The 51,874-nt window shown below is 49.4% G+C and overlaps 1 protein-coding gene and 1 pseudogene across 1 annotated transcript; both read right to left on the reverse strand.

The window, feature by feature from the left end:
• Positions 1-1,990: 1,990 nt before the first annotated feature.
• ZFR2 (zinc finger RNA binding protein 2) lies at positions 1,991-29,401 on the reverse strand. The gene is made up of 18 exons (XM_087816646.1): positions 28,633-29,401; positions 27,839-27,953; positions 26,852-27,064; positions 26,439-26,734; positions 23,138-23,320; positions 22,025-22,250; positions 20,619-20,788; positions 19,335-19,454; positions 17,372-17,511; positions 16,294-16,426; positions 15,504-15,694; positions 10,900-11,071; positions 9,375-9,550; positions 6,682-6,796; positions 6,235-6,330; positions 4,846-4,957; positions 3,946-4,043; positions 1,991-3,220 (listed from the first exon to the last, which is right to left on the reverse strand). Exons 1-18 carry the CDS (start codon positions 28,936-28,938, stop codon positions 3,023-3,025), a joined length of 3,060 nt encoding a protein of 1,019 aa, XP_087672772.1. The 5' UTR covers positions 28,939-29,401; the 3' UTR covers positions 1,991-3,022.
• Positions 29,402-31,142: 1,741 nt separating this feature from the next.
• On the reverse strand, positions 31,143-34,051 carry LOC107525636 (myosin light polypeptide 6 pseudogene; annotated as a pseudogene).
• Between the last annotated feature and the right edge of the window lie 17,823 nt (positions 34,052-51,874).

Below are 51,874 nucleotides of genomic sequence, written 5' to 3' on the forward strand. Positions count from 1 at the left end.
ATAAATCATACTCATGGGTAGAGGGAACATCTCTAAGGCTTGATGGTTCCAGTGGCTTGTTTGGGAAAACACTGGCTCCACCTTCTCCTTGGCCCCTGTTAGTGTGGCCTCTGGGGCTGAGAGATGTTTCAGGTAAATAGATTAAGGCTCTGCTGAGCGAAGAAGCTAGAGGATCCGTGTTTCTCTTTAAGGTGGAAAAGGCATGGGGGGGAGGGGGTGGTTGGGGGGTGTGGCACCCTGTATATGTCTGCCCAAATTTTGAAAAAGAAAATGTGTTGGGGAAAATACTTGTTCACCCATGGTCACAGCAGCGTTATTCAGATAGCTTAAAGGTGGAAACAACCCAAGTGTCTGTCGACAGATGAACAGAGCAACACAATGTGGTCCATCCAGACAATGGGATATTCAGCCTTCAAACAGAAGGAAATTCTGACCCATGCACAGCATGGATGAACCTGGAGGACATTATGCTCAGTGAGATAAGTCAGGCTGATTTTGGCTATTATGAAGAGATGTCATTTTTAATAGCTGCACCAAATGAACATATCATGATTTGCTTAAACATTCCCCTCCTGTTAGATATTTAGATTTCTTTCAAAAATTATAAATTATAATGAGGTAAAATGTTCCTGAACAGTAGGGATTTTGTTCCTCCCAAGAATGGAGTTTCTCAGTCAAAGGGCATGACATTGGAAGGAATTTAAAACTTTGATATGAAAGGTAATGTTCCATCAGAGCTCTGTCAGTTTCCCTCTCATTGTAAACAAAGGAGCCCTACTCACCCCTCCTAAGTCAGGACTGTGCCTTCTCATTTAAAAAAATACGTTTCTGCACATGGATATAAGTTTTACAGGTTTCTTTCTGTGACATTTGTTTCCTCCACTGCTGTTCTTTCATTTTCTCATTCATTCAGCCTGTTTATTGAACACCTGCTGTGTGCCATGGGCACTCATGTCTTCCTGATGTCTACCACTGAGGATGTTGAGAGCTATTCACTGTTCAATCAGCAAATACCACCTTCCCTGAGAGAAACCAAAAACGAACCAGAAGTTGTCACTTCATGTGATGAGGGTGGCTCTGAGCCCTAGTCCCAGATTGGTCCTTTAAAGTATTTAGCCATGGGGTGTCAGGATGGCTCACCTGACCTTCTTGAGACTCTATAAAACTGGATTTAAATTAGCAACTCCAACTTGCAGAGCTGTGGGAGAACTCAGTAATAAAAGAAATTTTTTAACTCTTGCTGCACAGAAAGGTTCAGCCTCAGGGACATGGGCACGAAGGAGGGCAGGTACGAGGGTGAAAACCAGTGATCAAAGTGAAAAGTCACACGTGAACAGTGACCCCAAATGCCTTCCCCATCTCAGCTTCTAGGTCCTGGCTATCTCCCAGTGCATGCTCTGTGCACACTGACATGTTCCACTTCCCCTGGGGGCACTCGCCACCCTGCCCCACCATCCTGGGATGTCCCTGGGGCTCCAACCTGTCAGAAGCTCAGGTGGTGACCAGGTTTCCCTATCTGAGCCCCACTACACCCCTTGAAATTTTTGATGAAGATTTGGGAAAACTGCAGGGAAACTCCTGGTGGGGGGTCTGCAGGCAGAGAGCCCCCCAACACAGCTTGGCCGACCTCTCCTTCAGGAAGCTTCCAGGGGCCCCCATCCCTCCCACTGATGGTCCCACTGTGTATCTCCTGGACCAGGCCAGGGTGGGTCCCATGAGTGGCCTGGGGCATGTGTGAAATGAAGGCTTCTCTGCCAAGTCCTGCAGGTGGGTGGGATCTGCAGAGCCAGGCTTCTCTGCACCCCCTGGAAGCTCTGTGGGAATGACCTGAGGGTGACCACACCTGAAGCACAGCCCCAGGGCAGCACCAACTACTCCACATCCTCTCCACTGGTGGCCTCAGAGACTTGGGGAGAAATGCCAGCAGGTAGAGCGCCCCTGAAAGCCCAGCAGGGTCACCTGCACCCCAAGCCAAGGACTGAATGGTCCACACCAAAAGACAAACATATGTCATTTATTCCCCTGCCCCCCAAACTTCCAGGTAGCTCTACAAATACATTAGATGTAAAGCAGCACAGAGGCTGTCCCTTAAACACAGACACGAAATCAAAGGAATCAAGCGACTGTAGATGGAGTTGACACAAAGATAAGCTTTTCTCCTTCAGTGCCAGCCAAAAAATCTGGTCACCAGAAAGGGAGGTTTGGACAGAGTGGGGTGGGGGCTGGGCAGGAGCTACCCCCATGTCCACCAGTGCCAGGACCATGTCCACCAGGAGGTACCTGACCCTGTGTCCTGCACTAGGTACAGCCCCTGACCTCCCATGAGGCAAGTGCTGGACCTGCATAGGCCAGACCTACACAGGGAAGATGGGAGAAACCCAGCCCTAAATGAGACATTATAGGGCAGCTCCTCCAGAAGCAGAAGGCACTCAGTGGTCGGGGTGGGCCTCAGGGTTAGGGAAGATTCTGGTCATAGATGTTCCTGGGAGGGGGGCAGAGGAGCACTCAGCCCTTTTGCTGTTCCCACGGCAGGGAGGGGAGAGGAGCCCAGCTTAGGCCCTGCAGACCCAGGATGAAGGGCCATCTCTAGGCTGGTGAGCGGGAGAGGCAGTGTGTTTGGAGCAGGCCCCCACCCCTAGCTCTCCCTGGCCTGCCTCCCAGGGCTAGCCTTCAGGACAAGGGGCCCCAGATGGGCACGCCCTGGTGACTTCAAGTCCATGCAAGGCTGGGGCAGCCACAGGAAGCAATTTATAAACCCACACCCTTAGTAACCCCAGGTGAGTTTAAAGCTAGCAAAAGTGCCAGGGTTCAAAGTTGCAGTGCTACACCTTCTACAGCTTCTATGCAGCACTGGGGGCACCTCGGGGTGTGGGGTGCTGCCCCACCTGGAGGTTCTCATCCCTGGGTGATGCAATTTCACCAATGATCAAAGCACAAGTGTTTTTAAAGAAATCCATGGAATGCTACTGGAAAGGAGAACATGACTCCAACATCAGGGATAAAGCAGCCACTCAGTGGCATGTCAGTCCCGCTGGGGAGGCGAGGCCATCACACAGCCCCTCTCCACCGGACTGGCCTGCTTCCCTGGGCCTTCCTCAGCCTCTCCAGCCTCCCGAGGCCTCTTCCGGAAGCGCAACCCAGGCCTGCTTCTGGGCGGCGGTAAGGGGTCCATGCCCAGGATCTTGTGGATTTGCCTAAATGCCAACATGCGCAGGGCATGCTGGGGGCAGACAGCCCGTCAGGACCCTCCTGCCTGTGACCCGCTCACCCAGCCCCATGGCCCAGTGGCTCGCCAGGCATCTGTCCTTGGCAACACCCTTCTAGCAACTGCTGAGCTCAATTACCATCAGGCATGAAGAACTGCAGGGAGTCGCTCAAACTGCTAAGGGCAGGACAATGCCTGGAAGCCCCTTGGAACACTAGTGGTTTCCTGCCTCACTGCAGGGACCCCAAATCCTGCGTCTCCCAGTTTGGCTCTGATCATAAGCAATTTGATTCTTTGCATTAAGACAATTCCTAAATGTCAGGCCCAGTGTGATTTTTGTACCACTCGGAGACTTTCTTACAAACTCACAACCAAAGGGAAAGCACAGATGGGGGCTCTGCTTTCGTGCTTGAGGCTGGCCAGCCACAAGCTGGGTGTTTACAGAGCATAGGTGGTGGTAAAACACCCAGGACAGTCCCAACCAGTGAGGCCCCAGGTCTGCACCTCATCACTGTGGGGGCTTCAGCTCTGAGCCAGGCTGGCCCTGGCCTCAGAAGTAGTCTTGTCACCCATGGGCCACCCTCTCACAGGCCACCCACCTCTGCAGGGGGAGGGAAGGGGAACCCCAGGCCATTTCCTGGAATGCTGCATAGCTGCAAACAGGGGCTGGGATGGGGTCCCACCCACAGCCAGGTTAAGCTGGCCTGGAGTTGGGGAGCCACAGGAGCTGACCATCCTACCTGGGCGCTGGCTGTGATGTCTTCCCGCTGCTGGAGGGTCATGGACTCGAGCACGTCCATCTGGTCTTTCTCACAGGGATCCTGGAGTCCAGGTCCATCTTTGCAAGGAGGGTGGGGGTGGAAAAGAAGATAGAGCACCCTCATGAAGGACTGCCAATGCCAGGGGCATGAGAGGCTCCGAGCACAGGGTCTGTGACTGCACCCCTCTGCACCCACCACCACAGAGGCCGGCCTGCATGCCTTTGGCTGCCACAGGATCTCCCCTGGGGGCATCTCACCCAAGCCACTCCTCCCTCTCTACCCACAAGTACACTCAGCAGAGCTCCTTCCTGACTCTGTGTGGTAGTTATTTAACAGGCTCACAGCACAGGCCCAGTGTGTTTTCTTTTCTTTCACTTAATGTATCATCCCATGTCACTAAAATGGCTGGGAAACAGCCTCTCTGTCTCTGACATCTCATGAGAGCACACGATGGATGCTTCTCTTCCTTTCTGCTACTGTAAACTACACTGTGATGAACATCTCCATACATAACCCATTATCTGTCCTGTGATTTCCTGGGGAAATATTCCCACCAAGGTCATCACCTGCTGACAGCCAGGTCTCCCAGAAAGGGTGGCTGCCGTCAGAGAATGAGTGCTAGGCAAACAGACAGGGATGGGTCCCTTGCCTGCTCCATCGGCAGTGGACCTTGGCCTTCCTTTGTGGGTGAGTTCCACATGCTACTGTGCTGTACCTTTTCCCTCTGGGGGATGTGTGTGGGTGTCTGGGTCCCTCCTCCCGCCTGGGTTGGATGTTGTTCTCGAGTATTGCTAAGAGGCTCCTTCTGTACCTCACTATGACCCTCAGTCTCTGCTATGTGCCCCAGTGTTCTGAGCTCCCCAGCAGATGGGGACTGACCTGTCAGGAGCATCCCCGAGGCTACACACTCCAGGACCCGTCGCACGGCATCCCCAGGGCTCAGGGGCCCCTTGGCACTGCTCAGAGCCTTCTCCACCAACAGCTCCATGGCCTGGGCCGGTGGGGATGGAAAAGGAGACGCTATGCCTTTGAGGAGGGTGCTTTGGCCGGCTCGCTTCCCACTGGTGGGGCTCTGCTGGGCTCATCTAGGGGGTCCCAGGGGATCCCAGGACAGATGGCCCCTCCCAGCTCTTTCTCTAACTCCCATCCACTCTTGACTTCTACAGAGGAGGGTGGTCACTGAGGCCTTGTCACCTCCTGGTGTGGCCATGGGTAGTTTTCTTCACTCTCTAACCCTCAGCCTCCCCATTGGAAAAAATCCCGTCAATTGTAACATGGCAAACTAGCTTTTTAAGGGTTAAAAGAAACTTGTTCTCCATGACCCATGGTACATTTAGCCAAGGTCACAATGACTCTATCACTTACTCAGGTGTGCCCCCTCCTCCCAGGAGCCACTCCTCTCAGGCGGGTTGTAAGCTGGCCACTGTGCTGTCTGCAAGGGGGTGACACTGAGAGCAATGTCTCCCTTGGACACTGGGCAGGAGGCAGAGATCCTGGGGGACACCGGAACCCTTGGTTTTGGAGATGGCCCTCGTGAGTAAGGCCAATGGTGGCCTGGGACAGGATGGAAAGGGCCTGCTTGTCCAAGAGCCCCGCTTCGGGAGGGGGAGGAGATGAACTGGCAGCAGGAGGCTGCGCATAGAAGGCAAACACTCCTCAGAGTTCAGGAGGCTGGAGCCTTCCCAAGAATAATGTGAACAACTTAAAACCTACAGGTTGCCCCACCCAGCACTGGGCAGGGGTTGGTGGGTAGGTGTGAGAGACGAGAGCGGGACACTCGGAGACAGACCTACCGAGAGGGTGGAAGCTGAGGTCTCACAACTCAGCAGTTTGGGTACTCAGGGGGCATGGGGACCCCTGCACTCTCTCTTCCCTCATCTCCTACTGGCCAGGTGGGGGGTTCAGAGCTGCAGGGGGTCTCCCCTCCAGAGGAGGTAGGGGTGCACCAGGTCCCCCAGAGGACAGAGTGAAGCCAGGATGGGCACTGGGTCTCTGACCTCACTAGGCCCTGTGCTCATGCTGCCCATTTCCCTGCTGCTCTTGAGGTTTAAGAAAATATAGCCAAGTGAGGCTGTACTCCAGAGCAGATCTCTTCTGGGTGCCAAGGGACCCCTGAGACCCCCTACCGTGATCAACCTTTCCTGGGCACTCAGGCTAACGCCAGCCCCTTCTGGGAAAAACAAGTGCTAGAGGGGAAATGTCTGTCTGGGAGGAAATAAGGCCCTCATGGGTTTCCCAGAGCAGGCTGACTGCCTGGCACTGCCTTACCCAGTCTGGCAGGACCTCCCAGGTGGGCACACGCTGGCAGAGGTCCCGAAAAACCCTGATGACGATTACACAGGGTTGTAGGCCGCTGGCTCGTGCCTTTGGGAGAAGAAGAGCATAGTTAGCTCTGGAAGCCACACGCATGTGGGTGGGTGTGAGGCCAAGGGAACAAGGGCGGACCCTGGGGGCAGTGAGCCGAGCCAGGCTCCTGTCTTGGCAGTGGAGGTTAGGAGGGTCTCCAGGGGGCATGGCTGGCTGGCCAGGACGGTGGTGGCCGGCAGCGGGCTCCATGCCCAAATGAGAACAGGCCAACAGAACTTGCCCTGCTCTGATTCCCACCCATCGGGTTAGTGCAAGGAGACATGAGCCAAACAGCTAGCCAAGGAGTTGGCTAAGGGGGTAGCTGACAGGACAGACAGGTGTGACCCCCCCCAAACCCCAACCCCTAACCTGGAACCACTTTGCATGGCGGAGGGCGGCCAGTGACTGGAGACACTTTTCCAGGCTCAAGACATCCCCTGGGTCGGGCAAAGGTACTTCCATTCCTTCTAGAAGAAATGGGCATGTGGGCAAGGTGCCCTTTCCCACTTTGCTCCTTCCCTGGGCCACATGGGCAGTGCCTCTCAGTTCTCTGGGCCTCATTTTATTTATCTAGAAGATACACTCCTCCCAGATCATCTTTGCTCTGGGATCCTGCAGAGACTAGAGAAATCACTTCTGTGAAAATCCTAACTCCTCTGGTTAGTGCCCACGAGGAAAGCATTTAATGCTTATTACTGAGAGCTTTCAGTGCCGACTCCCTGGGTTAGCAAACTACAGTGCAGGTGGAAAACTATAAATTAAGCCAGATTTTCAGAAACTTCCAAATGCATAATTAAAAGGGAGAAAGTGGGCCCTGGCGAGGTGGCGCAGTTGGTTGGAGTGACGTCCCATACACCAAAGGGTTTCGGGTTTGATTCCCAGTCAGGGTGTGTATAGGAGGCAACTAATCCATGTTTCCCTCTTTCTCTCTCTCTCTCTCTCTCCCCGCCTCCCCCCCCCATATATCCTCAGGTGAGGATTAAAAAAAGGGAGAAAGTGGGTCATATTTGAACACATTCCATCATTGATGACAAAGGCCTCCGTGTCTGAGAGAAATTCCGATCCATTGTTTCTTTCTTACTACTATCGCTTCAAGAATATTCTCAGCTCGTTCTAGGACACCCTGGTTTATTTAGGTCACATGATGAAGCACAGGTTTCACTTTCACCCATAAATATTCCCAGGGATCTTGTGCCTGTCACCTGCCTATCACAGGCTGAAGTGGAAGTGGCAGGGTGTGTCTCTGAGGAGAGGTTAGAAGCTACCGTCCAGCAACAGCCAGCCCAGGGCATGGACACCTCAGTGAGGAGACCCCGGAGTGAGGCTGACGGGTTCCTGATGGTCATAGAACCTATGTTCCTTACAGAGGGGTTTCTGTGTCTTAATTTTTCCAGTCAGCCTCCACCTAGTGGCCACAGATCTTTAACACTTTCTAACATTCCCAGTCTCCACCTTGTTCATGTGTTTGAGCAAACCTAGCAAGACCTTTGGCTAGAATTTAATGGTGTTGTTCATTGCCCCCTGTATTTATTTTTAACATTTATTTATTTATTTATTTATTTATTTATTTATTTATTTATATCTTTATTGATTTCAGAGACAGGAAGGGAGAGGGAGAGAGAGAGACAGAAACATCAATGATGAGAGTCGTCATTTATCAGCTGCCTCCTGCACGACCCCTACTGGGGATTGAGCCCGAAACCCAGGCATGTGCCCTGACCGGGAATCGAACCATGATCTCCTGGATCATAGGTCGATGCTCAACTGCTGAGCCACACTGGCCCAGGCCCTGTATTGATTTTTAAATGACCCTCTATTTATGACAACTGATAATGGCTTTCCACTTACAGCCAAAGGTTCTCCTCTTTAAAAATTTAAGTGTTAACCCTGGCTGGTGTGACTCAATGGTTAGAGCATAGGTCCTTGCATCAAAGGGTCATGGGTTTGATTCCTAGTCAAGGGCATGTACTTGGGTTGCAGGTACATCCGTGCTCTGGTCAGGGCCACATGGGAGGCAACCAATCTGTGTGTTTCTCACATTTATGTTCTCTCTTTCTTTCTCTCTCTCCCCCCTCCCTCTTTCCCTCCCTTCCGCTTTCTCTAAAAATCAGTGGAGCCCATCTGGGTGTGGCTCAGTGGTTGAGCATCAACCTAGGATCCAGGAGATCGAGGTTTAATTCCTGGTCAGGGCACATGACTGGGTTGCGGGCTCGATCCCTGGTTGGGGGTGTGCAGGAGGCAGCTGATCAATGACTCTCTCATCATTGATGTTTCTATCTCTCTCCCTTTCCCTTCCTCTCTTTGAAATCAATAAAGATATATTTTTAAAAATAAATAAAAATAAAAATTAGTGGAAAAAATATCCTCAGGTGAGGATTAAACAATAATAATAATAATAATAAATACAAATGTAAGTTTAAAAAATGAATTGATTTAAAGAAAAATGTTGGTAGTTGGTGGCCCTCAGGTATGACTAAACAATAATCATGAAGGGGGTTCAAGAATGAATGGAATTTGGAAATGGTTCTAGGAAGTTCCATGACTCAATGCGCCTCGGGGGCCTCCCTGTTGGCTGGCCTTCACCCGCGTGGTGATGACTCAAGGCCCTCACTGCCCTCTGGCCTGGCCCAACACCCCCTCCCACTCTCTCAGGCAATGCCAATATGCCTCAAGCCCCCTGATCCCTGTGTCCCACACAAGTAGTGTCGGATCCAGCAGGCTCTGCTATGACCTCTGCTATGGCCTCTGCTATGGACAGATGGACAATCTGAGCTCCTGGGGACCTGGCACAGCTGGTTGCCCCTAGGCAGGACGCAGGCACCCCCACTGGCCTGGAGGCAAGGCAGGAGTGTGGTGCTGCACAGGCAAGGCCCAGGAGCACATGCACAGCCCAGTTCTGAGCCCTTCTGACACTCTGACAGCTCATTTCCTCTGCTGCCCCAAGGCCCATCTCTTATCTGATCAGTGGTACCTGGAGCTGACAGAAATGCCAGAAGGCTGCACCCCCAACCCTCTGCCTCTGCCCAGAGCAGAGTCAGATACTTCCCCAAGCCACCTGCTATGTGGGGAGGGGGGCTGGACAGAAGGGCCCGGCTGCACCTCTGTCCATGGAGGGGTCCTCCCGCATTAGGGGCGAGGTGACAGACACAGTGACCCGTATTCTGGGCTCCTCACAGGATGAGATGATGATGTTGGCTTCCAGGTCAGAGGAGACCTCATACTTGTCCTCCGTCACCATCTATGAGGTGCAAACATAACACTAGGTCGAGTTACTCCAGCCGAGAGACAGGTGCAAGCAGCAAGGACGTGGTCAGGTACAGGCCTTGTGCCAGGCACCTGGAGCCTCCATGAGACTGAGACAGCCCTGCCCCCCAGAAGTACACATGCAGAAATGTGTATAGATGACGACCCTTGCGTATAAGGTGCCTTCATATGTAAGGAATGCCCTTGACAAGGACAGCAATCCAATAAAAAACACACACAAAACTGGTCATTGCTTTAACAGATAGTTGGAAGGAAAGGAAACAGAAGTGTCCTTTTTACACAGTGACACAGATAACCCCCACAGTGAGAGAGAAACCAGTTAAAACTCTGAGGTACCATCAGCACCTGTGAAAGGACGAAACGCAGAAGTCTGAGCAGCAGCTGGGCCTGCAAATCCGTGCGTCTCTTACAAACTGCGGGTGGAGGCTGAGCTGTCAGCACCGGGAGCACCAGGCTCGTGCCTTTGACCCAGGGACTCTGGCCCAGGGGGAGCTTCCATGTGTGTGGAGCGGTGTGCACAAGGGCATTTATTTTGTGCAGCCTCAACGGTAATGCGGAACGCTGGGAACAAACTAAACGTCCTCGGCCAGGACCTCGGTCACATGCCTCCCACGGTCCTATGGAACATGGCTCCCTCCTTCCTGAGTGCTCTCTACCTGGCATCAGGCTTTAATTTCCTCAGGAGATAAAGTTAGCATGTTATGTGTTTTCTTATCTGCTCCTGACCAGAGTGGGAGCCCGAAGGTGGCCTGGGTCTGCTGCCCACGCTCACTAAGCCAGCAGGAGGAACGAGGCAGAACTTTCACAGGAACGGTGCCAGCCTCATCAGAGGAAACCTATGATGACCAATTTAAACCGTGACCTGATCTTACTCTTCTCCCCCAGTTACCATGAGAAAAGGAAACCGGAACCGCTCTAGCGAGAAAACCTGGGCCGTCTCCCACAGTCCTCAAAATGGGTTTCCATTTGGCCTCACGCCTCTCTAGGCTCCTTCCTCTGCTCTCCACTGAATCTCACAGTCAACGTGGCAGGAAACATTTCCTGTGCCTTCACCATGAATCCTTTTAAATGGCTCGTCACCATTCTCATGGCTGGACATTTACGTTTTCCCTGAATTTACTTTCTATAGAAACCCTGAATTTCCACCTCTTTCTCTTTGCAACTGTTTATAAAAACTAACTGGTTTGTATCTAATAATGACGACCACTCTTGCTTCTTAAAATCCTGTGAAGCAAAGTCATTCCTGTCAGGGAGCCTGAGGGGCTCTTGAGAGAGGGCTGGCAGCCCCCCCCCCCCCCCCCCCCGGGAGGTAACCTGCCTTACCAGGAGCTGCCGGGGCAGCTGCTCAGTGACCCTCTGCAGCAGGGTGTGCGTGGGCTTCTGGGAGCAGAGCAGGATCAATTGCACGGTCCTGTCTCCCCGAAGGAGGAGTCCTTTTGCCAGGAGGCCGACCCGCATCACACCTTTCAGGATCCGAGCAGAGGGGTTGACACCACTGTGAAGACAAACCCGCAAATGCACACATAAGAAGAGGGGTCAGAGAGAAAGGGAGCATGTGGCCCTGCCCTGGGTCTGAAAATGTCAGCAGCTTGCTGGGGCCTCGGTGCCTCAGCTCTCTCATCTGTGAAATGGGCCCTTTCTGAGTCCTATTTCTCAGAGTACACTTGATGAAAGGAGACATGAGAAGATATATCTGAGAAAAGCCATTGTGATGGGTGGTTCCAAAAAAATGTATACACACTTTGAATGATTATAAAGGCAGTGTTTATTAAAATACATTTCCAAAATTGAGCTATCAGCTGTAAAAGTGTGTATATCTTTTGGGGGGACACCCTGTATGTGCTCAGTAAGAGCTGGTGGTTGTTACTATTTCCTGATAAAGTACATTTTGAAAAGGGCCAATGATGGCATCCCCAGTGACCCCTGGTCCTCAGCTAGTTGGTGCCACCCTGGTCAGCCCCTGGGTTTGGGCACCTTCTAAGTCATCTCTGGGGTGAGCAGGCCCATCCAGGTACTCAGGCCACAGCATCCTAAGGGAGATCCCTCCTCCAGCCTTGCCTCTCTGCAGATCAGGGCCAGCTTTCTGCAGTGTGAATCTATCATCGAGTCTGCCCTACATCGAGCCTCCCAGCACTGGCCCTCTGTAGGATGGGGACACCCAAGCTTATTCCCTGGCCTGAGGACACCAGCCTGACCCTCTGGGCCTCCATGCCACCATCCTCTCCCACTCCTCCCTATCAGGCCTTATGCTCTAGCCCAGTGATTTTCAACATTTTTCATCTCATGGCACATGTAAACTCATTACTAAAATTCTGCAGCATGCCAAAAAATATTTTTTTTGTCAACCTGACAAAAAATGGTATAATTTTGATTTATAAAAAAATAAATATAGTAATTACCTACCCTTTTTGCTCCAGACTGAGTTTTAAAAAATCAGGTGTCTATACTTCTATATAAGGATTTTTGGTACCAAAACTTGACCAATTGCCCTGGTCAGGTGGCTCAGTTGGTTGGAGCGTCATCCCATACACCAAAAGGTTGCAGGTGCGATTCTTGGTCAAGGCGCATTCCCAGGTTGAGGCCAGTGCTGGAGGCAACCCGATCAATGTTTCTCTCTCCCTCTCTCTCTCTTTGTCTCTCTCTCCTGTCCTTTCTCTCTAAAATCGATAAAAACATATCCTCAGGTGAGGATTAAAAACAAAACAAAATTAACCAATCAGACACAACTTTATTATTCAACATGATTAATAAAATGCAACACTATTATATGACCTATATATTTATGGTTCAAGACAGGGCAATCACACCTGGTGGCTATTGTGTTAGCTATTATCATTTTTTTATTCGACAGTATAAGGGAAAAAAGGTCAGTGACCCTGACCTAGACATGTATTGCATGTTTCAACATTTCTTGTGGCACAGTGGTTGAAAGTTGCTGCTCTAGCCCCAAGCCCCTTCTTCCTATTTCTCTCCAGCCCCACTAGGCTTGTTCCTCTGCTCTGGTCCCCAGGACTGGTGCCCGGGGTGCCCTCGAGTGACAGATCTCCAGAAGCTGCCACTAACCATAACTTTGTTTTCTTGTGTGTGTGACATTCCTAGGGATAGGAGACAACCTTTTTATAAAAAACACGTTTATATATTGTTATCCATTTGGGGACCACAGAACTCTGGAGCCCACTGGCAAAATCCAGACCAAGGATGTCTGAATTAAGGTACAAGGATCAGACTCTGCAACTGAGACTCAGAAAAGCAGAGAAAACAGAAAACAGGGTGAGGGGAACCTGCAGAAATATACAGACTTACAGGTTTGTCAACCAACTTGAATCCCAATTCACACAAATTAGAGAACAGAAAACAAACTCCAGAAAACAAAAAACCCCCACTTACATTATGATATCTATAGGACGAGTAGAAATTTCAACACTGACTGGATATTCGATGATGTTAAAGAATTACTGTTAATTTTTGCTGTGGCTCAGTGGTTAGAGCATCAGCCCTAGCATTGAGGGGTCACGGATTCGATTCCCAGTCAAGGGCAGGTACCTGGGTTGCAGGTTTTTTGTTTGTTTGTTTTTTATTTTTCAATCCTCACCCAAGGATATTTTTTTCCATTGCTTTTCAGAAAGAGTAGAGTGGGGAGGGAAAGAGAGGGAGAAAGAGAAAAACACTGATGTGAGAGAGACACATCAATTGCTTGCCTACTGCACGTGCCCCAACCAGGGCCGAGCCTGTAACCATAGTATGTGCCCTTGGCTGGAATCAAACCCAGGACCCTTCAGTCCGAAGGCCAACACTCTAACCACTGAGCCAAACCGGTTAGGGTTGGGTTGCAGGTTTGATCCCCAGCCCCGCCTGGGGCACATGCGGGAGGCAGCCAGTCGATGTGTCTCTTTCACATCACTGTTTCTCTCTCTCTCTGTCTCTCCCCCTCCCTTCCACTCTCTCTAAATCAATGGAAAAAATATCCTCAGGTGAGCATTAACAAAAAGAAAGAAAAGGGTCCTTATTATTTAGAGATAGGTACTTACTAAGTAGTTAGCAAAGGAACAATGTGATGTCTGATAGGATCTCCTTTGAACCTCTATGGAGGGGGTAGGGAGGAAGAGCCAGAGATAAGTGAAATCATGTGAGCTGGTCAAGGTTTTGTAACAGTCACATGGTGTTCATTATAATTTTACTGTTCCGTCAACTTTTGTGTATGTTACAGAATTTCCATACTAAAAGGTTTAAAAAACCCAAACACTAAGATGCTCTTTGCAACAGTTAAATAAATAAGGGAACATTCATAGGATGGTTTATTATGTTCCCATTAACACATTTCCATGTTTTTGAAAAATATTGTAAAGGCCCATGTTGACTTCCTGCCTTGACACATGCTACAGTTCCTTCCATGTTTGCACTGGGGGAAGCTGGGGAAGGGTCTGAAGACCCTCTGTGTACTATTTTTTTATGAGTCCATAATTATTTCAAAATAAAAAGTTAAAAAACAACTAAAAAGAAAACAGGTGTACAGGGGGAAAACTGGAGGGAACTTCAAAGCATTAAGTGAGGGGGAATTTTTTGTTCAGAAAACATGAGTGGAGACTTAAGACAGGGCACCCTTTCTGTCTACAGCATCAGACACCTCTGAGCAGCTTCCAAGTGCTCAACCCATCTGCACGGGCCTCAGAGGCCGCAAACCTGGCCTCTGGGAGTAGGGCTGCAGACAGTGTCACTTGCCTCATGGCCAGACCATCTCTCCAGGACCTGTGAGCAAGCACAAACTCCAGGCAAACCTCAGAGTTAGGATGGCTCCACCCTTCAAAGACCTCCCCATCAGACCTTGCACTCTGTCTTTTGGCTTCATGAGGGTGTCTGGGGAGAGATGAAAAAAATGTCTGCTTTGCACCCTGTTTTCCTGACCAGGTGGGTGAATTAGGCTTCCTTTCCCTAGTAGATGCAGACTATTGGGAGGTTCACTTGCTGCACATTCATTTTATCGTGATACTTTGTAACTCACAGTGGTACACGTTCCTTTCTAGGGAGCAAAGACTATAGTGAAAAGAAACCAAAGTGGAATGGACCAGATACAAAAGGACAAGTACTGCATGAATCCACCGACAGAAAATGCCCAGAACAGGCCGAGCCATAGCGAGAGGAAGTGCAACGCCAATGCCAGGGACTGGGGCAGAGGGGCAGGGAACTTAATGGGGGCAGATTCCTGTTTTAGATGATGAAAAAATTGTAGAAATAGACAAGTGGCGGGTAATGGTTGCACAACCTTGTGAATGTACTTGGAGACAAGTGGCGGGTAATGGTTGCACAACCTTGTGAATGTACTTAGTGCCACTGTATTGTACACATAAAAATGGTTAAGACAGTAAACTTCATGCTATGAGTATTTTACCACAATAAAAAAAATTTTAAAAAGCCACCTAGAGAGAAAGGACTTGGAAAAGCTAACTCCCTCTCAGATGATTTCAATCTTGTAACAACTCCTCACAGGGCACAGGGACTCTTTTGTCTCCCCACAATCACAGGGCCTTGACTGATGACTCAGATGGGCACTAAGGGGCAGTCTCTGCTCCATGAGGCAGAGGGGTCAGGGCAGAATCACATTTATCTCCATTTTGTAGATGAGCAAACAGGTGGTTCTTGTTTTGTGAACTGTTTCTAGATGGACCTTTGGTCAGAAAAGTAAATTCTGGTATTGAACAACAGCTCTCCAATGGAACTAAAACTCCTCTTGAATCTCGGGGCTCCAGCCCTGAGAATAGAGACTTAGTGAATTTACTGCCCACAGACAGGCTGGGAAGCCCCTGCCCAGCAGGGGCTCAAAGATAATCAGAGGAGCTGCCTCTGCCCCTCCTGGCAGCCACTTCCTGTGAGAATCCTACCTCCTCCAAGAAATCCCCTGGGGATGGGGAAATGAGGCTGATCTCCATTACCTACGGTCCCTGCCCTCCAGCTCTGGGCCCCTGGACTTCTCCTCCGCCAATGTGTCAGACACCAGCTTGAGGGCACACTCCGAGTGGGACACAGCCTTCTGGACAGCTAGGAGCTCCTTCTCTGTGGGGTAAATGGTGGCATGCTTGCACAAGACGTGGCGATCATCACTGGACTCGGGCCGCCGTGTGGGCTATGAGAAAAGGTGCACATGTTACAGTGAGCTGAGAGGTCCCGGGGCTGGTGGGCAGCGGACAGGAGGAGTGTCAGCTCTGCAGAGGTGCAGCACATGCAGCAGGACAAGGGGGAGCGGATCCAGGCTGAGGAATGACGGGGACCCACAGGTCATGAGCCAGTGAGGGCCCCAGGGCCTCCCCTGATGGCTGCAGGAAGCTCAGGGCTGAGGATGCCAGGGGGCTCCCCTGTAGTGACACATTTCCAAGCCAGAGGCTTTCCTGCCAATTCAGTGGGCCTATTCCCTCAGCAAGGTGCAAATCAAAGGTTCCCATCCAACCCCAGCCTGCACAGACAGACACCTAAGGACCCCCAAGGGATGTGACAACTGGGACCTCAGGAAACTAAAGGAGGGACCACTCGGTGGGCAGTGAGGCCGGGGCCTGGAGTTCCCATCAGTGACCAGCAATGAGAGGCGGGCACTCCTTCAGGGCTCGGTACAAGGTCCTATTCCTCATTCCTGGAAGATTCAGGTCCTTCTAGTGAGGATGTGAGAAAGTCACCCACCCCATGGTGCCAGTGCCACAGGAGACGTTTCAGAACAAGGCCACCACCTACCAGAGACATGGTGGTGGGCACCCCCGGCCTGCTCACGAGGGGAGGAAGGTGCTGGTTGGGTGGTGAGTGTCCCAGGCTCTCATCCTGGGCCTGCGGCTTCTCCTCTGGCCGCCTCTTGCACAGGCTGTAGCACCTATGGGGAAGCAAGAAAACAAAGAGCTGTCAGCAGCTGCAGGGCCCTGGGCTGGTCGCACCAGAGCCAGCAGCATGGGGAAGCCACATGACTCCTGCTGCCTGGTCCTTGGGCCCAAGGCTGAGGCTCCAGGGCCACTGAGGAGATGAAGCAGCTGATTGGGACCCCATGAGAGCCCACGAAGAGATTCTGTACCAATGCTTGCCATATGCCAGGGACACTAGGGTTCCAAGGGCCAGGGGGACACAGGCCAAGAGTAACTGCTAGGGCGGGAGGAGCTGGCCTAAGTGGCCAGAGCCCCGAGTCTGTCCCGGGCCTCGTTCCCCAGCTCAGATGCTGCTTTGGATCTTCCATGAATTGATACCGTGTCACAAAATACTTTAGAATTACTCTTGAGGGTGAAGGAGGAGAATGACAAGTGCATGGGTGGTCAGGAGGCATCAGGATCAGGGACACAGGAGGTCAGGGGGCCACCATGGGTCGGGGGGTACTAGGGGTGGTCAGGTAAAACCAGGGGTCAGAGGACACCAGGGTTCAGGGAGATACCAGGAGTCTGGGAACACAGGGACACAGGAGGTCAGGGAACACCAGGGGTCTAGGGACATGGGGACAATAGGGCGTCCCTGTGAATCAGGCCTGAGAGTGCCAGCCCCTTGGTTGTCAGGACCATGCCATCCCTCATTTATTAGGGGGCTCACACGAACTAAGGCAGATGTTTAGAGTGACCTGAGCACAGGGCTTGGTTAGCTCTAAAATTCTCCAAATCCCCACAAGTGCTGTGTTCCCTGCCAACCTTGCAGGTGATGAGCATCTGGGTTCTCAGGCCTGGAACGGAGGACAGATGTCCCCCAACCTGAGCAAGTGAGGAAGCGAGCAGACATCTGGATCTCCAAGCTGCCTGGGGCAGGGGGGAGTCAGGAGGGTGAGAGGGGAGGGACCCCGCACCTCATCTCTGTGTGCCAGCGCCGCAGCTCCTCCAGCTGCTTCCTGACCTGCTGCTTCTGCTTCCTCTTCCTCTCCTCCAGGAGCTTCCAGGCTCTGTTGCTGAGCTTGATGGAGATCGGAAGGTCAGGATTGACTTTTTTCTGAAAAAGAAAGAATGGCTGTAAGATCGGAGACCATCACTTAGACGAGAACACTGAGGTGTCTCGGGGGCGCAGAGAGAGGCCCCATGACTGACACCATTCTGCTGTATTTAGAAAAGTGGGCTTCAAGCCCCCGGAATCTTAACACTCCTCGCCCCCAAAAGTGCTGGCAGGAAAGGGAACTAGCATGGGCGACCAAACACAACTGACATGCAGAGTAACAGACACGACAGTGAAAGTAGAGCCCCGTCTCCATATCTGACGGGAGCCAAAGGTGACGTGACACCACTAGTGAATAAATGAGGTCTGTCACTGAAAGTTCAACAAAAATACTCGTGCCCAATCAAAACAACTCGGGGCAAACACCATTTGTGTGAAATCCAGCAATATATATTTCAAATAGCATGGTTAATTCATTTGCTGAACTTGGTTCTTAGCACTTAATTTCTTCATTCAGAAAGTGTAGTGTTGTATAAGGATTATTCACTGGCAGAAACAACCCAAGAGTCCATCAGCAGGAGAACGGACACACAAGATGTGTCCATCCACATCCTGGACTGTTACTCAGCCACAAAAAGGAAGAAAGTTTTGACACTCACTACAACTTGGATGGACCTTGGAAACACTCGGTGTTCAGTGAGAGAAGCCAGACACGAAAGGCAACACGGTATGTGATTTCACTTATGTGAAATGTTCAGAACAGGCGCATCCACAGAGAAAAAGTGGGCTTGTGGTTTTTAAAAAGGGCCTGAGGTTGGGAATGAGGACTGACTGCTAATGGGGATGTGCTCCTTTTCTGGGGTGATGCGAATGTTCTGGAACTAGAGAGGTGATGGTTGCACAACTCTGTGAATACAGTAAAAGCCATTCAACTGTATAATTTGTGTGGGTGAATTGTGCAGTGTGTGAATGACATCTCAATGAAACTGCTAAAAAGAGAGGAAATACTCAGAAGCCACTGTTTATCATGCTGAGGAGAGTTATGTGTGTGCTCTGTACAAGCATCCTCGAGGCCCAACAGGCAGGATTATACACACACATGTTCACATGTGTCCTCTAGTTTAGCCCAGAGTGCTGAAGGGCCCATGGGAAATCCTTGGCCACACAAAGCCACCCCTTGGGTGGGAAAGGGGGCCCCTGCTGGTGCTGGGAAGCCCTTGGCATTGGAGGCCCTGGGCTCCCTGAAGATGGTTCAGCCTGAACAGCCAGACACCCCCTGCAGCAGTGGCCCCTCTAGTCACAACTCAGCACCAGGGGCCTGGCTTCTCTCCAGCTCAGACTCAGCCCTACCCTGGTGCCTGCATGCTTCCCCATGGGTCACAGTTCAGACAGGGCGCAGCACTCCGCACCTCAGCTAGCACAGGCCAACTTGGGACACAGGCAGAGGCCCAAGGAAAGAAAAGGAACATGTCTCAAATGTGAACAAACCGATACTGACTGTCGGGAAAATGAGGCAATACCTGTGTGTCCTGTTTTGTGTGCACATCTATGGTCTAACTGTGTGCTTGGGAATCTCCACCGGCAACAAGAGGGTGCAGAGTTTTACAACTAAACATTCATCTGCAAGAGATGAAATAAACTGGCAAATACGATCCCATGTTTTCTGCTCTGGTCTGCCAGGCAGGTCTGGATGCAGGTTGAGAGGCCCAGGGTGCGTGGAGCTACTGTTTGGGCTCCAACTCACAGAGGATAAAATGCATTTTGAGACATAGACCAAGATGTAGAACTCATGGAAGTTCTTAACGCGTGCGCGCGCACACACACACACACACACACGCATGTGTGCCCCAACCCGGAGCTGGCCAAGATCCTGCAAGGCACACCTTGTACTCCAGCCGGTGCCGCCGCCCTCTCACGTGCATGTCCCTGGCGTTGGGGTCATTGAAGCTGCACTCGCACAGACTGCAGTGGAACCGGATCACTTTGCCTTCATTGTTGCATACCTGAGACACAAAGCTCAGCTAAGCGCTGGCCCCTGGGGAAGGGTGCCTCCTTCCACCCTCGGAGGGCACTGAGCCTGCCTGGGTGGTCCAGAGGAGTGACAGCAAAGCCTTCAAGGCCAGCGTTCTGGCTTCCTGTCTGAGCTATTCCAAAGGGCAGCTTTCAGAGGAGCTAACACCACACCCCATGCTGAGCTCACCTCTACTACCATGGTGCCCTTTCCCCTCCCCCGGCTAAGCCACCTCTGGCCTATGCCCTGCCCTGTGGCGCTCCCGCCTTTGCCCTCCCCCGATTTCTGCCCATTATGTGCCTTTCTCTTTTTGCTGCAGGTTTTATGGACCTCATCTCCTTAACTGTTAAATGACAAGCTCTGCAGTGCAGAAGTCCTACCTGGTGTGGTTATTTTGCATGGGACAAAACAAGATGCTGAACTGGTTGAACAAAAATGAAAAGAGCCCGGCTGGGTGTGGCTCAGCGGTTGAGCATCGACCTAGGATCCAGGCGATTAGGGTTCGATTCCTGGTCAGGGCACATGCCCAGGTTGCTGGCTCAATCTCCAGTCGGGGGTAGGCAGGAGGCAGCCCATCAATGACTCTCTCATCATTGATGTTTCTATCTCTCTCTCTCCCTCTCTTTTCCTCTCTCTGAAATCAATTTTTTTTTTTTTTTAAAGAAATGCTGCCACTCGCACTTCCTTTTGGACCAACTCAGGGAGGCTGGGAACTATGGAAGTGGCCAGGAGAAGCTTCAGAATTTGAGTCCTGGAAAGCTGTTTAAGACAAGCCTGTGGGGCCGCTGCTCAGGCTCTGGGCTATGGCCATATAGGGTGCACGCTGGCTCCTAATGCCCCTAGAATCACATGCCTTAGGGTGACATGGTTGTCTAGCTTTCTAGGGCACCAATTCCTTTTTCCACCCTTCTTCCCACAGAAAAAAGGGCTGCTCAGCAAGAAATGTCTCTGCCTATCTCAGGCCTTCCTTCTAAGATCTGAAAATCCAGTGCCTACACCTTCCAGTAAGTTCCAGATGACTCACTGAGGTCTGCTGGGGAATGAGTGTGAATATGAGATGGGGAACAACTGGGTTGAGGACATGAAGCCTGACCCCGGCAAGGCCCTTTTCCATTAGAACCCAGAGATGGAGAAGGGCACACATCATTGCAGTTACCTCTTGCACGTAGCCTGGGCCCACGGGCTGTGAGTCACAGCAGCTTCCAGAAGTTTCCACAGAGCTTCCTTGGGTGAGCAGTTGTCCTGGCCTCTCTGATTTCCCATGTGCCAGTTTCCCCTCTGGGGGTCTGCAGCCCTCTGCCTGTGGCTCAGGAGGCCCTGCAAGAACTGTGTCACATAACTAGCTCTGTCCAAAAACCACACCCGGCCTGCTTCCAGTTGGCCAGTATGGAGGGGAAACACAATGCAAACCCAGGTCTCCCGCAGCCCCTTTCACCCCTGCGTGGCATTGGCCAGTTGGATACAGGGTCCTGCAAGTTGTTTTCCTGTCAACTTGAGTCATGGCTGAGAGAACAAGGCCACATAGTGCTTGGTCCAATCAGAATGCATTCATAGAGGGGCCCTGGCTGTAGCCCCCTGGCTGAGGAAAGCCCCACAGCACAGGCTCTACAGCCCTTAGTTAATAGACAATGAAACATCAGGTGGACCAAGGGCCTGGCCCCATTACATCCACTGAGCCTTGAGAGGGAGAGCTGCTTCTTTGTTGTCAAAACTGCTTTATGAGTTTATCTTCAGTATTATGTGATTATTCAAAACACAGTGCTACTGATGCTAAAATAAAATAAGCGCCCTCCCCATCCCACAGAAAGCATGGGGGCGAAGAGCAGAGATGGTTGGAGAGCTGGGTTCGAATCCTGCCTCCACCATTTATGGGGTGGCCTGGGTCAGGCACTTCCCCTCGCCTCATCTTGTTTTTTCCATCTGAAAATTGGGACCAGTGACAAAATCTAGTTTAAAGAGTCATAATGGGCACACCAGGAAATGCATATGGAGTGGTTTTGGAGTGCCTGACATACAATCCTGGTTATGACCCACTCAGTATGCATCACATGGTAGCCATTACTTCCCTCGGGTATCCGTTGATGTGTCCTGCCCCTGAGGGAAGCAGGGCCAGAATTGTGGCTGAGAGGAGCCCACCTTAATTTCTCAGTACCCACATAACTGTGAGAGCCCAGTTTGTCCACTGAGGTGTGCAGGGGGCTACTCCCAGCATGTGGGAGATAGCAGCCTAGGGAATTCTCCAAGCCTAGGGCAGGGCTGTCCCAAGCTCCATGGGAAGAAATGATGCTTCCCATCTCATTGTTTCTACCAAGCTTTCAGGGAAATGGTCTCTTATCAGAGGTTCAGAAGGTATGGACCAGAGGCAGCAGAGCACCTGGGGCCTGGCAGGAATATGGGAGAGCAGCCATGCCCGTTCCCCACCCCCGCCCTCACGCATAGCTTAGTCCCACCAGAGAATATATGCTGGCTCACACACAAATTAACTGGCCAAACACTTCTCTGAATCTCCAGTTTGTTGAGTCAGGGCATGGCAGGAATGCTGTGAACTGCAGAGACACATACCCATGCATGTGGTCTTCGAGGCCACAGGTCTCTCGGCCAGCTCTGCCCTGGTGGTGTGCATGCTGGAGCCAGCAGGGTCCATGAGCTTGGCTGAGGCCACAGGGGGGCTCTCAGTGGTGAGGGGGGCCGACTTGCTGGTACAGGTGGTCTGGGCTGTGCAAGAGTTCCCTGGCACCGGTTCTATGGTGGGAATGGGCTTCCCCAATTTGGTGTGCAGCTTGAAGACCTGGAACAGCCCCAGGTTCCCCTGTCAGGGCCACCTGCAGGCCTGAATGACCTTCTTCAAGAGGCAGGAAGAGCACCTCGGTGGGTGTGGGAGGGCTGGCAACCTGTGGAAGTGAGGATGGGTGGTCCTGTCCCAGTCCCCAGGGACCTCATCCACTCCCTAGCTATCAAGCTCTCTCAAGCATCATCCCTCTGGAAGGGCCTTCCTGAGCTGTCTCCTGCTTCTAGGCCCCCACTAGTCATGCACATGTGGCCCTATAATCCAACAATACCCTGTGCTGGCTAACATTGACCCCCTTTCTCCAAAATCCACTGCCTTGGGCTGAAAGGATCCCAAGCACCAACTCGGTGCCCGCCCCTGATGGGGATACAGAATGCATGGATGGATGAGTGGATAGGGGCCACCTGTTAAGACATACATGTGTACTTGTCCACAGACACACATCTACGTTCTATAGGAACACATGTACACCTAGGATTCAGTCACACCCCATCCTCAATAGCCTTGACTATTTTAATTTTATTTATTTAATTGTATTTGTTTTTTAAAAGCGGGACGCCAAATGGAATATACCGTTTGATCTCATCAATGTTCAAACTCTTGTTCATGTAAACGTCTAAACATACCTAATGCCATGAACGGTTTCTCAGGGGTCTGGGTACAAGCCCTACACTGCTTCATGCTTCCATCCAGGGGCAGGTAGGACTTTTATAACTGGAAAAAGTGTTTCGCTTCTGAGGAAAAAGGACACATGGGTCCTACAGAGAAAGCTTCCTCTCATTGGTGGCTGCCCCCTCTGATGTCATTGGATACCTTTCTGGGGCCCAGAGTGTGGAAAGTGGGACTGCTCCCAGGGCTGCCCTGCCTAAGCCGTGTGGGGTTCCTACCTTCCGGTGCTTGGCCCCCTGGATGTGAGCGGCATAGGCCTCTGCCCCAGTGCAGGACACGGCACAAAGTTCGCAGCGCAGTTGCGCCTGCACCCCACGTGGGCTGCCTTTGGGCTGGGTGCCCATCTTCTCAGCTGCCTCCTTTTTCTTGTGCTTCTGTCCTTGCAGGTGCTCAAGGTAGGTCTGCTGGCAGATAGCGAGGGCGGCCTGAGGCGGGCGTGTGCTCACTGGCACCACATTGTTCCCTGGGAAACACAAGCCCACGGTCCCCACCCCTCCATTCTCCGGCTAGAGATGTTCAGGCACCGCTTTATTTAAGCCCAGTCAACAGACTCAGGTGCTCGTTATGGCTTGAAAGACATAACGGTTTTTTTGTGTGTGTTTTTCTAAAAACAAATGAGTTTCTTAAGCCAGCATCCTTAAAGAATCACATATTTGGTTTTGAGGGCCACTGTGAAAAAAGATTTTGGCTTTTCAGAATTTGACCTCAGAAACTAAACAAGGATGCATGCTACACTTCCTTTTTAGAACACGGCTAATACCAAGGGGCTCTACATGAGAGAGGCTACTGTGGGTCACAGACCTACTCATCCTGCGTCACTGGGACCAAAATATCTGACTGCATCTGGCAAATGACCAAGCTCTTATGTGGCATCCCAGACTCCTCTCCTAGAAACCTTAAGATGAGGCAAGTTGCCCGGCTGGGCATGGCTCAGCAGCTGAGCATTGACCTAGGATCCAGGAGATCGAAGTTAGATTCCCGGTCAGGGCACATGCCCGTGTTTCGGGCTGGATCCCCAGTGGCGGGCGTGCAGGAAGCTGCTGATCAATGATTCTCTCATCATTGATGTTTCTCTCTCTCTCTCCCTCTCCCTTGCTCTCTTTGAAATCAATAAAGATATATGAAATAAATAAAAAAAGATGAGGCAAGTTGCAGCAAACACAGATAAAGTGGGCCCACTAAACCAGTGCATTCTGATCATGCCCAGAGTCAACATTTGTGGGACAAAAACACCTCTGGAAAATATACAAGGCAGCTCCAGCAGGTCCTGGGGGCAGATGGGAGGCAGGGGCAGGAGTGGGAGGGGTACTCGATGGAAGGTAGGAATCTTGTGAACATATTACCTAAGCAACAGAGCACGCGCACACACACACTCACGGAACACAGAAAAGGCTGGAAGGATATACACCAAGACACCAACAGTAAACTACTTCAGGTGGAGCAATTATAGGCAGTTCTCGCCTACTTTTTAAACATGCAGTTGTAGTGAACCTCATGGCTTCTACAAACCTTGAAAAATCTGATTTCTATCTTCATCCCTAAAACTATTCTGAGTTCATCTAGTTACTGACCCTCTCTGAGCCCCAGACCATCACCTGACACATGGATGTAACGATGCATTTAGAAGCACAAAATAACCTACTGAACATCTCAGAGTTCTAAGGTGTAATAGGAGCAAATGTTGCAGTTTTGTCATCCTACCACCAGACTCTCCACCATAAATATGTTAATTAATATTTAATGTTAATTAACGTATAATGAGAAAACCCAGGGAGGAATGTTAGAAAGAGGCCGACCCTACAGCTCCAAGGCCACCCTCCTGGCCCCCACTGGGCTAGCATGGAGACTATCCTGTCAACTGCGCTGGCTTTGGCCTTGACTTAGAGAGCCTGCTTAGATGGACATTCAGAGAAAATATAGAAGTGCTGCCAGCCGGGAGGCCATGCTGACACAAGTCCCTTCCTGACACAGATGGAGACCACGTGTGGCTGTTTCAACATTCACAAGGTGTGAGACTGTAATGGGGTGGGGGTGGGAGGGAGGGGTGTGTGTAGAAAAGGGAAGCAAAACAGATCCTGCGGTACTGGAAACACTCAGGATCTTGATGGTAGTGGTAGATTTGCGAGCCTGCCCAGGTTATAAGTTCACACAGAAAAAAATACACGTGCACACACACAAATGAGTACGGTAAAGCTGGGGATATCTGAATAAGAGCAAATCATGTCAATTCAACCTCCTGTTTGCAATTCACAAAATGTTACCATTAGGGGAAACAGCTAAAGGATATGTGGGACCTCTCTGCATTACTTGTTACAACTACATGTGAACCTACAACTATCTCAATAAAAATTCCAATTAGCCTTGGCCGGGTGGCTCAGTTGGCTGGAGCATCATCTGTGCACCAAAAGGCTGTGGGTTCGAATCTCAGTCAGGGCCCATACCCAGGTTGCAGGTTTGATCCCCTGTCAGGGCACATATGGGAGGCAATCGATCAATATTTCTCTCTCATATCGATGTTTCTCTCTCTCTCCCTCTCTCTCTCAAATCCATTTTTTAAAAAACAACAACAAAAAACATATCCTCTGGTGAGGATTAAAAAAAAAATTCCAATTATCCTGGCTGGTTTGGCTCAGTGGTTAGAGCGACGGCCTGTGGACTGAAGGGGCCCAGGTTCAATTCCGGCCAAGGACGTGTACCTTGGTTGCAGGCTCAGTCCTCGGCCAGGGCGTGGGCGAGAGGCAACCAACGGATGTGTCTCTCCCACATCAATGTTTCTCTTCTCTCTCTCTCTTTCCCCCTTCCACTCTCTGTGAAAAGCAATGGAAAAAATATCCTTGGGTGAGGATTAAAAACAAAAATTCCAATTAAATAAGTGTTACTAATATTAGCAAAACTGCAAATAACAAGAATTGACCTTTCTAAGTGACACTGAGTACATGCCAGATGCCATGCTAAGTGGTGACGCTCAGGCAAACCCTGTCCCACGGGGAAACTGAGGCTCAGAGAGAGAGAGAGAGGCTGTGACACTTCCTTGGGTGATGGTGCCACAGGGCTGGGCTATGAGTCCGGGAGGTCAGTTCTGGAGCCCACACTCCTGCTACATAAACAACATGTACACTCATGTACCCATGTCCAATGTCATCCACCCATGGCCCTGCCTGAACAGCCATGCAGCCGAGGCACAACCACAACTAGCTGTGTCTGCTTGTGCCCTCCCTCACTGCTCAAGGAAGAGGCACTGACTGCCTTCCCCACCCCAAATCAAGAGAAGCTCCCTCACTTTGGAGTTCAAGACCAGGTTTCTGTGGCCAACAGTCAGTGCTGTGCTGCTCGCGTTTCTTCCACTCAAACACCAGTAGGGCAATCTTAAGGCAATTCTGACACACACTTGACATTGCAAGTTTAATAACAGGCCTCTCTGGGGCAGGCTATGACCCTGACCTCTGGTTGACCACAGGGGACAAGGAAAGGGCAGGAAGGCTGAGGGGCCTGCTAGGCATTGGGCATGGGTTGGCTGACCTGGGCACCGGCACAGCTGATCTTGCAGATGTCACAGTAGTGAAGCAGGGGCTGCCTGGGCCCACCATTCAGCAGCCTGGTGGGAACCAGTGGCTTCTTGGGGAAGCTGCCGGCGCAACTGGCACTAGAGCTGTCCCCTGAGCCATCCTGTGGGGACAAGTCCTCAGGCTTTGGGAGTGGAGGAGGCGGGGGTGGAGGCGGCGGGGGTGGAGGCTGCGTCTGTGGGGGGAGCAGTGGAGGATAGTAAGGACCTGCTGCTGAGTACACTGACATGTCACAGTTCTGGTAGCTTGGTCCTAAGAAGCAGAGAGAATGAGAGGAAATGGGTTGGTTTTGAGGACAATGTTTATTTCAGCTGCAAACAGAGTCACACGCTTCAACTGCATTCATGCTCAGGGAAACCACCAGCTCACCTGTGTACGGAAGGGAGGTGAAGCTATAGGAGGTTGAGGACAAGGTGTAGGAAGGCAGGGTGGACACGAAGACCTCGGGCTGGACGCTGGACGCTGGGGGGCAGGTATAATGGGAGGATGGGACGCTGGCTGTCTCCCTAGTAGTGGGCACCTGTTGTGGGGACTGCACGTGGCTGTACCTACTGCTGGGCTGACAGTAAGCTCCTGTGATCCCTGGAGAGCAAGCAGAAACCCTCTGAAGAGCCACACTTCACCCCCATCCCTAGGGAGTGCAAAGCAAGAACCACACTCCCTATGACCACCACAATCAGCCTCCCCAGCTGCCGGAGCAAACTGGGGCCCCCACTTGTGGATGAGCCTTAGGTGCAACTGGCCTCAGGGGAAGGCCAGAGCCCTGGGCCTCCGGTCCCAAGCTCTGATCCCGGCTGGGATTCATGTGTGACCTGTGCCCACCACTCCTTTCCATATTCTTCCTCTGTACCATGGGTGTAAAGGGTGTGTGTGTCTAATCAATGTGTTCCTTATCTCGTCCACGTTTTAAAATTTTTTAAAAGATTTTTCTAGAGAGAGAGGAAGGAAGAGGGGGAGAGGGGGAGACAGAGAAACATCGATGTGAGAGCAAAATTAATCGGCTGCCTCCTACACTGCCCCTACCAGGGATCACGCCCACAACCCAAGCATGTGTCCTGACCAGGAATTGAACCAGAAACATTTCAGTGCATGGATGATGCCCTATTAACTAAGCCACACTGCCAGGGCTATCTCTTCCACATCTAAGATCAAAGTCCTCAGGAGAACTTACCCCCATGCACCCTGGGAAAGCTTCCTTGGAAAACACTTTCAGCTCCACTTTTAGTCCCCCGCCCCAGGCCCCTGGTTGAAAAGACAGCCCTGACATTCACATTACTCCAGACTTCCCTGTGAATCTGGATGTTTAATGTGGTGACTCCCATGCCCTTGCTCACACCTGACCCTGCAGAAACCCACCTGGCTGGCAGAGCGTGGTCATGGCAGGGAGTTGAAGCTGGCCCACAGCAGGTAGGTGATACTCTTTGTTTTCATAGCTACTGGTGGCTGTGGATGGTCCATAGCCATAACTGTCCTGTGAGAGGGTTTCCACGGGAGAGACAGAGAGCAAGGAGAAAGGGTGAGGTGTGTCCTCACTCGCCCCAAACACGGACAGGGCTCTCTCGAGGGTCTGGGTTCTGTGCCAAGGGCAGCAAGGAGCACAGCTGGATTTGGGTTTACAGGGGGATTCAGGCTGTTGGTGGAATGGGGTCTACATGGAGGCAAGGACAAAGGCACAGAGGCCAGGAGGCCTTGGGAGGGGTCAAAAGCATGGGAGGGTGGGTACGGAGGGAGAAGTTGAAGGCCTTGGAGAAGTAATGACAAGAGAGGGAGGGAATAGAGCCAAACTGTGAAGCTTGGCTAATCAGGTGGCCTGTGGTGCCATGTACTGACCCAACCAGGGACGACCTATGGGTGGCAGAGGCTGGAGGGGTGGAGGGGCGGACCATGTGCAGCATGGGGTGCCCTGGCAATTCCAAGTGGAGACACAGCAAGGAGACCTGTGGCCCAGAGCTCCGAGCTGGGAAAAGTGGAGGAAGGGCCCAACAAGGACAAGCACATCCCGTCACCCCTATGGAAAAGGACAGAAACATGAGGAGGGTGAAGGTGTGTCCTGGACTGTCAGTACCAGCTGCCCACATCACTCTTACACTCAATACCATCCATGTTTTCAAGGAAGGACACGTGCTGGTGAGAGAAAGGTAGGCTGATACCTGGTAGGAGGGAGCAGTGGTAGGTGTGGGGGTGGGCTCCAGGAATCCTCCGTCATAATCAAAGTCCTGGATGGAGTGGGGCTGGTGCCCATCACACCCGGCTGGGCCACCGGACCTGGGTGGCTGGATGGCCGTGGAGGGAAACGGCAGGGTCATGGCGGGGCCCATTCCAGGCGCGGGCTGGGTGGTGAAGCTGGCTCCAGCAGCAGGGAGGGGATAAGCCATGGGAGGCTGAGTGCTAGAACCACAACACAAAAGCCCAGCTGCATTAGAAGGAGCTCTATAGAGAAGTTGAGTTGAGCACATAAACCACAGCAGACATTGCCCTCAGCTACTTCAGATGCTTACATTCAAACAGTACCTTCAGCGGCCACTAACACCTGTTGAGACCTTTTGCTGAGCATGGGCACAGTTCTAAGTGCTCTTCATGAGGAAACACAATCTCCTGACAACCCTGTGAGGCAGAGGCCACTGCTGCCCATTTTGCATAAGAGGAAACTGAGACACGGTACGTAGCTAAACCACATGGGAGGTAGTCTTTTTTTCAACATCAAGATTCCGCAAAGAAAGCTGAACTTTAACAGTACTTTTAAACCAAAGAACAAGTGGATGACCCAATTATTAAAATATGGAAGATTGGTTACCACTAAACTAAAAACGTTACTAACGAGAATCACCTTTCATTGACGGCTTGCTCTGGGGGAAGCACAGCTCCGAGGCTTTGTCCACATCTCCTCATTCATGCCTTACCACCTGTGGAGAAGGTGCCAGCACCATCAATCTGTCCATCTGTCCTCATTGTCCAGGTGAGGAAACTCTCTGATGATCAGTGACACATGTCAAGTGCTTGATTCAGACTCAAATCTTTCTGATTCCAGGGTCCCACGCTCTGCTAAATATCAGCCACCAGTAGACAGTACTCAAATTTAAAAGCCCATTTGTCAGAAAGGGTATCATCAAATACTTTAGCCCAATACCAATAAGGATCACATAAGAAAATTCTGAAACATATCCCCCTCGGATAAGGGGGGGCCTGTTGTACTGTATTTAACTTTTTGCCAGCTTGATTCATAACATTAAAATATTTAGACATATAGTATATAGACTTTCATTTGTACTTTTGTCCTGATCCTCCCAAACTTAAAGCCTAATTATTTATTTGTTTGAATGTATCACAATTCATTCACTTAGTTTTCTAATGGTAGACATTTATATGTTAGTTATCTACTGCTGAGTTAAAAATTATCCTCAATGATATGGCTTCAAACAATAATAACCGGTTATCATCTTCACAGTTTCTGTAAGTCAGGAATTTGGAGTGACTTGGCTGGGCTCTGGCTAAGGGTCTTTATGAGGCTGAAATCAAGCTGTTGGCTGGGCTCTATTATCCGAAGTACCAACGGGGGTGGTAGGATGTGCTTCCAAGATGTTCCTCCCCAAGCAAGAGAGGACCAGATAGAAGTTGTCCTTGTTATGACCCAGCATCAGACATCACATGGCATAACTACTGCCACGCTCCATTAGTTAGAAGCGAATCACTAAATCTAACCAACACTCAAGGGGAGAGGATTCGCCCCCACCTGTTGAAGGGAGAAGCATCAAAGAATTTGTGGACTTATTTTTAAACCACTACACATTATTTCCAATTTTCTGCTATTAAAGCAATGCTGCAAGGTATGTTCTATGTAAGTTCCACATGTGCCTTCTTGTGCAAGCTTCCCTTCATGGCTTCTTGTACAGCCTGGGTCCCACACCACCCACTCCAAATGGGCACAGCTGCGAGGAAGGGGGCCAAGCTGGCTGACTTAGATCCATCAGGATTTACCCTGGAGCTGGGGCCACCCTCTCCTGAGTCACATAGGAGAGGTATGGACTCAACCCAAAATGGCAAGGGAAGGGATGGACATTGGGAGGACACGAAAGGCCATGCCATTGCAGCCACCAGGAAGGCTCAACAAGGGGGTCTGATTTGCCCAAGCTGCAAGGGCAGGGGCACTCAGTCCAAGCGTGAGCGCAGACCTGCAGCTCTCCGGACAGACCTGCTGCTGCTGCTGTGTAAGCCACCAGAACTGCACAGTGATGCTGAGCAGCTAGCTCTGTGAAGGCTTCCTTCTGTCCTCCACCTCCAGCAGGGTATCCCCTCCTGTTCCTGAAGCCCCAGCCCACAAAGTGGTGCCAACTGAGGGCACAAAGGCAAGTTTCTCTTGGGATGGAAGGGTGTCTTGTCCTTCAGCGGACAAGGGCTCTGAGGAAGTAGAGACAACCTATGGAGCTTTCTCTACCTTGCTCCCGCGGTGACCTGACTCAGGTAGAAAGCACTGTCTTCACATGGAGGGGGACCCCACCTAAGGAAATCAGTGGAGGCAGATGGTCAAGATGTTTGACCTGAGATATGTATTTCTTATTTAGATTGGGGCAAGGTTTCTTGATCTAAGCACTGCTGACATTGGGCCCAATTTCTGGAGTGGAGCCATCCTGGGCACTGTGGGGTGTTGAGCAGCATTAGTGGCCTCTAACCACTTGATGTCAGGAGCACTCCCAGTCATGACAGCCACAGATGTCCCCACTGTCCAGTTGAGAACTGCTTTTCTAGGACAAGCTCAGTCCCAGGGCACCAGCTGGGCAGCATCATAGTCTGGTTTATGCCTGGTCCAGATCCTAATCTGGAAGGATCACAAGGACACTGTGAGCTGCCTCTGACAGCACACTTGTGAGTGTAAATAAAGAAGAATATGTTTTTGTTGTATATGACCCTGACTGGTGGTGTTATGCACACTGAAGTTTGAGGAACACTGAGCTAGATTAAAGGGAGGAATGAGAGCACACATGTAGATGGCTGGGCATCCAAGCCATTATGCCTTGATGTAATTCAGAGGCTGCGGTGGGAGATCTTAGGTGTTCTGCGTGTCTGCAGGGTGACACCCACTGGTATTTTCTTTTGTTTTTATTTTTTCTTCAGGGCACAGAAAGCAAGTTTATTTGGTGAATGCTGATGGCAAACATCATCCAAGAGATATAAGCTGGGAAAAGTGCTGTGACAAGAGAGTCTAGGAAGCCTTCCGGGCTACGTATACAATCTCACACAGGGGAAGGCACAGGGGAATGGGTACACTGGGAATGTCTTCAGCTGCTCAGCACCATGTGGACGAGCTCTTCATAGCTGATACAATCATTGCTGTCTTTGTGCCCTGCCACCAGCATCTCTACTTCCTCTATCATATTCTCACCCAGAGTGACAAGAACATGCCAGATCTCAGCACCCATGACAGTGGCATTTCCTTCCTTGTCAAACACACTAAGGCCTTCGACATACTCCTCACAGATGCCCTGGTCCTTGCTCTTGGCGTCTGCGGCATGTGCAGGAAGTGTTCAAAGTCCAACACCTTCACCTTCACCTCATCACTCTTGGGTTCCCCAGGACTTTGAGCACCTTGGCGTTGGTGGGGTCCTGGCCCAGGGCTCTCACCACATCCCCACACTGGCTGTACTCCTAGGATCTTGGCTCTCCTGTTTTGTCAAAGAGCTGGAAAGCCTCCTTGAACTCTGCGGTCTGATCCTCAGTGAAGTCACACATCTTGACTGCTCAGCTTTGCCGAAACATTTCCTGTAGTAATGGCTCCCACTGGTATTATTATGAAATGTCACAGCTGTGAGCAGACTGGTTGGCTGTGAGTACAGAGTCAAGATCAACATCAGCTTTCAGTTCAGTGTGGGACAGTGAAACACCCTTGAACTCACCATAGGTCCCCTCTCCCATCGGTGGTAGTGGAACACCTCTCCAGGGCAAACAGTTGAGACACTGGGAGGGAGGATGCACTTGCTGACAGCCCAGCAAGTAACAGGAGGACCGCCCCCCCATCCCTGAGACTGGGAGGGTGACTGGGATTCCTGAGGATGGGGGCTCAAACTGGGCGGAGAGAAGGGCCTGGCACAGACCCTGGAGTGGGAGAAAGGCACAAGGCTGACAGGGAAACTGTCCTGTGTGCTGAGGGACAGAGGATGTGTGGGGTAACAAAAGGCTGGAGGGAGGGCTCAGGTGCTAGGCAGAATCCAGGTTTTATCTAGTAAGCAACAGGGAGTCACCAAGGGAATCCTTGCCAAGATCTGACCTGTTTTAGGATGCTACGGTAATGCTATGGACTAAATAGTGCCTCGCCTCCCCAATTCTTTGAAGCCGTAATTCACAATGTATTTGGAGATGGGACCTTTAAAGAGGTATTGTAAAATGAGGTCATAAGTGTGTGGCCCTAATCCTATAGGACGGTGTCTATTAGAAGAGACACTACAGATGTGGACACATTGGGAAGACCACATGAGGCCACAGGGAGAAGGCAACCATCTGCAAGCCAAGGTGAGAGGCCTCAAGAGAAACCAATCATGCCAGAACCTTGATCTTGGACTTCCAGCCCCCAGAATAGGGAGAAATTTATTTAAGCCACACAGTCTGTGATATTTTGTTACGGAGATCCATACTGAAGAAATACAGGCAATGAGGGGAGAAGCTGAGGGCAAGGACTGCTAGGAGACATGTGACATGCAGGGGTCTCAACCAGAGTGGTGGAAATGGAAAGAGAACGCAGGAGGTATCGTGTCACCTGCCAAGTTTGGCTAAAGCTGGCTCCTGGTAATCTGGGGCTTTGCATAGCTGTCAAGTATAGTGAACGTTTGATGATAATGATCAAAAGGTTGATTGTGACCTAAAAAGGGAACACTCGACCCATCTCATCCTAATTGCTCATGACCCCACAAAGCAACCAGCACACAGCTGCTTTTGGTATGGGAGGATAGTGTCACCCCACTTTTATTTAGTTAAGCAGGCTTTCCCAAGAAGTGGAGTGTGAAGCGATTTGGGGGAGCGCATTTACTGTGGGTCTAATGCCCATTCTCAGGGGAGAGCTTGGCACGAGGGAGCCCAGGCAAAAGGGATAAAGGGACAAATGGCTTTAAAACATGGCTTGGCAAAATATGGCCACATATTTTGTCTTCTCTAGCTGTGTCTTAGCCTGGCTGAAGGGGCAAGGGAGCTCTCTAGGGTCTCTCTTATAAGGACACTAATCCCATTCATGGGCACCCTACCCTCATGACCTAATCACCTCTCAGGGTTCCACCTCTTACTGTTACAGGCAGTTAAACAGACATGAACAGAGCAAGAATGATGGGCCCGGTACAGAAACTCACCAGGGCAGAAAGCCCTGGATGCCTAGCAAGGGGCAAAACTGGGAAAACAAGAACCTGGCTCCCAGGGTAACCTTTCCTCCCCTAGCATTTGCTGGTCATGTGGTTTGGACCCCCTGACTTTTCATATTGCTCATGCAGTCTACACCCCCCTGACCTTTCCCTCCCTAAAGGTAACATCTAGGCCTCAGTTGTATTTCAACTTCAGGCCCAGAAAAGCAGCAAAACCAGATTAAGTGAGCCACAGTTGCCTCGAGACCAACTTCACTGACTAATGACTCCCTGCCCTGGCGCCAACCAATCAGTAAAGACCACGACCCTGAAAGAGCATACCTGGAAAGCTGATGAATAATCTACTGAGACATTTCCCTGAGACCTCCCCTAAGATTTCCGCCTGCAAGAGAGAGAAATACACTCAGGTTGAAGCACCCAGCATGCACTCTCCCCCAGGGGAGCATGCCCAAGCCATTCCCTTCTCCCTTCTTCCAAGGAACCTCACAAGACATGTAACCAGGGGAGCAATGAGCAGCGGCAGCACATCCTGGGCTAACCCCCTGAAACTGTCGCCAAGGCCCCCTTCTCTTTGACTTCCCGGTGAGCCAAAGCAGCCCAGCTTAGGCTCTCCAGTTGCTTCTTCTATGCCCTTTTTTTGTTTCATTGTCCTAAAGTGTTTTTGCTGCAGCCAATAAATTACTTTGTTACACTTTGTCCCCACTGAAATCTTGCCTTCAAGAAGACAAGAACCAAGGTCTCATCTCGCCACTAACATTACTACCATTGAATTGGAATTAGGTGTCAACATATCAATTTGGGGGTGGGAGGCACCAACCTTCAGCCTATGGCAGCATGATTCCTGCTACAGTCTTTTGGCCAAGGCCAGGTACAAGGGCCAGAGAAATAGATGCCATTTTTAGATGGAAGGAGCTGCAAGGTCTCAGTGGGAAGGGTATGAAAATAAAGAGTGAAGGACTGAGACATCTGAAAGTCAATCTACCACATCTTGGTTTTAGGAGTTGAGCTAGCCACAAAATGGCTTGTGAGAAAGACTTCCTGCAGGCATCATTGTTAAAACCTAGATAATCTAGAGCAGAGGTTCTCACCTGGGGTGATTCTGCCCCCCAGGGGACACTAGGCAGTGTCTGGGGATATCTGTGATTGTAACAATGAGGGGGTACTCCTCGCACTGAGTAGGTAAGGACAGGAATACTGCTCAATACCCCACAGTACCCAGAATGGGCCCACCCCAGACAGTGATCCAGACCCGATGACAGTGGTGCTGCTGAGAAACAGATCTACAAGGACACGGTCAGGGTATCTGGGGATGGGGACCTGGGATTTGAGTACAGCACATGAGGGGAAAAGAAGCCAAGTGGGCAACAGAGGCTGTTGCTCCCACCCAGGTTCCCTGCCCCAGGTCTGAAGGGAGAATGCCCACAACTCTTCTCGGGTTCCCCATGGTGGGAAGTCACCGGTTACCTTGCCTTCTTTCAATTTCTAACAGCCTTTTTCTGAGTCCCTTTACGAATCAGATGAAAGTTGTGACTCCCTGACCTGATTCCTATGGATAGTTTTGCGTGTGATCACCAGGGGCTTCACAGGCCCCAGGTTAAGAATCTCTGCTGGAATAAGGGTATCAAAAAGAAATCGTTGAGGTTAAATGGCAAATTTCATGTGGTCTAGCCTTGCGTGGTGAGGTATATCTTCTTCTCTCAGGAAACACAGTAAATTCTTTCAGTGGCATTGACTTCTCTGTGTCAACTTAGGCACCTCTACAGATTAAAATCCCATGGGTACAATTGAGACATTCCCTTAGACCAAGATGAAGAAAAGTTGAGGATGTGAGCATTCTGCACGAGGACTGACTTAGAGTTCAGAGGGGTTTCAAGCTTAAAAACTAGGTGGAGCACTATGGCCCAATGGGACGTGCACAGGGTCCAGAGTCAGACCACCTGGCTTCCAATACCTGCTCTGTTCACTGTGGGGCCTTGGGTGAGTCACTTATTCTTCTAGCCTCAGTTTACTCACCTCTAAAATGGGAACACCTATCTCTTGGGATGGTATGATAACTAAACAAGGACTGATGTGTTACAGTGCCTTGCACATCGTAGGAGCTTACAATGAAGTCCAGGGTTGTCAGATCTTCTGATTTTAAGTAATGCTAGAAATTAGGGTTGCCTTAGTCAGGTAGCTCAGTTGGTTAGAGCATCGTCCCAACATGCTAAAGCTGTGGGTTTGATCCCCGGTCAGGGCACATACAAAATTAACCAATGAATGCATAAATAAGTGAAACAACAAATTGATGTCTCTCCCTTCCTCTGTCTATAAAATGAATCAATAAATAAAAATATATTTTTTAATTAGAGATTTTGAAAAGCTTCCCAATTTTTAAATGTTTGCAACTAATTAAAATAAAGTAATAATAATTTTTAAAAAACAAACAAAAAAAGCACCGCACAAGCCAAAGAAAGCAGGTGTGAGAAGCAAACATGGTCTGCAGGCTGCCCATTTCAACCTGTGATCGAGACTGAGAACTTAGGAGTTGTGGTCAAGGAAGGGAAATCAAGTCAGAGGTTTACTCTTGGTAAAGCTTCCCCTTAAGCACTGAGCTCTTCACCTACTTGTCACTTCTCCTAACACTCTCCAAAGTGGTGTGTAAACGAAGTCAGACTGAGATAAAAATCTCAGTGCCAAGCAGTTAAAAATCTCCACACCAAATATCAGCTATCCTGCAGTGCTGAGAGAAAAGCTCTGCTCCAGCATCCTGACCTTAGCTCAGTTTTCCAGGAGCATCTGTGACTACTCACAGGGTAAAGTAACATTCATAGCTAGGATGGTGCATTGTGAAGTATGACACCCACTGCTAAATATGGTCACTAAAGACATTCATCAGGGAGGATATTTTCAAATCTATTTTATCGGCAGTAAGATCACATTTAATTACTTTATGAAAACACATACATATACACCCAGCAATGTTTTCAGTTTACACTCTGGTTCACAAGGGTTTTATATTCAAAACATTTATATATTATACATTCATACCCATAACAATTCTAATTTTTTTAGAATTTTATTTTTAACCATAAAAGCCTGTGTGTATTCTCCATGTGAAGTGCCCATTTTCAGATCCAGAGAGCCCAGAAAACACTCCGACATATTGGAAAGGGGTTTGATGAACTAAATCCTTGGGCTCTTGGAAGGATGACAGGATTTTACTCCTCTCCACACCCATATGCAACCTTCTTTAAAATGTAGTCAGGAGTCTCTAGCTCCAAATCAGGACCACCTGGCTCCTCAAGACAGAGCCAATGGGCTGCTTGGCATTCCTGAGGCAGGGATTCCAGAGCCGGGTGACAGGACTTTCCTGAGCCTTGAGGATGAGCCAAATTCAGTTTGGCAGGGGAAGTCCTGGAATTCTCTTCATCTCTCAGAAATATGGTCCCCACATAGAGGGTGGCTATATGGTTAGCTCTGCTGGTCAGGTGCTTTATAACTGTCTTGATGATATTATGCTGGTTAAACTAAAGAAAAAGCATTATGTACACACCCTCCTAGAAGCAGTGAAAGAATTTCCAACCAGGAACAATATGGCCATGGCTTCTTACTTCTGTGAACCTCAGTCAACTGATGGAAGGCCAATGTTTTGGGAATGGCAAGGGGTCATCTGTGGCTCCAGCCACCCCCTGCTGCTGTAAGGGGCAAAAAAATACAACTCTCCACAGCCATGTCTACACTGGTCTAACATGTGCCTCTCTAGTGCCAACAGAAGACTAGATAGCCAGCCTGAGGTTCTCATAAGCAAGTACAACAGACATGGAACCACCAACCATGGGTTCAACCAATGACATTCAAAAGTAAGAGGAAGCCGCAGGCTTTTTAAAAACAGCCATTCCAAGGTTATAGCACACTCTGCTCCCAGAGAACAAACCTCATGAAAGAGTACACCTCAGTCAATGGAACTGACTTTCTGAAATACAAAATGCTACAGAATCAAATTGAAGCAATTCTCAATTTTTAATCAACAGTGTCAAATGAGGATCTTGGAATGTATTAATTTAATTAATTTGGGGGGATACATTAATTTTAAAAGGCAAATGTACAATGATGTACAACAAATGCAACTTACCTTTAGGGGAAAAAAACCTGCCAAAGCAAAATATCTACCAAAAAAAAAAAAAAAAGTCCAGTTCCCCCAACAATTTACAAATGAAGTTTACAGCTAAAAGAAACACAGTGACCTTAAAATTAACATATAACACAAGTCTAATAAAAAGAATAGGCAGAGAATCTATATCTTATACCAAGGTATCTTGGTATAAGAGACAGAAAAAGAAAACAATTACCAACCAATTAGACATTGGGCAATACCAAAACCTTTTCCTACCAAGATTCCAAACACTCTGTGAATAAATAGCACACTTCAAATTTAAGGCATTATAGACATAGAAAAAGACACGCAAAACAAACAAACAACTCTCTGTGATTTGTCAGTTTCCTAATTTTGTTCTGAATTAGGCAGCATTACTTGGCTTTGATGATTAAGCTATCTTAGTGATGAAAACAAAAACTGGTATTAACACAATAAAACCCCAGAACCATCTTAATCAATTAAAACCAGTCAAAATGAAGATGGGATATGTACTATACCTTTTAATTATCAAAGGTATCTATAATATCTTCTGCAGTTTCCTTTCATGAATAAACTTTTTAAAACATAAAGCGAAGATCATAAGTGGAGGCAGGTGTCATTTGACCATAGTCTGAATTGGGTGCTGGTACTTAAAACTTGGAGACTTGCACATAGAAAGAGGGATGTGCATTCTCTGCAGAAATGGGAAGACTCTCCACACTGGGTTCTGACCCGTGTCAGCAACAGGTGGGGTGTGTGTGGTGGGGTGCAAGCTCTGTCTTGGTCTCCCCCCACTGCCATACACTCTCTACCATCTTAGACTTGATTCATTTATGTACAGGTCTGGCCCTTACAGGGCCAGCTGCAATCCTTGATTTGAAGTTTCAGAAACTTTCGATTTACTAATATAAGATAAAGAGAATGAATACAGGTTTACAATTGCCCTTTCTACATGTTTTCCTTATTTTGCCAGGGCTACTAACTTATTTATCCAGATCAATGGTTTTCGTCCCCCTACCTCTATTACCACACAAAAGAACACCAATTACACTTGTGAAAAAATTTAAAAAAATATTTGAAAATGCTTTTAAATTTGATGTATTTGTTCTGATAAATCTAAGTATACATGTTGGTAGATCCAGACAAAAGACAAAGTATAACAGAACTATTAAAAATTCAGAAACATGAATATGTTTAAGGAAAAAAAGTCTCTATTAGGAATTTACTTATGCTCCAAAGTTGATGAGTTGACTTTTGGCTCTGAAACAGAAAAAAAAATGAAAATTCAAAATCCACACTTCAGATATTTGAAATGTACCAAATGTATTTGTAATAAGATCTAAGGTACCACAGTTCTATCATCTGAAAGGTTTTCCTTAAAATATACTTAAGCCAAATTTTTACTGGTAGTCCAAAGCTACCACTCAAAATTTCCTGCCAAGAGATTCCCTCAACCAAGCCCTAACATGTTGTTTTACCCTTACTGAGACAGGCCTTTAAAAAAAAACAACTGCAACCACATTCTAACAAGAAGACTTGTATGCCTTGCTATTCTAGTGTCAACTTCCTGTCAGTCCCAACTGGGAATACATGAGAGGTGCTGCCTAGGTGCTTACTTAGCAGGACTGCTTCAAACTCAACTAGAGGTTCCCAAAGGCCCAGTGTTCCTGGATGTCTAATGCAACAGTGATTTGGGGTGAGGTGGTGGGAGTCCATTTAGAGGTATGCACCCTAGCCTCTGAGACAGGGACACTGCTTCCCAGCAGCCTGTGCTCCTTGCACCTAAGCTCGGGGACAGATGGGCCATGGCAGGTAAGGTTCACTCTGGAAGGGTCTGGAGACCTGGAGGGAAGGGCAGGCAATGGAGGCTGCTCCAGGTACACCAGGACTGTTCTGAATCTGATTGCAGCCATACCCGACAGAGCAGGGGGGGCACTCAATCAGGGGTGTTACTGAGTGATCCTCCGTCTGCCAGCCAGCATTCCCCACGGTCAGTATGGGCTTCAGTGCCTTTCCCAATCTATGCGTTGCCTCTGAGAGGCTTTTGATTTATGGATTATGATGTAAAAAAATTCCTATTCAGGGCTGTGGTTATCAATTTTAAAAGCCAAGAAAACCTACTCAAAAGTCCTCTAAGAAGCAAACTTGTCTTCACTTTGGCAATTCATGAAACAAACTTTGTAAATACTGTTGTCCAAGTACTACCATTTAATTTATTTAGCAATAAAGTTGATGCTCCAAACCCTGTTATCCTATCAGTTTTTCCATGGTACATTATATGAGAAATGTGTGCTTTAAAAGCAGCTGAAGTTTCCAAGCAAAAGTCATTTCCCACAAAAGGGAATGTCTAGTTAACTAAAAATCACTCAAATAATGCAGATTATCTTGTTTCAAGGTTTTGTGAGACTGAAGTTTATTTTGCTATGATTCCCGTGTTTTAGTTTTAGTTGAAACTACTCTTTTATCAAAGAACAACACATGCTCTCTGGGGCAATTCTAAAGACACAAACTAATTTGACAGTCAGTGAATGGTAGTTTCACATACTTAGTTACATGTGTGTATATTATATCACCTAAGTTATCAGGATACAGACAACGGCTGCATTAAATGTGTCAGTACAGTGAGTCAAGTAAATAACAAAAACATCTACTGAAGCCTGGCAACTAAAGGCATACCTTGTTTTTATTGTGCTTCCCAGATATTGTATTTTACAAGTTGAAAATTTGTGGCAACCCTGCATCAAGCAAGCCTAGCTATCAGTGCCATTTTAGCAATTTCTAGCAATAAAGTATTTAGTAATAAAGTATTTAATTAAGATGTACATTGTTTTTAGACACAATGCTACTGCACACGTAACAGATTACAATATAGTATAAACATAATTTTTATATGCACTGAGAAAGCAAAAAATTCATGTGACTCGCTTTATTGCAATATTTGCTTTATTGCAGCAGTGTGGGACCAAACCCACGATATCTCTGAGATATGCCTCTACCTATTTTAACAGTTTAAATGCTCAATTTCTACTCTAGAAGAAAATTAAATAAAAAGCATAACATTAAAGTGACTTCCCAGTTCTGAATGAAGAATGCACTAGAGAAAGAAAAAGAGAAAAAGAGAAGAGAAAAAAGAAAGCTAGCAAGCAGGCAGAAGGGCAGAGCGTTTCCAAAAGAAGACTCACTAAGTCCTGCTTCTTTAAGCATTGGTAATCAGAACACCGAGGATGATGGAAACAAAAACCTAACACTCTGTTCCAGGAAACAGCAGCCTATACATTCTGTCCTTGATAAAAAATCCATTACTAGATAAATGCTACACCTTAGTGACTACGCTGAGTGCAGAAAACATCGGGAGCGCTCCTAACGTCCACAACCCTTGTTTCCTAGCCCTGGTCTGTTCCCACAAGAAAGAACATGGCACCCTGCCTGGTGTGATTAGAGCGTCATCCCTGCACTGAAGGGTCTCGGGTTTGATTTCCAGTGGGGGCACATGCATGAGGCAACCAACCGATGTTTCTCTCTCACATCGATGTTTCTCCCTCTTCCTCTCCCTTCCCCTCTCTCTAGAATCAATGAAAAACATCCTCGGGTGAGGATTTTAAAAAAAGAACATGGCAGTATCACCACTGGGTTGAGGGGTTGGTACTCATTTTCCACTAGCCTCATATCTATTTGCAACGTTCTGAAATAGAGTATGAACACATGCAGCAAAGGCCCCTAGTGCAGCAGACACTTATCTCTCAGTTGCCTAAGGGGGCTGGCACCCATGGTGGGCTCCTCAGAGTCTGTGAGAAACTGGCCCAAGAGGTTCTGCCAGGCTACCAGTTGGAAATTGACACGAGGGTAATAAATGAAAAAGATGGGGAGGGTGGCCCTCCTAGGGATGCCAGCCCTGCACCTCTACCTGGAACTTGGTCTTGATTGCTGAAGGAGAGAGACAGCAGAGATGCTACAAGAATAATGTGTGTGTGTGTGGGGGGGGGAGTGTTTGTACATATGAGATAAAAGATACCCATCTGTCTCTATCCATAGAACGCTCCTTCGCCTGGCAGCTTCCTATGCCTGCCTGCCACCCTCCCCCATCTATTCTCTGGGCTCCTTTCTCTCCCTCCCCTCCCAAATGCGTGGGTCCATGTCCTTTACTAGATCTTAAATATCCAAGCACTTCATTAAGTTTCAAGGTCTCAAGACCCTCTACCCCTTCTGTCCTAGGGGTACCCCTCCAAACTGTTCCCTCTCCCTTGGAAGCCCCAGGTGCCACTCTATCGGATCTCAGGACTTCCTTCCCCTATGTCAAGTCGGCAATCACCTCCCAACGTCTCTGCCCAACCCCCAGTCAGGCTCAATCCCCGTCCTCACGTCTCTGCCTCTCCCTCGAGTAGCCTCCCACGTCTCTGTGTTCTCTCAAGCCCTCCACCCCGACTTTCAGGGGTCAGTACCCCCACATACCCCTGCCTGGCCAGGCACCCTCCCAGGTAGGTCTTTCCTCCCAACCAGGGTCACGTCCCCACCTCTACTCCCCCCCATCCCCGTCACCCCCGCCACTCGCCAAGGTGTCTACTCCACTCACTGCCCGGCCTGGGACCCTCCCAGCACAGCTCAGTGTCCATCCCCACGACGAGCCCAGGGACCCCTCCTCCCACGCCAGGAGCACCTCAGCTCTCCCCCTCACAGGCACAACTCGGGGCCGCGGCCCTCTTAGCCAGAGCAGATCCCCAGCCCGCAGCCCGCCCAATTCCGACCAAGACGCCGACCCGCGGGTACTCGGGGTGCGGGGCAGCGGGTGGGCCTTTACCTGTACTGCGCGCTGGCGCAGTGCGCGAGGCCCGAAGAGCTCCCCGCCGCCATCCTGACGTCTCCAATACCGAGGTGAGGAGGGGCGGGGCCTCCTGGCGTGACGTCAGCCGTGCCGCGTGTCGCTAGCGTCCCGCCAAGCGCCCCAGGCCCCGCCCCCCTCGCGAGGCTCCCGCCCCCTCCCTTCCGTCTCCGCGTCTGAGGGGTTGACTGTGCCTCGAGCCCCGCGGCTTACTCGGAACCCTGCCGTCCCTCCGACTGCTCTGCATCCGAGGACCTTGGCTCGGACCCCACCCAACGCCCAGGCCCGCCCCATATCGAGAGACCCCTCATCCTGCTCCACATCCGGAGTCTCTGCTTGAGCCCAGCTCTACGCCCCAGACCAGAGTCCTTACTGTTTGGCCACCCAAAGGTGGGGAGTCTGGGCTCAAGCCCCGCCCCTTGCTTCAAGCCCAGCCCCTTCTTGGAGCTCCGCCTTCCTTTAACCACTCGGCTTTGGGGGTTCTCTGCCTCGCGCCTCCTTCTTGACCTACCTATTACAGGTGTGGACCCTGAGAAAGAAGATACCTACTAAGAAGGGCTTCTGGTGGCTAACTGGGCTAAAAAAAACAAAGCCTAGCAGCTACTTCTACACAAGGCCTCTCACCCAAACTACACTCCAGAAAGAAGCCTGTGCTGAACCACCAGCCTGCGATGGGCGCCTGCTTTCTAAGCCTTTATAAAGGAGTTCCTGGGATCTTATTATAACCAATAGAATTAGTCTTTCTCCATCCAATCAGAGCTCTGCAGCTGTGACCAACCACAGTGGCTCTATTCTGACCAATCAGGACAGTGCCTTTTGGACCAAACTGTGAGGAGTTGGCCTCATTTGCATGAGGATAGACCAATCAGGGACCAGGGGTGGGGACTTCTGTTCATATAAGCCAGCCTCCCCTTGGCTGAGAGAGCTCGTTTTTCCTTTCCGTCAGAGCTGCTCCCTGGCCGAGCTGAAACAGGGGTTCCAGGCAGGCCAGCAAGGAGGGGAGCAGAGGTGTCTGGCCAGAGAGGGTCTGGCCCCAGGGCTGCCTCATAGGCTGTGCTGTTTTCACAGCCATGCTATATCACAACTGAGCTGTTTTGCACTGAATAAAGTTTCCTTCTTCACTGCACCCCAATTGGAGATTCCTGTCGCTGTAGATTTGACGCCAATGACGCATCAGTTGACACAAACCAAGTCATCGCGGGGGGGGGGGGGGTGAGCAAGACTGACATGGTACCAGTTCTCAGGGACTTTGAATCAGGAAAGCAGATCACAACCAAACTATTAATTACAAGTCTGGTATTTTTTTGGTTAATAACTTTATTGAGATATAACTCACATACCATAACAATTCATCTATTTAATGTGTGCAAGGCAATGGTTTTTAGTACTGTCACAGAGTTGTGCAACCATCACCACTAACTCCAGAACATTTTTATCATCCCAAGAAGAAACCCTGTAACCATCAGTCACTCCCCCTCCCCCTCCCCCAGCCCCTGGCAATCACTAGTTTGCTTTCTGTCTCTATAGATTTGCCTGCTCGAGACATTTCATATCAATGGAATACTTGGCAATAACACGGAATAAACTCTTTTTTATTGATTGATTAATTTGAGAGAGGGGGGGAAACAAAATTGATTTGTTGTTTCACTCATTTATGCATTCATTGGTTGATTCCTGTATATGCCCTGACAGGGCATTGAACCTGCAGACCTTGGCATATCTGGAGCAATGCTCTAACTAACTGAACTAGGAATAGACATTTGTGATTTCTGGGGGTTAAGGACATGGGGACAGGGAGATGGAGAGTGGCTATAAAATGGCAACATGAGGGATCCTGGGGTGACGGAAGTGTTTTGACTCTTGACTGTATTAAAAGCAATAGTGCCCTAGCTTGTTTTGCTCAGTGGTTAGAGCATCAGCTGGTGGACTGAAGGGTCCAGGGTTTGATTCTGGTCGAGGGCACATACCTCAGTTGCAGGCTCAATCCCCAGTCCTGGTCGGGGCATGTGAGGGAGACAACCAATCAATGTGTCTCTCACATCGATGTTTCTCTCTCTCTCCCTTCCACTCTTTCTGAAAAGCAATGGAAAAAATATCCTTGGGTGAGGATTAAAAAAAAAATTTTTTTTTAAGTATAGTGCTATTATGCTGTAATTTGTAAGACACTACCATTAGGTAACATGGAGGGAGGAAGGGTACATGGGATCTCTCTGTGTTATTTCTTACAACAATGTGTGATTCTAAAATTATTTCAAATTTTTAAAACTTAACTTTTTAAAAGGCAAAAAAAAAACAACCAAAAAATATTTACTCAGTGTGTTGGGGTGATGTTCTTTTGCCCCTTAATTTAAACAAGCAGCGGCGACTTAATTCTTGGACAGAAACCATGGCAAGCCCAGGGTGCCAAGGAAAGCCGTATGGGTGATTTAGTGGATGGCATTCTTCCATTTGTGTCTTTATGACCATATGTAGCCTCAAGGAATGATCTACTGGGTCAGCCAAACACAGTTCTCCAGCCATGTGCTGGCTGAAGTCCAGTGTGGTAATTATGACCTTCCTCCAATTCTCTGCAGTTTTAACTAGATAATGAAGGCCACATGCTTTCTACAAAAGCAGAGCTGTTTTAATTGTTTTCCCTGAATTACATAATATCCCTTTTCTGGTTATTGACTACAAGCACTGTGCTAAATGCTTTACCTGCACAATCTTACCTAGTCCTCACAATAGCCCTGGGAAGTAGACACAGTCAGTTCTCATTACCGGCAGCAGTTCTGTTCTATAAAGTCAGTGCAAACACTGAAGAGCAAACACTGAACCACTGCTCATAGGGGAAATACAGGGTTGGGTTCCTGTGAGCCTCCGGTCACAACATTTTTATCAACTGATCGATACATCACCTTGTTTTATGTGTACGTTTTGTTTAAAGAGACCTTATTTAATATACATCGTGATTCCTTAACATTGACATCACAGCCCTTAGCACTATAACTCATGCCAGAACCAAGCTTATATAATACTCATATCTTCTTTGTAAGGCACATCTCAGCCTACTTGTGCTTAGAAACACTAGACGGCTCTCCAATACCATGAATGGGGATCATTATAAATGGAAATCACCACCAACAAACACAAAAATGCAAAAGCATAGCATAAAATAAGCCCTGAAAAGAAAGTTGTTTACAGCCTGGCCTGGAATAAGAATATAGATCATCATCTTGTCCCACTGAAGGTGGGAACGTGCCCTCAAATTGTTTACCCCTCTGGGCTACCTGCAAATGACCCTGAGAGCACCTTGAATATTGATTTGGGGGTTACAAATAAGTTTCAGCCAGTAGGCAAATTCACAACTAAGGAAAAAACAAATAATGAGGGTCGACTGTACTTGTATTAATCCCCTTTGCAAACCAGGAAAATGAGACTTGAGGAGGTTTAACAATTTCAATGTCTTAATAAACTTTCCTGAGAACTGACTATATTTCAGGCATTCCTCTAGGGCAGGTTTCTCAGCCTCAGCGCCATTGATACTTGGGTCCAGACACTTCTCTATTGTGGAGGGCTGTCCTGTGAATTATAGGGTGTTGAGCAGCATCTCTGGTCTCTACCCGCTCAATGCCAGTATCACTCACATCTCCCAAGTTGTGATAACCAAAAATGTCCCCAGACATTACCAAATGTCCTGGGGGGGGGGGGGGGAGCAGAATCGCTTCCCAGTGATATATACTGGTCTAAGAATTAGAGATTCAATAATAACAAACTGCAGCATCTCTGATCTCCTGAAGCTTACATTATGGGGGACTGCAGAATGGGATGGGGAGTTAGTATTTAACGGGGCAGAGGTTCAGTTTGGGAAGACAAAAAAGTTCAGGAGATGGATGGTGGTGATGGTTGCACATTGAGAATGTAATTAATGCCACTTAACCTTACACTTAAAATGATCAGAATAGTAAATTTTATGTTGGGCATATTTTAACTGCAATTTAAAATGCACCAGGCCAGTGTTAAGCTTGAATCCGGGGTTGGGCGCCTCGGCTGCAGCACCACGGACAGCTCCCAGTGCGCTCTCCTCGGGAGGGGCCGGGCTTTTCAAACAGCCCTCTGTCCAGAACGCCTTTCTCCCCTTTTCCATTCTTCCAACTCGTACTCAATCCTCGGGATCTAACTCACATCATCACCACCCCGTGATATCTGCTTCAAAATGTCTCTAAACCAGCCCAGACTCCTTTTCCCATCTGTTTCTCATAATGGGAGTCCTATGAAAGTAAAGTCTTATTCGTGTTTCTGACCCCAGTGCCCAGCACTGGCCTGATCTGGATTTCCCACTCAGTTAACACGAGAGTCTTTTCCCAGAGCTCCAGTTCCTTTAGCCAGGAGGTGCAAAGTCCAGATCTTGTGCTAGAGGCTCTGGGTTCCCCTCTTCCTCTGCTGTGGGACAGTTGCCTTTATGCCTTTGGCTTGGAGGGGCACATAGGCTGACGCTGTGAGGGAGGCAGCCACACAATCGTGCTGTGTGGTATCCATGATAGGAACCAGCATTCATGTGTTCTACCTGCATTTCCCAAACATCTCCTTTGTGCCAGGTGCAGCTATCCTCTGCAGGGAACATTGCAGTGAACAGGACCAACTAAATCTCATCTTCCTTGAAATGTATAGTCTAATAAGGGGGGGGGGGGGGTCAGACAATAAACAAAAAAACAAGTAAATCATTTCAAGTAGTGGGAAGTGCTGTGAAAAAAATCATCAGGTTTCTCAATAAGTACATATACACCCATTTTGACTGCAGCACTATTCACAATAACCAAAAAAGTAAAACAACCCAAGTATCCAACAACTGGTGAATGGATAAACACAACATGGTCCAGCCACACACTGGAATATTACTCAGCCATGAAAAGGAGTGAAGCTCTGACACACGGTACATGTGGATGAAACTTGAAAACATGATGCTTAGTGAGAGAAGCCAGACACAAAAGGCCATGTAGTGTGTGATTCCATTTATATGAAATGTCCAGAACAGGCAAACCCACAGAGAAGGAAAGTGGATTCATGGGTGCCAGGGGCTGGGGAGGGGGATTGAGGGAGGGCTTAATGGTGATGGGATTTCCATTTAGGGTGATAAAAAAGTTCTGGAACTAGATAGTGGGGATGGTTCCACAACAATGTAATGTATTTAATGCCATTGAACTCTATACTTACTTGAAAATGGTTAAAGTGGCAAATTTTATGTTGTGTGTATTGTACCACAATTTAAATATATATATACTTAAAAAATCAGCTGGGCAATGGGATGGAGGGTGATGGAGTAGGAGGCAAAGTAGGGGGTAAAAGGCTCTCTGAAGAGATTACTTCTGAGATGACACCTGAACAATGTGAACATTTGGGGGAAGAACATTCCTGGCAGAGGGAACAGCATGTGGAAGGGTCCTGTGGTGGGAATAAACTTGATGTGTTCACAGAACAGGCAAAAACCACTGTAGTGATTAAGGCTGGAGAGAAGAAGAAGCATAAGTTCCTACCAGTCCCTACTTGGGGTCACAGATTAGTTTCCTGGGGCTGCCATAACAAAGTACTACAAACTAGGAGGCTCAAAATCATAGAAATTTATTCTCTCGCAGTTTTGGAGGCCAGGAGTCCAAAATCAAGGTGTCTGCAGGGATGGCTCCTCCTGGAGGCTGTGAGGGAGAATCCATTCCTGGCCTCTCTCCCAGCTTCTGTAAACAGTAAGCAAGAAATATGTATAGAGCCTTTCTCATGCTCCTGCACCAAGTGTTCTCGGTGCATTATCTCATTAAATGCTGAAACACCACTACCATTTTTCCATTTCGCAGGTGAGGAAACTGAGGCCGATCCAGGGCTCAAACCCACACTTCTGGTCTGATTTCAGAGGATTCACTGTTAACTCTATAGCATCATTCTACAGTCCTCTGAAGTCCTCCAGGACAAGGTCACCGCAGTGCACAACTGCAAGGAGCGCCTTTCCCTGGGTGGCACCTTGCAAACGTGCCTGAGATTTTTCTCCCCAGCACACATCCCGGTCCTTGGCACAGGACTCAATCAATAGGGAGTGGCCGGCTGAGGGACCCATGAATGGGGTCCTGAGGATTTCGTTTCCTCCCTCCTTTCCTCTTAATCCAAGGAATGAGGCCATTGGCGCCATTTATTTATTTATTTGTCCCTTGTTTTGTTTTTAAATCCGTGATGCGCCATCAGAAAATCATTTCCGCTCCTGCGGCTGGCGAGGCTCTTGGAAATGCTCCCTCCCAGCCAATGGAGAGCCCCGGATTCCGGCAGGGGGCTGTGCTTTCTGGTCAGCCCTGCCCCCCCCCCCCCCCCCGACCCACCCGGCACACAAAAGCAGCGTAATTAACCGTCCGAAGGAAGCCGCGCCTCTGACAGCTGCAAAGAAGAAAATACCTTAGCGGCGCAGGCTGCGAGGATGACGGCGGCCGCCGCTGCGGCCGAGCGAGGGAGAGCCGACAGCTAGCTGCGAGCTCTCCCAGCCCTGGACAAAAGCGCCTCCGCGCCCGCCGCTCGCGCGGGTCACCTTGCTTGGATGCAGAGCCCCCCCTGCGCGCATCTCCTCTGGGCGCTCTGAGAGCCCGGGACCGGCCGGGAGGACCGGGGATGCGGGGCTGCCGCGGCGCGGGGCTCGCCTTTGTCTGCGCATAACCGGGGAGGCCTCGCGAAGCAGCCCTACCGGCGGAGGTGAGTCCACGTTTCATTTCCCCCCCACTCTACCCAGGAGGGGTGCCCCAGACTTCTGCTGCTGCAAACCCCCTTCGGGCTGAGGGGGCTGGTGGGAGCAAAGAATCGGGGTCCTGACTCTTTGGGTGGGAACCCATCCATTTTCCCTTCCGCCCGCATTCACACCCACAGCTCCCTCTCCATGCCCATCGCTCACCTGGAAGCAGAGAGGCGCACGATTTTCAGGACAGGTTTGGAGATTAGGCAGATAAAACCCTCAGCCCCTCTCCGGGACGCTTCCTAAGAGACCAAAATATCCACCTCCCACCTCTGTGCCTTTCCTATTTATAACACGGGGAGCGATCTGGAAAAAGGATTTGAGAGATGTGTACATAAAGGCTTGCCTAGGGGTGGGAGGAAGGGGGAGGTTTGAAGAGATTCCTCCCTCTCTCTCTGAACTTGAATGTGATGGGCACCACGGCGCAAGGGGACACTTCTCAGCTATCCCAGCCTTTGCCTTATCTGCCACTCTTAAATGTGAAGTCAGGATAGGAGAGTGGGAGGGGACAGGGCCTATGGGGGGGGGGCTACCCACACCCACATTTAGAGGATCTTGGGGCGACATGTGTGGCTCCAAGGTCTGGGCTGTAGGTATGTGTGTATGTGGGGGCGGGGTCCTTCCTAGGGGCTGAGGTCACACCCAGCTCAGGATAAAGAAAACTGACGCAGAAAACCACTCCCTTCAGATAGGAAATGAATTTCCATTGGCGTGAACTTTCACTTGCAGTAAGGTTTGGGTGGTGGTTGCCTGCACTGGCAGGAAGATTTTTTTTTTTTTTTGCATACTGCGTCTCACTGTCCCTCCTCCATGAATGAATGACGACATTGAGGACAGTAAAAAGAATCGAGTGAGAAACTCTCACAGAAGTGGGAAAGGGGTTTTAATTATAGCCATCCCCTCTCTCCCTGCCTGGGCCTCACCTGTCTCAGGCTTCTTCTGGGCTCTCCCTCTCTGAGCCAAGATCCCAAATGCAGACCCACTCTTTCCAGGGACGGTGGCTCAGTGTGGGTGGGGCTTTGGATGTCACACCTGAACTGTTAGCCATGCACCAGCTCTGCAGAGGGGCAGCTGGGCGTCAGGGAAGGTAAGGGGCTGGCTGGAGGTGGGGGAACTTAGGTGCTAGCAAGTGAGGATAACAACACAGGAGCTGTTTGGAGGATGGGATGCAATGACACGGTAGGTCCTCTATAATGACAGCCAAACCCATGCCTGAAGCCCTTTTACAAACCTGCAGATTAAAACAGGGGTTCTCAATCTCAGATCTATAGACTTTTGGGGCCAGAGCATAATATCCTGGACACTCTAGGGTGTTGAGAATCATCCCTGGTCCCCATCTTTCAATCCCAGGAGCAGTCCCCTCCAGTTGTGACAACCAAAAATGCCTCCAAACATTGCCATGTGTCCCCTAGGGGTGGGGCTGGGGGGTATCAGAATTCCCCCCAGTGGAGAACCACTGGTTTAAAAAGCACAGAACCTGTGGTGTCAGTTGAGTCATAAGATCCTGGAATGTGCCCCAGCCAGTCTGGCTCATTGGTTAGAGCATTCGCCCTTGGACTGAAAGGTTTCAAGTTCGATTCCTGTCAAGGGCACTTACCTTGGTTGCAAGCTTCATCCTTGGCCCTGGTTGTAGCGCTTGCGAGAAACAACCAACCGATGTGTCTCTCTCTCTTCTCTCTCTTTCTCTCTCTCTCCCTTCTACTCTCTCTGAAAAGCAATGGAAGAAATATCCTCAGGTGATGATTAAAAAATCCCAAGAAACTATTAAAGATCCTGCAATGTTATGCCCAAAAGGTATCATCGAGATTATTTCTAGCACAACTCTTTCATTTCTAGACAGGGAAACTGAGGCCTGAAGAGGTGAATGACCTGAGAGTTTGCCATGCCCCAAGGTATACCCAAATTCAATCTCACTCAGCAGCTCACTCTGCTCCCAGACAGCCCAGCCATCACCTAGAGTGCTGTGTCCACCCTGCCCCTGCCCCCAGCCAGCTCCTAGAACAAGGAAAACAAAACTGGCATTTTGTGCTTGGTAATAATTATGATCCTGACTTCCAACCCCTGTCACTTTCCACACTATCTTCGGTAGCCCTCAGGTCAGCAAGTTGTCAGGATTTGCTTCTTTGGGAGTGGGGGACAGAGAAGGACAAAGGTACAGAGGGGCAGGGTAGGTGGCCTGAAGCAGATAGAGATGGGTTGGGGATGACCAGGTCTTATTTGAAAGCATCAATCCCAGCAAGAAAGCTTAAGTATATCAGTCATCAACACTTTAGTATAAATGAATTTAATTGCTTTATGGCTTCCCAGTTGAAGTCTAAGGTAATGACCGGATGATGAGCCCTGGGGAAGGTGGATTTCAGAGTTTTAGAGGGAGGGGAGCTTG

This window comes from Miniopterus natalensis, chromosome 4 (genome assembly GCF_054644295.1).
Source record: "Miniopterus natalensis isolate mMinNat1 chromosome 4, mMinNat1.hap1, whole genome shotgun sequence".
NCBI lineage: Eukaryota > Metazoa > Chordata > Mammalia > Chiroptera > Miniopteridae > Miniopterus > Miniopterus natalensis.

Bases quoted from the DNA above. Each gene is read 5' to 3' on its own strand.
- ZFR2 (XM_087816646.1), bottom strand. From the start codon at position 28,938: ATGTGCTCAACTCAACTTCTCTATAGAGCTCCTTCTAATGCAGCTGGG. The intron at 16,427-17,371 runs GTGCGGGGTCCC...GCTTCCCCATAG, and splicing joins CGCTGGCACACAGAGATGAG to GTGCTACAGCCTGTGCAAGA. The intron at 15,695-16,293 runs GTAGGTGGTGGC...CTTTTCTCATAG, and splicing joins TGCCCACCACCATGTCTCTG to CCCACACGGCGGCCCGAGTC.